General features: G+C 43.2%; 2 protein-coding genes across 2 annotated transcripts in view; both read right to left on the reverse strand.

Moving 5' to 3' along the window:
• Positions 1 to 24,619: 24,619 nt before the first annotated feature.
• asmt (acetylserotonin O-methyltransferase) lies at positions 24,620 to 47,221 on the reverse strand. The gene is made up of 8 exons (XM_067985368.1): positions 47,147 to 47,221; positions 38,929 to 39,103; positions 34,526 to 34,655; positions 33,489 to 33,557; positions 31,046 to 31,164; positions 26,551 to 26,691; positions 25,161 to 25,283; positions 24,620 to 24,831 (listed from the first exon to the last, which is right to left on the reverse strand). Exons 1-8 carry the CDS (start codon positions 47,219 to 47,221, stop codon positions 24,620 to 24,622), a joined length of 1,044 nt encoding a protein of 347 aa, XP_067841469.1.
• An 11,490-nt stretch (positions 47,222 to 58,711) lies between these two features.
• The window catches only part of LOC137322727 (A-kinase anchor protein 17A-like), a 23,505-nt gene continuing 10,127 nt past the window's right edge, over positions 58,712 to 72,089 (reverse strand). Inside the window, exons 2-5 of the mRNA XM_067985726.1 lie at positions 70,290 to 71,071; positions 68,237 to 68,385; positions 67,619 to 67,850; positions 58,712 to 65,059 (exon numbers count right to left, since the gene is read on the reverse strand). Coding sequence (XP_067841827.1) covers positions 63,938 to 65,059; positions 67,619 to 67,850; positions 68,237 to 68,385; positions 70,290 to 71,048 — 2,262 coding nt within the window. The 5' untranslated portion in view covers positions 71,049 to 71,071 and the 3' untranslated portion in view covers positions 58,712 to 63,937. The remainder of the gene's footprint in view (positions 65,060 to 67,618; positions 67,851 to 68,236; positions 68,386 to 70,289; positions 71,072 to 72,089) is intronic.

Raw genomic sequence — 72,089 nt, forward strand, 5'->3', positions numbered from 1 at the left:
AGCATCCAAAGCCATCTGGGATAGAGAATTCCAAAGATTTACAACCCTTTGAGTGAAGAAATTCCTCCTCATCTCAGTCTTAAATGGCTGACCCCTTATCCTGAGACTATACCCCTTAGTTCTAGACTCTCCAGCCAGGGGAAGCAACCTCTCAGCATCTACCCTGTCAATCCCCCTCAGAATCTTATATGTTTCAATGAGATCACCTCTCATTCTTCTAAACTCCAGAAGAGTATAGGCTCAATCTCTCCTCAAAGGACAACCCTCTCAAGCCAGGATTGGATGGAGGGCAGGAGTGATTAAATAACAAAAGGGATGAAGGTTCAAGGCAAAAGGGAATGATAATGAGACAATAAAGAAACAAAAGATAGGTCCAGAGGAGGTGTAATAGTTACAGCTGAACCATTAGCAGCACCTGCTGTCTGAGAAAATCTCTCTGTCTGAACACTTTGATTGCCTTGACAACGGGCAGTTGGAAAGATTATCTGTAATCACCAGGTATAAATGCGGTAACCTTCCATGGAATCCGACACTCACCTGACAAAGGAGAAAGCCTCCGAAAGCTTGTGATTTTCAAATAAAACTGTTGGACTATAACCTGGTGTTGTAAGATTCCTTACATTTGTCCACCCCAGTCCATCACCGGCATCTCCACATCATGAGAAAATGGGGGTAGTGTTCTGATCTGAAGTTATTGAACTCAATGTTGAGGCCAGAAGGTTATAAAGTGCCTAATCGAAAGATGAGGTGCTGTTCCTTAAGCTTTATTGGAACAGTGTAGGAGGCCGAGGACAGGGAGGTCAGAGTGGGAATGGGATGCAGAATTAAAGTGGCAATTTAAACTTCTTTATTAGCTTTTGAGCTTAGATTGATGGGTTGAGACATTGCCCTTTGAATTTAAAATCTCTTTGATGGAACAACTGTGAAAGGAAAGGCACAAGCACTTCACTGACATTGAAGCAGAAGTTGGCTCTGTTTAATCTATTAGATCCTCAGTAGAAAAAGATTGCTTTTACAGCTCTCTTTAGACTCCTAGAGGTAAAATGGTTCTATTTATTTGGCAGCGACACTTTTCCAAATCTTGAGCAACCTTTTTCAAAGTGAAGTCCAGATGTGCCCGCCAGCTGTATCATGCTCATCTCCTTCATAAATATGGGTCATAAAAATAAGATAGTCACTAATAAATTCAATAAGGCATTCAGAAAATAACTTCTTTACCCAGAGAGTGTGAGAATGTGGTACTTGCTACCACAAGGAGTAGTTGCGGTGAATAGCATAGATGCATTTAAGGGGAAGCTAGATAATTACATGAGTGAGAAAGGACTAGAAGGTTATGCCGATACAGTTAGATGAAGTAGGGAGGGAGGGGGCTCATGTGGAGCATAAACGCTGGCATACAGCAGTTGGGCTGAATGGCCCGTTTCTGTGCTGTAAATTCTATGTAATTCTGTAACTGACCTAATTTAGATATTCAGTTGTTTGAATGTCGAAAAGCCTACATAAAATTTGGAATGGATTGGATTGTCCTGTCCTGAATCAAGCTGGTAATTCCTGAGGGACGAAACAGGCCCTTTTGGACTATGTTTGCTCTTCTAAGTTAAGCATTCAGATCCTAAGCTTCTGATGACCAAAGCTGTCATTTTTTAAATTACTTTAATCTCAGGATGTGCGTAGCGCTGGCAAGGCCTCATTCACTGGCAATCCCTAGCTGCCTTGAGAAGGTGGTGGCGAGCTTTCTCCTTGAACTGCTGCAGTCCTTGTGATGATGGTGCTCACAGCTTTCTAAGAACCAATTTTTTTCAGACAGCTGAATAATTCAAACTAATCTAGAGTTCAGCCTTCAACCTCTGAAGCAGGATTCTAATGCTCAAGCTGAAGAAATATAAGGTGTTGTGGGTTGGACATTGGCCGTTCAACCTGAAGCCTGGGTTCCAATCCAGCCCAGGCTTATGGGATGAAATAATTTGTTTGGTGTAAGGGTCCTACATGAAGTTAGTGTGAGCAAATTCCATCTACTTGTAAACAGACTTGGGCCACAGTACAAAACAGCCCCTAATACAGTCGCAATTCAGACTAAAGGGCAGATTTAACTCCTGGTGGGAAGGCAGTGGGAGCGGACGGCATTCCCGCCAGGACTTTGAGTCGGAGGCCCAGCATATTTTAACAGCTGGGCCTCATTGAATGCCATCGGTCAGCCGCTCATCCCTATTGGCAGCTGGCTGGCAGGTGGGCAACAAAGATCAGATGGACCGGAGGGGAGTCCCTGTCACCAAGAGAAGGTTGCTGCAGCAAGGCAAGTTGTGGGAGGAGGGTCGTTCCGAGGATCTTGCGGCTTGGTGGGTGGGGGGGGGGGTGGGGGGGTGGGGGGCGGTGGGTAGCCCCGGATAGCAGATGCCTCGACTTTCCTTGTGGGTCCAGGATGCCCCGCTAGGGGGGTGGGTAGTTAAAATGCCACCAGCTTCCCACGTACAACATGGGACTCCGATTTGCATTTAATAATGAGGCAAAACCGGCGGCTATAAAATGGGGAATTCGGTGGGAAAGGATTGGAAAATGGAGCCGCTCCATTTTAACTGCTACCCGCTGCCAATCGGAGCAGAGTTAAAATTCCCCTGTAAATGTTGCAATAATAGATGCCTGAGCTTTCCTCTTAGTTTATGATGTCACTTGAACCATTCACCGCTTTTATTGCCTGATAGGATATTTCAATCTCAAAACGTTATTCATTATTTAAAGGTGTACTGTTACCCTGGCAACTAGATTTACCTATTTTGTTTTGCCAGGTTGGTAAACAGAAGTGCACACTGACGCAACATGTGACACGATGAAGTTATTGCGTGATTGACAGTCTCTGCCTCATAAAAATTGCTTAAATGTTATTTGAAAATTCAGCTGTAACGAAAAGATCTCTTTCACCTGCATGGATGCAAACTTACAGCAACCAATATGGCAGCTTGGAATTGGAACATTTCAAAAACAAGTTGTGCTGGGAACTGAGACTGTGTCGGGCCAACCACATCACACATCCCCTAACCACAACAATACCCCTTTAGTAAGGCAATAAAAGATCACTCAAAATATTGTTCAATTAAAACAATTATATAACGGACCCTCAATCGCTCAGTGGGTCAAGTAGACTGAGCCATACAGATTAGAAAGGCCCCAAGTTCAATTCCCAGTGTGCGCTGGAATGGTTGATATTGGTCAGGGTGGCATTAAGGGTGCAATAATTAGACATAGCATCCAAGTGTTAGGGGGAGGAAAGATCAGCCAAGGTTCTCATTCCTATCCAGGAATTCCATGTTAGAACAGTGCAGATGTGAATATCGGGTGAGGGGATAATATCAAGCCTGGCTCTGTTGCAGCCCCCTGAAAATGATTGAATAGGCTGCTGATGTTCATTGTTTAGGCTCAGACATGAAGAATGGCCACTTGAGCAAGGTGACAGAAGGGTGCTTGGGTGTCCAAGGAACCCTACTCTGGCACAGGCCTTTAGGAGAGGAGAGGAGGGTGAGAAAAATTCAGAATGGTCGTGTGTTCAAGTCCCACTCCAGAGACTTAAAAACAAAATCTAGGCTCACACTCCAAAGCAGTACCGAGGGAGTGCTGCACTGACAGAGGTGACGTCTTTCGGATGAGACGTTAAACCAAGGCCCCGTCTGTCTTCTCAGTTGGATGTAAAAGATCCCATGGCACTATTTTTGAAGAAGAGCAGGCGAGTTCTCCCCGGTGTCCCGGACAATATTTATCCCTCAACCAACATCACTAAAACAAGTTATCCGGTCATTATCTCATTGATATTTGTGGGACCTTACTGTTTCTGTGCATTTACACTCAGTGAATTGAAAACATCCTTTTAAACTTGTTGAAATCCCCCCCCCCCCCACTGTCTGAGATGGTTTTCTGCTGGCTGTAATGGCCACATTAGTTCTCAAACAAATATTGACAAGTGTACCGTAAATAGCAATTCAAAGGCTGTAATAAGCGGAGACGTCTAGCACTTACATTCAGTGAACTTTCTAAAGATGTCATTTCCACGGGGCAAGTTATCGGTGAAGAGATCTGCGCTGTTGATGCCTGCCACACTCCACCGGAGGGTCCCTTCTGGCTTTACTTCAGTATCACTGCCCACTATGACAGCCCAATGAATCCCTCCAAGAGGAAAAGAACGTAATTCTCCTTGATGTGTTTGTTATTTTTTTTTTTGTTCTCGCTTCGATTATGCATGTGAATGAAAACATAAGACGATTGAAGAGAAAAAATAAACCTGTGGGATCTGATTAATAATCTTAGCATCGCTTCCTCAAGGAGGGGAGGGAGTGGGTATGTATAAAAAGAATATTCTGCTTCTCCAGTTGCCCAAATAAATAAATATCACTTCATTCAATGATCTGCTCAGTGTTTTTTTTAAATGACCTTGGTTATGCTCTGTTCCAGAAAATGTAACATGGATCTGAATCAGCGAGGCTGCACTGTTGATCTATCTTGGCAGCTACAATAAAGTTATAAGGATGCTCTGCATATCTTATCTTTTCTGCCGCTAATCTTGCCCCTTCCTGTCCCAAAAATACCGACTCATGCTAGGGCACGGTTCTGTGGGTACCTGCAGTCCCTCACCCAAGTGAACCTAGACAGTATCAGCAGACTCTTCTCTCATGGGAGGCACCACAGCCAGGCCCGACCTTGAGCACTTGAAAGATGTCTAAGCGAAATCACCTTCGGAAGTTTTAGTCGGAATGAGCTTTGGAAGTTTAAATGTTTTCCTATTTTTTTTTATTTCCTCATTTTCTTGCCTTTTCACCATCTTAACTTGGTGCACATTCGTTCTTTTAATGTCTTCCCATTGCCTCGCTGAGATTTTTTTCAAAATGTCGTCTAACAATTCTCTGATTATCTGTTAAGCTTTGGGCATCCTGAGGTTGTGAAAGGTGCTATATAAATGTAACTTCTTTCCTTCTTTAAATCAATTCATCATAGAATTATATGGGTACGGTAGCGTAGTGGTTATGTTACTGGGCTAGTAATCCAGAGGCCTGGACTAAAATCCAGAGTCACGAGTTCAAATCCCGCCATGGCGGCTGGCGAATTTAAATTCAATTAATTAAATAAAAATCTGGAATTAAAATACTAGTATCAGTAATGATAGCCATGAAACTACCGGATTGTCGTAAAAACCCATCTGGTTCACTAATGTCCTTTAGGGAAGGAAACCTGCCGTCCTTACCCGGTCTCGCCTATATGTGACTCCAGACCCACAGCAATGTGGTTGATTCTTAATTGCCCTCTTAGGGATGAGCAATAAATGCTGGCCTTGCCAGCGACGCCCACATCCCGTGAGCGAATAAAAAAAAAAGATGCTAATCTACAACATTGTAATAACAACAACTTGCATTTATATAGCGCCTTTTGTAAAACGTCCCGAGGCGCTTCACAGGAGCTTTATCAAACAAAATTTGACATCAAGCCGCATAAGGAGATATTAGGACAGGTGACCAAAAGCTTGGTCAAAGAGATGGATTTTAAGGGGTGTTTTAAAGGAGGAGAGACTCATGACTAAGGCCAGAACATATGGAGTCAGGGGATAGGTAGCAGAATGGATAGCAAGTTGTCTACAAAACAGAAAACAGAGTAGGAGTTTAAGGTAGCTACTCAGACTGGCAAACGGTGGGAAGTGGTGTTCCACAGGGATCGTGCTGGGACCACTGTTGTTCACAATTTACATTAAAGATTTGGACTCAGGAATCGGAAGTACAATTTCAAAATTTGCAGACAACATCAAATTGGGGGGTATAGTTAATACAGAGGAAGAATGCATCAAAATGCAAGAAGACATTAATAAACTTGCAGATTGGGCATGTAACTGGCAAATTAATTTCAATATAGATAAGTGTGCAGTGGAGTATTTTGGTAGGAAAAATAAGGAGGCCACATACTGCTTGGATAATAAAAGTCTAAATGGAGTAGAGGAACAAAGAGACCTCAGGGTACAGATACACAAATCGCTAAAAGTCGCAACACAGGTTAATAAAGCCATAAAAGACATATCAAGCACTGGGGTTCATTTCAAGAGGGATAGAATTGAAAAGCAGAGAAGTTATGTTAAACTTGTATAGAACCTTGGTTAGAGCATATGTGGAGTACTGTGCACAGATCTGGTTTCCAAATTATTAAAAGGATATAGAGGCATTGGACAAGGAGCAAAAAAGTTTTACTAGGTTGATACCAGAATTGAAAGGATATTCTTATCAGGAAAGTCTGATCAGGCTGAGGGTCTTTTCTCTAGAAAGGGAAGGCTGAGGGCTCATCTGATAGAGGTCTTTAAGATAATGAAAAGGTTTGATAGGATAGACGTAGAGAAAATGTTTCCACTTGTCGGGGAGTCCAAAACTAGAGGTCATAAATATAAGATAGTCGCTAATAAATCCAATAGGGAATTCAGGAGAATCTTCTTTACCCAAAGAGTGGTAAGAATGTGAAACTCGCTACCACAAGGAGTAGTTGAGGCAAATAGCATAGATGCATTTAAGGAGAAGCCAGATAAGTACATGAGGGAGAAAGGAATAGAAGGATATGCCGATAGGGTTAGCTGAAGTAGGGAGGGAGGAGGCTCGTGTGGAGCATAAATGCCGGCATAGACCAGTTGGGCCGAATGGCCTGTTTCTGTACTGTAGACTCAATGAAATTCAAGAGAGATGTAGAGAGGCGGAGAGGTTTAGGGAGGGAATTGCGGAGCTTAGGCAGCTGAAGGCACAGCCGCCAATGGTGGAGCGATGAAAATCGGGGATGCGTAAGAGGCCAGAATTGGAGGAGTGCAGAGATTTCGGAGGGTTGAAGGGCTGGCGGAGGTTACAGGGATAGGGAGGGGTGAGGCCATGGAGCGATTTGAACATAAGGATGACAATTTTAATGGCTATAACTTTGTTCTAATTGGCACTGAATTAGTTCCTTCCCCAAGGTCACGGGACAGCTGTTGTGGGATTCAGAGCTGATGGAGAGTACACACCCCAAAACATCATGACCCATCTTTGCTCTTTCCTGATGCTGCTGTATATTTCCAGCACTTTCTGTTTCTGGTTCATTAGGGGCTGGTCTTCTGAAAGTGGGGTTGAGGCAGATTGTTGTGACTGTGTTAAATTAAATGAAGCATGGCAGTAGTGTACCGATCAATGTGTTCCAGTGCTATCGCTGTGCAGTGTGGGGAGTTCTGTTTAATCCTTTTGTCCTGGTGTTCCTAACACCTCTTGGAAATTTTGTCTTGGGATTAGCAAGTGTGCGGCAAAGTATCGATTGTTTTTTCTGTGTAATCTCGTTGAGCTCATTAAGTGGTTGTGACGAGCCGATTAAGGATTCCTCTCCGTACTTCCAGAGTCTTTTGATTTGTGTCCTTTTAATGTTTATGCCAAATAAAAGTTGGTGGTCGAGCAGTTGCTCGACCCTTTACAACCCAACCTCACAAATGTGTTTTCAGCAGCTTTGTTCCTACACATGCTACAATATGGGTGTTTCAGCCTGACCCCGGTATGATATTGTTTCTACCTGAAGCAGCACAGGAAAGACCGACTTAAGAGCAAAGAGGACATGAGAGGAGCACTTTCTTCTGTTGCTGACAAGTTCAATTTCAACCCACTTACTTCTGCATTCTTAGCCTGTGCTGCATGTGCCCTGGGACTGCTTGTTGCTGACATTGGGCACAAAAAAAATGGGAAATTGTTCAATCAGCCAACATTATCATCCCTAGAAAGCCCAAAACTATGATAAGTTAATTTGTGTAGTGCTTATCACCTTGTCAAAATATATCGAAGCGCTTCACATGACTAATTACTTTGGAGCAGAGTGACTGTTGTTGTATTGGCAAATACATTGCCCATTTTGTGCCAGCAACATCCTACAAACAAGAATGAAATGAATGATCATTCAACCTGTACTTTTGGTGATGGTGGTTGAGGGAGGAATGGTTGGTGATGTTGGCTAGGAACAAAGGAACAGGGGTAGGCCATTCAGCCCCTTGAGCCTGTTCCGCCATTCAATGAGATCATGGTTGATCTGTATCCTAACTCCATCCACCCGCCTTGGCTCCCTATCCCTTAATACCCTTGGCTAGCAAAAATCTATCGATCTCAGATTTAAAATGATTAATTGAGCTGGCATCTTCTGTTTTTTATGGGAGAGTGTTCCACACTTCTACCACCTTTTGCGTGAAGAAGTGTTTCCTAAATTCTCTCCTGAAAGGCCTGGCTGTGATTTTATGGTTATGTCCCCTTGTCCTAGACTCCCACACCAGAAAAATGTCTATCTACCCTATCAATTCCTTTCAAAATCCTAAAAACCTCAATCAAATCACCCCATAACTCCTAGTTGAGGGAGGATTGGTTGGTGATGTTGGTTGAGGGAGGATTGGTTGGTGATGTTGGTTGAGGGAGGATTGATTGGTGATGCTGGTTGAGGGAGGATTGGTTGGTGATGTTGGTTGAGGGAGGATTGATTGGTGATGCTGGTTGAGGGAGGATTGATTGGTGATGTTGGTTGAGGGGGGATTGGTTGGTGATGTTGGTTGAGGGAGGATTGATTGGTGATGCTGGTTGAGGGAGGATTGATTGGTGATGCTGGTTGAGGGAGGATTGGTTGGTGATGTTGGTTGAGGGAGGATTGGTTGGTGATGTTGGTTGAGGGGGGATTGGTTGGTGATGTTGGTTGAGGGAGGATTGGTTGGTGATGTTGGTTGAGGGAGGATTGATTGGTGATGCTGGTTGAGGGAGGATTGATTGGTGATGCTGGTTGAGGGAGGATTGGTTGGTGATGTTGGTTGAGGGAGGATTGGTTGGTGATGTTGGTTGAGGGAGGATTGATTGGTGATGCTGGTTGAGGGAGGATTGATTGGTGATGCTGGTTGAGGGAGGATTGATTGGTGATGCTGGTTGAGGGAGGATTGGTTGGTGATGCTGGTTGAGGGAGGATTGATTGGTGATGCTGGTTGAGGGAGGATTGGTTGGTGATGTTGGTTGAGGGAGGATTGATTGGTGATGCTGGTTGAGGGAGGATTGATTGGTGATGCTGGTTGAGGGAGGATTGATTGGTGATGCTGGTTGAGGGAGGAATGGTTGGTGATGTTGGTTGAGGGAGGAATGGTTGGTGATATTGGTTGAGGGGGGATTGGTTGGTGATGTTGGTTGAGGGAGGAATGGTTGGTGATGTTGGTTGAGGGAGGATTGGTTGGTGATATTGGTTGAGGGAGGAATGGTTGGTGATGCTGGTTGAGGGAGGATTGGTTGGTGATATTGGTTGAGGGAGGATTGGTTGGTGATGTTGGTTGAGGGAGGATTGGTTGGTGATATTGGTTGAGGGAGGAATGGTTGGTGATGCTGGTTGAGGGAGGATTGGTTGGTGATATTGGTTGAGGGAGGATTGGTTGGTGATGTTGGTTGAGGGAGGATTGGTTGGTGATGCTGGTTGAGGGAGGATTGGTTGGTGATGCTGGTTGAGGGAGGATTGGTTGGTGATATTGGTTGAGGGAGGAATGGTTGGTGATGCTGGTTGAGGGGGGATTGGTTGGTGATGTTGGTTGAGGGAGGATTGGTTGGTGATGTTGGTTGAGGGAGGATTGGTTGGTGATGCTGGTTGAGGGAGGATTGGTTGGTGATGCTGGTTGAGGGAGGATTGGTTGGTGATTCTGGTTGAGGGAGGATTGGTTGGTGATGTTGGTTGAGGGAGGATTGGTTGGTGATGTTGGTTGAGGGAGGATTGGTTGGTGATGTTAGTTGAGGGAGGATTGGTTGGTGATGTTGGTTGAGGGAGGATTGATTGGTGATGCTGGTTGAGGGAGGATTGGTTGGTGATGTTGGTTGAGGGAGGATTGATTGGTGATGCTGGTTGAGGGAGGATTGGTTGGTGATGCTGGTTGAGGGTGGATTGGTTGGTGATATTGGTTGAGGGAGAATTGGTTGGTGATGCTGGTTGAGGGAGGATTGGTTGGTGATGTTGGTTGAGGGAGGATTGGTTGGTGATGTTGGTTGAGGGAGGATTGGTTGGTGATGCTGGTTGAGGGAGAATTGGTTGGTGATGCTGGTTGAGGGAGAATTGGTTGGTGATGTTGGTTGAGGGAGGAATGTTAGCCACATCACCAGGAGAAATTCCTGATTTTCTCCAGACGTTGCTGCCGTAACTTTGACATCCACCTCAAAAGGCAAAAACCTCAGTTTGAAACCTATACCTGAAGAGTGACACCTCTGACAGTGCATCACTCCCTCAGTACTGCTCTGAAGTATCAGCCTAGATTATGTGCTGAAGTCTTGTGTGAGACTCAAACTCACAACCTTCTGACCTGGAGGTATGAGCAGTACCAACTGGGCCAAGTAGACACACCAGTTATACTTACCAAATGAAAGTAGCGGTACTATTTTAAGGAGCACAGCCAATTCTGACTTAGTTGTAAGTAGCATAGAACGTGCTTTCATTAACAAACATTTCCATAAGCTTCAGAGCCAGTCTCAGTAGTACTGCCAAGCAGCTTAAAAGTTTTATCAAATTCCTGTGTTAGATTTTCTTATACAATTATTTATAATCTTAAAATCTGAGGGGAAGGAAAAAAAAATCAAACACTGCAGGATTATAACAAGGTCAGTATAATCCCCAATGATAAAACTGAGGGAAAGGTGGTAAAATCAATTAAAGTTGAGAAGAAGTATCCATCAACAGATTCAACAAGGAAAACAAACATTTACAAGGCTAAAGGGAATTCTCCTGAGTGAGGAGAGATTGTACAATTAATGCTCATTATTAAAAAAAATCTCTGCTTATTATAATCCTCTTCTTAAAACAGACCATTTCAGGAGTCCTGGTTGACTGAACTCCATCGTAGCTGAGAGACGAGCCAGATAAGATCAATGCGGATAAGAAGAACTAATTTACTTGTCCCCCACACACTGGTATTAATTGTGATCCGTGCCACGTGGGAGAGAATGAAGCTATAGAATTCATGCTTAAATTGCTTTGCCATGATCGCTATTGTAAGTACCAGACTTAATTAGGCAGCAGGAGGGGAGTATTGCAAAGTTGGTTACTCTTACTATTTTATCTTTCAGAAAATAAATGAGCTGGTGGAACAATTACAGGGAATTTGCTGCCTCTGTGCACCTAGGGCATATCTGCTGATGTAATAAAATGAGACAGTGATTGCAACCCGATAGCATAGTGGGTAAATGCACCAAATAATGAGGTATACAGACTAGAAGGTCCCGGGTTCAATCTGTGTTGAGTCAGCTGGTCTCTACATTCCGCGTCAATGAGCCTGAGCTAGGAAGAGGAAAATTCAGCCAGGGCTCCCACTCCTAACGGCTGATTATGGCCCCTGCTGGAAAATACATGTGGAAAGTACATGTCAAGTAAGGACAGGATTGGGCTCAGCTGTGACAGCCTCTACAGTCAAGTAGCTTCTTGACACTCACTTGAAGAATGACGAGATACCAGAGGGTCTGCCGGCATTGGGGAACTATACCCACAGGAAGGTTCACGCCTTCAGGAGAGGAAAGAAGACAAAGGATGAAAACTCAAAGAGGAAGCAAGGTTTAGAGCAGCGTCCCCAGCCTACCTGAAGTACTGTGTAGAATTCTACTCACTACTACAATACGGACAGCTTTACTTGGGAAAGTGCAACTAAACCGATACCTTGGATTATGCACCTAATCTACACGGAAAGATAAGATCAAAGATTTGTGGGCATCTGTCACAAGTTCTGAAAATGCAAATGAATACTTACATTACAAAGAAATCATGGAAATTAGCCACTATATTAGGTGTCAGATTTTGTTTGTTATATGCATTAGGATTTCTCTCTTCATGTAAGTGCGGAAATTTCCAAAACTAGTCATTATTCCCACAATTATTGGAACGTGTTGAAAAGAAGCCATTGTTTTCCCAAAACCAGTGAACAAATCACCAGCTACATGGAATTACATAGAATTTTACAGAGCAGAAACAGGCCATTCGGCCCAACTGGTCTATGCCTTTGCTTATGCTCCACACAAGCCACCTCATGTGCTTATCTAGCTTCCCTTTAAATGTTATAGCAAAGATGTATTTAAGTGGAAGCTGGATAAGTACATGAGGGAGAAAGGAAGAGAAGTTTATGCAGATAGGGTAAGATGAAGTAGGGTGGGAGGAGGCTCAAGTGGAGCAAAAACGCTGGCATAGACCAGTTGGGCCGAATGGCCTGTTTCTGTGCTGTAAATTCTGTGTGATTCTATGTAAATGCATCTATGCTATTCGTCTCAGCCACTCCATGTGGTAGTGCATTCCACATTCTAACCACTCTCTGGGTAAAGAAACGAGGTGAATTACCATTGACGTATTTTGATAAATAGATAAATTTGAACTAGTTGACAAATAAACAAAGAATCTTCACCTCGTATAAATCAGCCATTGTGGTAACAGTAAACACTTGAAAGCTGGTAACTGTGAAGTATTAAAATCATTAACCGTAGTTGAGTATGTGCTAAGAAGTGTAAACATAATCAGATGGTTTTATAAACTGATCAGACTTTTTAATTATGATTTATAATATCACTAGAATCCAACAATCCTGTCACAGCCTCGTAATGCACACTCTAATAGCTTTATTCTATTCAAGCTTGTTTCATCCTAGATTTGCACTGGGTAGATGAGTTATTAGAAGTTCCAGTACAGCTACAACACTGGCATCTACCCGGCAATGTGGAAAATTGCCCAGGTATGTCCTGTCCACAAAAAGCAGGACAAATCCAATCCGACCAATTACATCCCCATCAGTCTACTCTCAATCATCAGCAAAGTGATGGAAGGTGTCGTCGACAGTGCTATCAAGCGGCACTTACTCACCAATAACCTGCTCACCGATGCTCAGTTTGGGTTCCGCCAGGACCACTCGGCTCCAGACCTCATTACAGCCTTGGTCCAAACATGGACAAAAGAGCTGAATTCCAGAGGTGAGGTGAGAGTGACTGCCCTTGACATCAAGGCAGCATTTGACTGAGTGTGGCACCAAGGAGCCCTAGTAAAATTGAAGTCAATGGGAATCAGGGGGAAAGCTCTCCAGTGGCTGGAGTCATACCTAGCACAAAGGAAGATGGTAGTGGTTGTTGGAGGCCAATCATCTCAGCCCCAGGACATTGCTGCAGGAGTTCCTCAGGGCAGTGTCCTAGGCCCAACCATCTTCAGCTGCTTCATCAATGACCTTCCCTCCATCATAAGGTCAGAAATGGGGACGTTTGCTGATGATTGCTCAGTGTTCAGTTCCATTCGCAACCCCTCAAATAATGAAGCAGTCCGAGCCCGCATGCAGCAAGGCCTGGACAACATCCAGGCTTGGGCTGACAAGTGGCAAGTAACATTCGCGCCAGATAAGTGCCAGGCAATGACCATCTCCAACAAGAGAGAGTCTAAACACCTCCCCTTGACATTCAACGGCATTACCATCTCCGAATCCCCCACCATCAACATCCTGGGGGTCACCATTGACCAGAAACTTAACTGGAACAACCATATAAATACTGTGGCTACGAGAGCAGGTCAGAGGCTGGGTATTCTGCGGCGAGTGACTCACCTCCTGACTCCCCAAAGCCTTTCCACCATCTACGAGGCACAAGTCAGGAGTGTGATGGAATACTCTCCACTTGCCTGGATGAGTGCAGCTCCAACAACACTCAAGAAGCTTGACACCATAGAAGATAAAGCAGCCTGCTTGATTGGGCCATCCACCACCCTAAACATTCACTCCCTTCACCACCGGCGCACAGTGGCTGCAGGGTGTACCATCCACAGGATGCACTGCAGCAACTCGCCAAGGCTTCTTCGACAGCACCTCCCAAACCCGCGACCTCTACCACCTAGAAGGACAAGAGCAGCAGGCACATGGGAACAACACCACCTGCACGTTCCCCTCCAAGTCACACACCATCCTGACTTGGGAATATATCGTCGTTCCTTCATCGTCGCTGGGTCAAAATCCTGGATCTCCCTTCCTAACAGCACTGTGGGAGAACCGTCACCACACGGACTGCAGCGGTTCAAGAAGGCGGCTCACCACCACCTTCTCAAGGGCAATTAGGGATGGGCAATAAATGCCGGCCTCGCCAGCGACGCCCACATCCCATGAACGAATAAAAAAAAAATGCCTTACCGATGACTAGTGATTATTGAAACCAAGTTCATCTTGAAGTTTAAGAGGAAATTTGAGGAGTGATTTCCTGATCCAGCATTCCCAGTGGAGAGCAGCATTTGCAGGGAGTGTTTCCCAGGAAATTGCATCCCTAGAATTTCCTGGGATGTGCTCCCAGCAAGCACTGCTCCACATGCAAAATCGCCCCTCACATAAACACTTGAAGAATAACATTTTTTAAAGAGGAAGCGGCGGGGGAAATGGGATTAGAATAGGCAGCTTCAGTTGAAGAGCGAACTCTGGCACAGACGAGGTGGGATGGATGGTCTCCTTCTGTGCTGAAATTTCGATGATTCTGTTGCATTTGTACTGCAGAGCTCAGTTTGCAGAACTGTGCATAACAGCAGAAAGATTGCAAAGATACCAAGCCTAGGGAAAGCATTTACATGCAAATGGGAGGAGAGGACTCACTTAAAAATTAAACCTCCTTAAGGAAACACTGGAAACACTGAGCCTAAAAGAAGCATGGGAAGCATGGAAGATCGGCGATTGGTTAAAGCTAATCAGTTTTATCCGCAGGAGTAAAGTCATGCCAGTGCCACCTACCCCCACCCCACCCCTGCCCCATCCAACCCCCCTCCCCTCACCCACATGCCTATTCTTAATATCTGAGCCAGTAGGCTGCGCGTCAGCTAAACCTAATCCTGATCCTGCCTTCACCTGACTGCTTTGCACTTTTCAGCAGGAGTCATCGTATAACGATCAAGATGATTTTGGTCTTCTGCAGCTCAAGGTTTCTGAGGTCAGTTGCAGCACCCCTACTGCAACCTCAGCTGAAGCAAGCAGCATGGACATAGGAATATAGGATTAGGTGTAGGCCGTTCAGTCCCTCGAGCCTGTTCTGGCATTCAGTGAGATCATGGCTGATCTGTATCTTAACTCCATCTACCCGCCTTGATTCTATAACCTTTAATACCCTTACTCAACAAAAATCTACCAATCTCCGTTTTGAAATTTTCAATTGACCCCCAGCCTCAGCAGCTTTTTGGAGGAGAGAGTTCCAGATTTCTACTTCCCTTTGTGTGATGAAATGTTTCCTAACTTCTCTCCTGTATGGCCTGACTCTGATTTAAAGGTTATGTTCCTTTGTCCTAGACTCCTCTACCAGCAGAAAAAGTTTCTCTCTATCTACCCTATCAATTCCTTTCAAAATCCTAAATACCTCAACCAAATCATCCCTTAATGAAATTTGCGATCTACTTGATCCATATGTTTGACTCAATATCGCACTCACAGTGCACCAACCTTCTGCCCCATCACTGGAATTGGTTAAGGGAATTGGTAAGCTTAGTGATATCTCTGTGGAGGTGACACTGTTGGTGAGTACTATTAAATACAAGCACTTGGTGTATATGTTGATTACTGAACGATAGCCAGGAACCTTGCATTAATTAAAATGTAAATTATTTTCTGCACTATCACTTAACTGTCATTCCTCAAAGATTAAAATTTCCTAACTTTATTCTTATGTTTCAATCATTCTTGAAAAATCTGTGGAGTACATGTATTAAACTTGGCACTGAAAAGGTTATTTATTGATGTTAGTCATCCATAGTTACTCATCCTAGTTCCAAATGCTAATGCATTGAATTAGTAGGAATCATGCTGTAATAGCATCTGTATTAATTGGAATGACTGCAATAATTATAATATAAAGAACTATACAAAGTCATTGGAACTGTCATCGAATTGAAAGCCACCCAATTCCTTGATGGTTCAATTGGTAAATGCACTGCCCAGTGTGGAACTGACACAGAGATGCCCCAATTCATCTGCAATTCTCAATCTGTGCTGAGTTATCTGATCTCAGATTACCGATTGGTTTCAGCACCACTCGAAAGGGTAAGGGGAAATAGCAGTTGAGGTTTCTGCTCCTGATCGCCATCCAGTGACAACTGTGTTCAATTTTGGGCACCAAACCTCAGGAAAGGTATATTGGTCTTGGAGGGGGTACAGTGTGGATTCACCAGAATGATACCATGGCTTAAAGGGTTAAATTATGAGGAAAGGTTGCATAAATTTGGCTTGTATTCCCTTGAGTTTAGAGGGGTTAAGGGGTGATCTAAAATGACAAAGGGATTCGAAAGGGTAACTACAGAAAAAACATTTCCTCTGATGGGGGAATCCAGAACAAGAGGGTATAATATTAAAATTAGAGCTAGGTCATTTAGGAGTGAAATCAGAAAGCACTTTTTTCACACAAAGGGTAGTGGAAATCTAGAACTTCCTTCCCCAAAAGGCTGTGGATGCTGGGACAATTGGAGCTTTAAAGACTGAGATCGATAGATTTTTGTTGGGTGAGGGTATCAAAGGCTGGTAAATGGAGTTGGGGTACAGATCAGCCATGATCTAATTGAATGGCAGAGCAGGCTTGAGGGGCTGAATGGCCTACTCCTGTTCTTCTGTTCCTAATGCTGTGATGATTAGCTTCTTAATTAGCTAAATGAAATACTGATTAAGCACAACATTGAACATTATAAGGAAAAATGTCGACACGAAGGATCAAGTACAATGTGGAAAAGTAGTGATTTCTGTCACACTGAGGCAACGAGAATGTTGTCTGTGGAATACAACTGCAGACAATAAAGATTTCTATCCAGCATAATAAAATGATTTATTCTAGAGCTGCATTTAAATTGAATAAATTTGCAAAGTCCTTGTACCTGATCTTGTCAATTGGCCCATATCTGTATTGCACAAGTCGTACAAGTAATTTGAGATGAAGTTGACTCCCAGAAGTACTTTACAAATTACTTCACTACATTCACAAGGCCATGACCAATCAGTTATTAGGGCTATGCATCAAAGTGATGTTTTTTTTTGTGTCAATTCTTGGTAATACAGGGCGAAGAATAAATACACACGAATAAGTGGAATTGAGGAAATGACAAAAAAAAAGCAAGCTTTTGCTTTTTAAACAAGTTCTTGTGAGTTCGTTTTGATATTTCAAATAGTTTTCATATATTTCAAAAAGACGTAGATGTCCTCTGAGATCAATTCAGAGCATGGTTACTGCCCATTTGTTGTGTAAAACTTACCTAACGATAATGGCTAGTGACTGTTAATGTGATTCCCCTCTCCTCACCCCAGTTACACGGCTAGCAGTAGGGAGCTACTGAATGATGGATGGACAAAGATAGGATTAGTCATCGAAAGTACTAAATGGAGTCATTTAATTTTCATTTTTCTAATTGCAAATGGAGCAGAGGCTAACTAAAGGTTGCCTTTAATCGAAGTATTTAAAATGATTAAGGGATTCGATAGGCCAGATACAGAAAAACTATTTCCTCTGGTGGGGGAATCCAGGACAAGGGGGCATAATCTTAAAATTAGAGCTAGATCATTTAGGAATGAAACCAAGAAGTACTTTTTCACACAAAGGGTAGTGGAAATGTGGAACTCTCTCCCCCCACCCCCCAAAAGGCTGTGGATTCTGGGTAAATTGAAATTTTGCAGGCTAAGATCGATAGATGTTGTATGATATGGAACAAGGGTGGATAAATGGAGTTATCGGACAGATCAATCATGATCTAATTGAATGGTGGAACAGGCTCGATGGGCCGAATGGCCTATTCCTATGTTCTTACGTAACTCTAGAATACCAATTTTTTTTTAAATGTGCCTTTTCTGTCAGCATTTTCATGGCAAAGTATTGTAACAGGGCCAACCCGATAGGCCAGTTATCATATATGTCATGGATCCTGACACAGGAACAGCAATGTGACTTGTAGATGCTCTTGAGATAGCTGATGTGGCAGATGGAAATGTCTCAGTGGTGCAGAAAGAGCAAGTGCTCCTTTGGGTTGAGTTTAAGACACTGACAAGAGCAACCTTCTAGGCGTTGGTAAAATACAAGTCCATTTTTTTTTTGCAAGGCAAGACTTTGACTAAAAATCTGAAATCTGTCCAAATTTCCACCAATCTAAATTGGACCAATTCTTAACAGAACAATAGATAAGTGTTTTTACATTGTTAAAATTGCCGGTTTAGGCAATTGTGGGGTGGGGGGAGCAGGGCAGATTCAACTCAATGGAGAATCAGCACAATTGCTGCAGATAGAATTTAGACCTACTTAGACCTAAAAGCTGTCCTGCCTACTAGACAGAATGGAAAACATTACTCCCCAAAAAAACAAGGCAAATCTTCACCCAACTTCCAATTCCTTACCTGTCAAAAAGGGGCTAGGATTTTACCCACACTTTGAAAATTCCCCTCATCCTCTTTACGGTGTCTGAAATTCATCCCAAAAGAACACCAATGAGGTATTTCCACTTGTCGTTTCAGTCATTCCATTTCCAATATAATGAATTGTGCAATTTTTTTTGTTTTCTATTATAAATCGCTGCACTTAATGTCATCCCTAAACCCCTTTGAATTGACGCCTGAAGTTGCAAATAATTATACAAATGAGCTTAGATGAGAGAATTGAGAACTATTTGGACTTGATAGTCTGGTGGGTGTATCAGTACTTCTAAACCACATAGAACTGACTTAAGTCTGAAGGCAAAAAGCAGCTTCACTAGGTCGTGCATTATACATTGCTGAATTCCAAAAGGTTATAACGTAAACCATAAACGTATAACATATGACAAATAATATATATGCATGTGAAATAATGTAATCCGAATCGCGTCCCACCTTAATCTGTAGTTGAAGGCCACGGCCATAATGTAAAAGAGGGCAAACAATTCATGAAGCCATTCGAGAACCACTTCTTCGGTTCTACTTGGTACATTGACCCACAGGTGGCTGAGTGAGAAGTGAGTGCCGCCATTAACGAGAGTAAAATCCAAATGGCATCAGCCTCCTGCACTGATCGTCATGAGCATTAAATTCACAATATGAAACAAACAGATGCTGTTAGCTAGTTGTGTTTGCCCTCTAGTGGTATGGGCAGTGCAGTGCAGTTCTATTTCAAAGTCATTAAACGCAGAGTTGAAAGCGAAAGCCAGAAAATCCCCTCCAGAAGCTAGGATTAGTTTTGGAATGGACCGAGGATCAGGCAGAGGTAATGTGGGTTTGATGCAGCATCGTGGCAATGATATGTACATCTCAACTATTCAATCAGATGCATGCCTCAGAAATCAGGGGTAAATGACTAATCAGAGACACTTGTTACTGACTTGAAAAACTACCTCGCATCAGCACATTTCTATTTACTACAGAGTCTTGGGGCTTCATTTTAGCACCCGCTATCGGGTGCGTTCCTGGCGGGGGGGGCTCTGAAAATCGGGGAATCCCGGAGTGGGTCGGGAGCCCGGCTCCAACCCGCCCACTTCCGGGTTCCCCACAGACGCGCCGACGTGCGCGCGCAGCCCCCGCATGTGGGACTCCCGCAGGCAATTAAAGCCAGCGGGGTGCCGCTTAACAGTATTTATCTTGGTATTTCAGGTCATTAAAAGACCTGATTAAGTGAATATGTGAGGAGGGGGGGGATTTTATTGAAACTGGGACTGTTTCCCACACTGGGGGAAACACTCCCAGTTGAAGTGGACGTGTTGCAGCCATCAGCCTGTGGCAGCTGCAAAGGTCAATTTGACAGGTGGGGGGGGGGGAGACCCTCACTCATTGCAGGAGGCCACTCTGTCACTTGGGACAAAGTTTAGCCTCCACCACCCTCCTCCTGACAATCAAATTCATCAACTTGCACACTTACCCCGGGGTCCAGAGACATGTACCTACCTTGCGGACCCCCTCAGATGTACATCTTCCGGATGGGAGCCGCCGTAGCTGCAGTCATGACCTCCTCGGAAGGCGAACAGCATCACCAGCCTCACCAGCCTCGCCATCCACGCCGTCCACCTCTGACACATGGAGCTCCACAACACAGTGCTGTGACACATCCACCTGTACAGCAGGAGGGAGGGCTACCGCAGAGAGAGATGCGTCGCAGGGGTCACTACCCTCGCCACAGGGTCCACAGACCGAGGCTCAGCTTCTTGGACCTCTCTGAGCAGCAGTGCACACGGAGGCTCAGAGTCACTCGACATGTAGTCGTGGACATCTGAAGCCTCCTTCATGCTGAGCTGCTCCCGGTTGGCCCGAGCACCATCTTCTTACCTGTCGCTGTCAAAGTCACCACTGCCCTCAACAACTTCTCCTCCGCATCCTTCCAGGGTGCCACCGGGGACATCGCCGACGTCTCTCAGTCGTCTGCACAAAAGAGCCCTGCAAATACACCTACACCCACTCTGCAGTGACACAATGGGTGTCATCAGTTGTGGGTCTTCATTGTGATCCTCAGGAACGGGCATTATTGCACAAACCAGACAAGATTCGCAAAGACGTGGCAGTAGTGGTGCCAATATAATATGTAATGTAAGTTGGTCAGAAATTCAATATAAGTAAAAACCATGACAAACCCTCAAACACCCTTGTGCATCCCCTTCATGCTCACGACACGTTTGCCTTACGCTGCCTACTGCACATATGTGATGCATGCCCTGTGGCTGCAGCACAGGCAGTGGCAGGTTGAGTGAGGCTGACCGTGAAAGAGATGCATGAGAGGGTGAGTATGGGATAGAGCCATGAGATTGTATGAGGATTGGGTTGAGTGGTAGTGGTGGGATGAGTACTAGCGAGGTGAGTGAGTGCAGGTAAGATGAGGATGAGGTTTGAGTGGGTATGAGGGGTGATGTGACAGAGTAGTGTTGGCAGTGCAGAAGGAGATGTGGGGTGGGGGCAGTAATGTGGCAGATGGAGTGTAGGGGAATGAGTAAGTGTTCTCACTGTGGCTGACCTACTGAGGTCATTGGAGCGCCTCCTGCACTGTATGCAGGTGGGCGATATGTTGGTGGTGCAGGTGACTTCTTCTGCCACCTCGAGCCAGGCCTTCCTGGTGGCAGAGGCAGGCCGCTTCCTCCCGCCCGCCGGGGGGAAGATCTCTGTCCTCCCCCTCCTCCTCACCCCATCTAATGATACTTGGAGTGAGGCATCATTAAACTGGGAGCAGCCTTCCCCCTGGGCTGCTCCATGCTGTAATTTTACCTATTTGTTGCAGCATCTGTCAGTGGAGGACTGCCCCTTTAAATAGAGCTCCTCCAGCTGACAGACCTTACTGCGCATGCGCAGCCCGCCCGACGCGCAGATCAGCAGTGGGGAACCCGGAAGACCAGGTAAGTGGCTCCAATTAGGCTGCGATCGGGCGGGGGGGCAGACTGATTTCGCCGGGCGCGTTACCCACACGCCCAATAGCCCCCCTGCCGCAAACCCGCAGTCCTGCTATCATCGAGCCCTTGGATTCTGAGGGTGTGGTAGTGTAGTGGTTATGGCAATGGCCTAACACCCCTGTGGTTATGTGTTCAAGTCTAATGGTATGTTTTGGAACTAGATTCAATAGATTTGGCAATTTGTGGGTTGGCAACTGGAAAATTACCCATGAAAGTTGCCAGCTTTTGTAACACCCCAACTAGTAATGTCCTTCTGCAGGCAAGAGAATCAACCATCCCTACCTGGTCTGGCCTACATGTCACTCCAGTCCCACATTATGTGGTAGACACTTACTAGCCTCTAAAGTGGTCAAACAATTACCAGAAGAAAAACCATCACCATCTTTTCAGGGCAACTAGGGGTGGGCAATAAATGCAGCATTGCCCACACCCTGTGAACAAATTAAAAAGAGTGTATTTTTAATTTGGTCATTTTTATGAGAGTGCGAATCCCTGTGTTTCAGTGTTCCTAGCTTTTGGTCCAAATCCACAATCCTAGCCAATATCTTGCTCAAGGGCCAGGAGTGACAGGATATAGATTTGCATATCCAATGATTCTTAACCCATTGCTTCACATCCTCACACCAGTTCCTGCCACTAGTTGCCAGATGTTTCTTCACAAGAAGAGGGGCAAAAAATCTAGAGCCTGGAAGTTACGCTGGAAAGTATTATCATTTGAGTTGTAATGATCTGGACTGCACTACCTGAAAGGTTGGTGGAAGCAGATTCAATTGTAACTTCCTAAAGGGAATTGGATAAATACTTGAAAAGGAAAACTTGCAGCGTTATGGGGGAAAGAGCAATGGAGTGGGACTAATTGGATAGCTCTTTCGAAGAGCCGGCACAGGCACGATGGGCCGAATGGCCTCCTGTGCTGCATGATTCTATGATTCAAGATTCCTGAGACCTATAATACACTGCATTAGGGTTAGCTGCAGCAAAATGTCACAACAACATTTCTTCTCACCTTCCCCTCAGGTGAGGGCCCCGACTGCATTGGATGCCTGCCCAAGATATGTAAACTGCCCTGTCTGCCCCTATGGACACTGGCGGTTTCCTGCTTCATTTCCAGCGGAAAATGCACAGGGAAGGGCCCAATTTCAAACTTTGGAACCAACAAGGAAGTGCAGGTGACACTTTTAAGTGTCTGCACAGTCAGTGTGGAAAAATGTCGGAGCCAAACTCAGCCCCGAAGAGATCCCGTTTATCGCCCACCTCCACCTTTCCAAAAGAAAGACAGTCAGACAAGTTAAGCTGTTGGCAAGCTATTTTATTCTGCTAATGGAATGAAAGAAAAAGACCTTGCATTTATATAGCATCTTAAAAGTCCTCAGGATGTCCCAAAGTGCTTCACAGACAATTAATTACTTTTGAAGCATATTCACTGTTATAATGTTGACAAACTCAGCAACTAATTTGCGTAAAGCAAGATCCCACAAACAAATAAATGACCGGTTAATCAGCTTTTGGCGGTGTTGGTTGAGAGATCAATGTTGATCGGGACAACCCCAGCTCTTCTTCAAATAGTGCCGTGAGACCTTTTACGTCCACCTGAACAATCAGACGTCGGTTTGACGTCTCATCCAAAAGACGGCACTTCTGACAATGCAGAACTGGCTCAGTACCGCCCTGAATTGGTTATTGCTTCCTGACCCATGTAACTTTGATTATATACTTGATATTGAAATCATTATATTTTCCTCTATAATTTTTTTCTAATATTGGTGCGGGAAAGATATTGCAGTGCTTAAAGGAGAAGGAAACTCTACACGAACATAATCTTATTCAAAATATTTCCCCACTCTTTATCGAGAAAATATAGTCTAGGAATGACTGCTGTGGGTATTTGTGGACAAAGGCTTAATGACTTCACATGGAATTCCTCTGTCCACTGTTTTAACCCATTTACTTTAAATGGTCTAATACCTCCACTAAAATAGCAGACGGGAATATTGTATGAATGGATTAAGTGTGTTTCCGCTAATATTGCCAACCGTAATTTCTGCGTTCATATGACTATAAAAATATTTGTTGACCGTTTTTTTAGATGCTTATCTCTGCTGGGTCTCCGCTAGGCTGCTATTTGACATCATTGATGAGGAGCAGCCATGCGTGTCCTAAAATAACTCCACTGCCTACACCCACTGTTGTTATGCTGACATAGAGAAAGCCTTGCATTTATATAGCGCCTTTCACAACCTCAGGACGTCCCAAAGCGTTTTACAGCCAATTAAATACTTTTGAAGTGTAGTCACTGTTGTACTTTAGAAAAAGCAGCAGCCAATTTACACACAGCAAGGTCCCACAAACAGCAATGTGATAATGACCAGGTCATTTGTTTTAGTGATGTTGGTTGAGGAATAAATATTGGCGATGACACTCCCCTGCTTTTCTTCAAAATAGTGCCATAGGATCTTTCACGTTCATCTGAGAGAGAAGACGGGGCCTCGGTTTAAACTCTTATCCAAAAGAACAACACCTCCAACAATGCAGCACTCCCTCAGTACTGCATTGCCAGCCTAGATTTTGTGCTGAAGTCACAGGAGTGGGACTTGAATCCACAACCTTCTGACCGAGAGTGCTACCCACTGAGCCATAGCTGACACCTAACAGTCACAGCACTCTAACAGTAATTCATTGTATAAAGTGTTTAAAACATCATAAGGTGCTCTCTAAATGTAAACCGTACAAGTTGTTAATTAACTGCCGAGAGCTGATTCTTTCCCAATCTTGGGAAATCACGCTATTGCTACTGCTTCCAATGGAGCTACTCGGTCAGCAACTTTATGGAGGGCTTAGAGGGGGAAAAAAACCTTTGCATTTATATTGCACCTCAAAGTGCTTCACACAATTACTCTTGGAATGTGATGACTAATGTTATGAATGCTTAACAGCAACGGGCATTGGCAATGGAACTGTTTCGGGATAGGGCTATTCACCATCAGTGTTATAATCAAAGCGGCCTGATGGAGGTAAACATCTGGTTGGGGGGAGGGGGGAAGTCAACAAATATTTTTATGGACATATGAGCCCTGAAATTACGGTTGGTTATATGAGCTGGTAGACATTTAATTTTTTTTTTAAAGGTTTTTTTTCTCAGGGTAAAAAGGGAGAATGTTTTGAAGGGAGAGCTCCTCCAGGACTTTCCTTCTCCTTCAGATTAAGTCTACATATTTTGTTTCAACAAACATATCCAGCAAGAGTGAAAAATAGTCATGACAGTTCACTTTCTCCCTAGGATAGCATCATAAATTTTCCCTGTCCTTCGGACTTGCACATCCTTAAACCCGGCTGTTTCCAGGAGGCTGATGTACTCTGAGGGCGTCCGTTCTTTCCCCTCCGTCTGCACCAGCATATTCAGAGAGTACAGCTGGGTGGTGATGGGGCCTCTTCGGTCCTCGTTCAACAATGATTCAATCAGCAGCACTCCACTGCCTAATTGAAAGTGACAAAGATCACAGAAATTAATGTTTTCCTTCAATGAATTAGGCAACTAGCTCTGTCGCACATTCTAACTATCCAGCCTGGACTTTCCGATCAGGACATAGTAACATTAGCAACAGGAGTAGGGACCCGGTGTATCTGGGTCCCGGACTCGTTTTTAGCTGTTCCGCCCGACTCTCTACAAAGTTATGTAGGAGTACACTGAAGCGTCCGTGGATTTTCGGTCTCAGTAGAAATATCAAAGACGTACAAGGTCACATTTTCTTCAGAATATGAATAGCACCTGTTAATATTACACATATTATTTTGGGTATACCTACCTGGTTTACAAGCTTTGCTAACTCTGGTAAGCAGCTCCACGCATTTCTCCTCTGGCCAGTCATGAATTATCCTGGCCAGAATGTAGAGGTCAGCATCAGGTATAGGGTCTTTGAAGAAGTCTCCTGCATTTGAAGAGAGTGTGGTGTTAGGGCAGCAATGTGCTGCTAGAAGCAACGTTTAAAAAAAGTTAAACCTTCTATAACGTATTCCCCATCTCTCCTGAAGGCGCTGACTCTTGCCTGCATCTGGGTCCATCGACATTGGGAACCCTTTACGATTTTTAGGTAACACTTGGTCCATGTGATCTCCTGGACTGGTTTTGATCAGCTGAGGGGTTTGAAAAGGAATTTTCCAGAGTATTTTTTCCCTTATTGGCCCTGGGTTTTTCTCTGTTTCTTTTGTCTCTCACAGGAGATTATATGGCTGGGGGTGGAGGGAGGGGCTTGGTGTAAGAAGTGTCTAGTAATGATGCTCCAGCCATCATGAACGTGGGGCAGGCTTGATGGACCAACTGGTCTTTTCCTGACCGTCATTTTCGTAAGTTGTATCTTCCTTAGTAGCCAGTCGTCGGGGGTGAATTTCCCCCGTCATTTCGGTGGAAACCCCACTGATGTGAGTAAACGAGGTTCTGAGTTCTGAGGCAAACCAGAATGTTCAATGGTGTGCTGCTGAATACAGGATTTACATCCCTCAAGACCAGTTAGTCCATCAAGCCTGCCCCACATTCATGATGGCTGGAGCATCATTACTAGACACTTCTTACACCAAGCCCCTCCCTCCACCCCCAGCCATATAATCTCCTGTGAGAGAAAAAAGAAACAGAGAAAAACCCAGGGCCAATAAGGGAAAAAATACTCTGGAAAATTCCTTTTCATATCATTAATGGAAATGCTGGAAAGCGATTTCCAAACCTCCCCAACCCAAACCCCATTACTTTATCAGATAAGTGCCAAATTTAGTGGGTCACGTTCTACTAAAACAATGTGATTATTCGAAAGAAGGGCTCCCTACTGAATTGTGCACAGTTTGGTAGAACTTCGTGTAGTTATCACTCGGTCCACTGTGAGACTGATTTAGTTAACTTGTCCCTAATTGCCAAAATAACATTTTGGGATACAGTGTATGAGTAATTTGAGACATGACATGTGGTAAGTGTAGCGTGCTTGGGAGGAACAGGTGACTTTGGACCAATGATTCCCAAAGCTTTCCACCAGTGGGGTTTTCCTCGCCTCATACCTGGGTCTGTTGTAAACTAATTGACAGAGATTGATTGCTATGATTAAATAACAACTCCATTATCATTGTATCATGTGACTCCCAGGATGGTGGAAGGTGGACTAGATGGGCCTTGGTCGTTTTACATCCAGCAGTTCCTATGTTTCTATGCACCTTCATGAAATGTTATCCGTGTTTCATCTGGGGACACAAAGTGTTTTCCTGCCATTTCCAGGACTTTAGGAAGGTCGTAGATGGTTACCCTTGACTGTGGGTATGCCGAGATACATTCCTTTGCTAATGCTCCAGTACATCCTTTAAAACAGACAGAAAAAAAACAACTGAAAGCTTTCCTTTTTAAAGTGTAAATTGGTAATGTTTCATAGATTTGTTTAATCATTAAAAGCAATAAAGTAATTTTGTGAATAAAGCTGTTCAAAGATCAGGGAGGGGTAACTTTATTACTACAATATTAACCCGAAATTTAAAAAATAAACACTAAAAAAAAATCTACAATTTCAAAATCATTGGTGAGCTTTTCTCCCCCTTGTATTTTCTCTTCTTTTCCTGTTTTTAAACTTTGATTCCATTTCCAATATACCCCATTCTATTTATTCTAACCTTTCTTTCGATTGTATTTCTAATGTTGAAATGTATTAATGAATCTGTTTCTCTCTGCCTCCCTGTACTCACTGACAATTTTGGAGGTGGGAGTGGCTTTACAAAATTTGCCATTCCGATTGGCTATAAAATGGCACTGAAGGCAAAGATCTGAGTGATTGACAGATGTGATCCCATCAACCTCAAAGAGTGGTGTGGGAGACAGGGGTTTCGATTCATGGGGCACTGGCACCAGTACTGGGGAAAGAGGGAGCTGTTTTGTTGGGACGGGCTGCACTTAAACCAGGTTGGAACCAGTGTCCTGGCGAATTGAATAACTAGGGTGGTAGATAGTGCTTTAAACTAAAAAGGGGTGGGGGGGGGGGGGGGGTCAGGTGAGGGGAAATTTAGAAATCTAAAGAGAAAAGTCAAGGCAATAGAGCAGTGTAGCGATTTGGGTAAAGATAAGCAGAGTGTGGCAGGAAGGGACAGGGAGTTTAACAGCAATAGTGCATCAGCGAACAAGGTCCAAGCAGGGAAAAATGGTAAAAAGTTAAAATTAAAGGCTCTTTATCTGAATGCATGAAGCATTCGTAACAAGATAAATGAATTAGTGGCACAAATAGAGATAAATGGGTTTGATCTAATAGCCATTATGGAGATGTGGTTGCAAGGTGACTAAGGTTGGGAACTAAATATTCCAGGGTACTTGACATTTAGAAAAGACAGGCAGAATGGAAAAGGAGGGATGGGAGGGGGTGGGTGGGTGGGGATAGCCCTGATAATAAAGGATGAGATAAAGACAGGAGTGAGAAAGGATCTTGGCTCAGAAGATCAGGAAGTAGAATCAGTTTGGGTGGAGATAAGAAATAATAAAAGGCAAAAAATGCTCATGGGAGCAGTTTATAGGCCCCCTAACAGTAGCTATACTGTTGGACAGAGTAATAATCAAGAAATAATAGGAGTTTGTAACAAAGGTGCTGCAATAATTGTGGGGGACTTTAATATTCATATAGACTGGATAAATCAAATTGGCAAAGGTAGTCTGGAGGTCGAGTTCATGGAATGCATTTGAGACAATTTCTTAGAACAAATGTCATGGAACCAACCAGGGGACAGGGTATTTTAGACCTGGTATTGTGTAATGAGAAAGGGTTAATTAGTAATCTCATTGTAAAGGATCCTCTGGGGAAGAGTGATCATAATATGACAGAATTTGACATTGAGTTTAAGAATGACATACTCAAGTCCAAAACCAGAGTCTTAAACTTAAATAAAGCCAATTACATAGATATGAGGGGGGAGTTGGCTAAGGTAGATTGGGAAATTAGATTAAAAGGTATGATGGATGATAAGGAATGACAAACATTTAAAGAAATATGTCATAATCCTCAATGAATATACATTCCATTGAGAAATAAAATCTCCATGGGAAAAGTGATCCACTCGTGGCTAACTACAGAAGATTAAAAGAAAAGGTTTATAATGTTGCAAAGAAGAGTAGTAAGCCTGAGGATCGAGAAAGTTTTAGAAACTAGCAAAGGATGACCAAAAAATTGATAAAAAGGGAGGAAATAGAATATGAAAGCAAACTAGCAAGAAATATAAAAACAGATTGTAAGAGCTTCTATAAGCATGTAAAAAGGAAGAGAGTAACAAAAGCAAATATGGGTCCTTTCGAGGCTGAGACAGGAGAAATTATAATGGGGAATAAAGAAATGGCAGGGACGTTAAACAAATATTTTGTATCTATCTTCACAATAGAAGACACAAAAAGCATTCCAGGAATAGTGGGAACCAAGGGGCTAATGAGAGTGTGGAATTTAAAGTAATTACTATCAGTAGAGAAAGACAAACTAATGGGACTAAAAGCCGACCCCTGGACCTGATGGCCTACATTCTAGGGTTCTAAAAGAGGTAGCTGCAGAGATAGTGGATGCATTGGTTGTGATCTTCCAAAAATTCCCTAGATTCTAGAACGGATTGGAAGGTAGCAAATGTAACACCACTATTCAAGAAAGGAGGGAGAGATAGAAAAGGGAACTACAGGCCAGTTAGCCTGGCATCGGTCATCGGGAAAATGCTGGAATCCATTATTAAGGAAGTTGTAACAGGGCACTTAGAAAATCATAATATGATTAGGCAGAGTCAACATGGTTTTATGAAAGGGAAATCATGTTTGACAAATTTATTAGATTTTTTTGAGGATGTAACTAGCAGGGTAGATAATGGGGAACCACTGGGTGTCGTATATTTGGATTTTCAAAAGATAAGGTGCCACATAAAAAATTGTTACGCAAGATAAGGGCTCATGGGGTTGGGGGTAATATATTAGAATGGATAGAGGATTGGTTAAAGGACAGAAAACAGAGAGTAGGGATAAACAAGTCATTTTCAGGTTGGCAGGTTGTAACTAATGGTGTACCGCAAAGATCGGTGCTTGGGCCTCAGCTATTTACAATCTATATTAATGACTTGGATGAAGGGACCGAGTGTAATGTATCCAAGTTTGTTGACGATACAAAGCTAGGTGGGAAAGTAAGTTGTGAGGAGGACACAAAGAATCTACAAAGGTTTATAGACAGATTAAGTGAGTGGGCAAGAAGGTGGCAGATGGAGTATAATGTGAGGAAATGTGAGGGCGTTGGAGTACAAAAGTAAGGAAGTCGTGTTACAATTGCACAGAGCTTTGGTGAGACTTCACCTGGAGTGCTGTGTACAGTTTTGGTCTCCTTATCTAAGGAAGGATATACTTGCCTTAGAGGTGGTGCAACGAAGGTTCACTAGATTGATTCCTGGGATGAGAGGGTTGTCCTATGAGGAGAGATTGAGTAGAATGGGCCTATAGTCTCTGGAGTTCAGAAGAATGAGAGGTGATCTCATTGAAACATATAAGATTCTGAGGGGGCTTGACAGGGTAGATGCTGAGAGGTTGTTTCCCCTGGTTGGAGAGTCTAGAACTAAGGGGCATAGTCTCAGGATAAAGGGTTGGCCATTTAAGAATGAGATGAGGAGGAATTTCTTCACTCAGAGGATTGTGAATCTTTGGAATTCTCTACCTCAGAGGGCTGTGGATGCTGAGATGTTGCATATATTCAAGGCTGAGATAGATAGATTTTTGGGCTCTAGGGTGGGAAAATGAAGTTGAGGTCAAAGATCAGCCATGATCTTTTCCAATGGCAGAGCAGGCTCGAGGGGCCATATGGCCTACTCCTGCTCCAATTTCTTATGTTCTTATGTTCTTAACCTTGGACATATCTTCCAGTGTCAAAACCAGGAAGAGAATTGCTGAGGCAGGGACTCATCACTGGGCCCTGCGGTCCAAAAGCAACGACAACTTGCATTTATATTGCGCCTTTAACATAGTAAAACATCCTGGGGCACTTCACAGGAGCGTTATCAGACAAAATTTGACACCGAGCCACATAAAGAGATATTAAGACAGGTGACCAAAAGCTTGGCCAAAGAGGTAGGTTTTAAAGAGTGATTTAAAGGAGGAAAGATAGGTAGATCCAGAGAGGTTTAGGGGGGGAATTCCAGAGTTTGAGGCCTAGGCAGCTGATGACACGGCTGCCAATGGTGGAACGGAAGAAACCGGGATGCACAAGAGGCCAGAATTGGAGGAGTGCAGAGATCTCGGAGAGTTGTAGGGCTGGAGGAGGTTACAGAGCTAGGGAGGGGTGAGGTTATGGATGGAATTGAACACAAACATAAGAATTTTAAAATCGAGGCATTAACGGACTGGGAGCCAAAGTAGGTCAACGAGCACTTGGATAAGTAAACTTCTCTGTGGCACTTTTAGTGTTAATCTGATATTTTGCCAAATGTTAACACAAAAATATTCAGGGAGATGATAAGACAAGGGAACCATACCCCTTTTAGTTGCTGGTCATAGATTGGCACTAGCAGAAGGAACCAATCCCCCATGGGTGGGAGAGGCATGGTGACATTAACAAAGAGAAAGAAACTAGCTACATATAAAAGTGAAATTCAATTACATTTTTCCAGAAAAGTTTTGAAACACAAACATTTTGGGAACAGCACGTGTGGGCAGTCATAAGTCACTTACCTCCAAGATCAAAGATGTTTGTAAAAGTTGAAAGGTCAAAGGCCTTTACCACATCCTTTCCACATATATTCCAGATTGAATTCATCAGCTGCATGAACTTCAACATTTCCTCCTCCGACCTATGGTATTTACAGCATCACGGTGTTGAAATGACATTGTGCAAATATCAGTGTTCAAATGTTTACATGCAATTCTTTTTTCTGTTATTTTAACAGATATTAACCCGTTTAAGTTGAATGGTTTACACCTCAGTTAAAATTAAAGGCAAGGAAATTGCTTATGAAGGGGGTAAACTAATATTCCCACAGGATGATTTCAGGCCCTGAGTTCTTAACCAAGACCTAGAGGTAAATGAGTGAAGATAGATTTATTTATGCAGTAACAGTGACTATAAGGTAGCAATCTACGACAGGTTATGGTAGTTTTCTAATGGGTTCCTGGATCTGAGTACAATACATTATCCAATTGAGGGCTAAGTTGGTTCATGACCTAACTTCATGTCCTAACCATCACTTTTTGATTGATGTTGTTTTCTTTCCCAATTTTTATAGCAACTTTGACTTGGCCACCGCATTGTTAGAATATAGGAGATTGTTAGCACATGCAATCTGAAGGAATTTGATGAATATAGAATGCAATCAGTAGCAAACTAATGCATGGTGTTGGCTGATATTTGGACTAGACTGTTGATATGATGAAGAATCAGAATGGGAGAGAGGACAGAACTCCCAGGTTAATGCAAAAAAAGGCATAGGATGAGTCAGCCACCAAAATACAGACAACGATTTAAGAGGAAACTAGATAGCCATGAACATAGCTTTGGCGGAAGGTCATATTATGGTAACTTGTTTAGATATGCACAGTACCAGACTCTGGTGAATCATCTGCCATTACCTAAGACATCTTCAAAGCCTTTGACAAAGTGTTCAGGAGCAGAGTTGCTAACATAACAGTGAAAAGGTCATGCTGAAAAGTATACGGGCAGTTATAAATTAAGCCAGAATTTCCCTAATAGATAATTTGTGAGTTACCAGCAGCTTCCATAGCTTTAGGAGATACTAATGTAAGGGCAATGGGGTGGGAGTTAGAAGGGTAAGAGTGGATAGGGGTCAACATGAACAAATAAGGAAAGGTGGATCGTGAATAAGAGAGATTGAAGAGATAGTATAGAACAGTCTTATTCCAGATTTCTACTACCCTTTGTGTGAAGAAGTGCTTCCTGACATCACCGCTGAACGGCCTAGATCTAATTTTAAGATTATGCCCCCTCGTTCTGGACTCCCCCACTAGAGGAAATAGTTTATCTTTATCTACCCTATCAAATCCTTTGATCATCTTACACATCTGAATTAGATCACCCCTTAATCTTCTATACTCCAGTATGAAGGATCCAAAAGAGCTGGGAAGGATAAAACTTGATGTTGATCATAATGGTTGAACAGAATTCAGCAAGTGTTCTTTACCTAGATCACTGAGACTAAAAGTAAATCTCAAGAGTATGGTTATAAGAGTGAGACAAAAGTTGAATGAAGAGATAATAAAAAAGGATTCTGGCAATGAGTATAGAAGATTAAGGAGTGATCTAATTCAGGTGTGTAAGATGATCAAAGGTTTTGATAGGGTAGATACAGATAAACTATTTCCTCTGATGGGGGAGTCCAGAACAAGGGGACATAACCTTAAAATTAGAGCTAGGCCGTTCAGAGGTGATGTCAGGAAGCACTTCTTCACACAAAGGAGAGTGGAAATCTGGAAAACTCTCCCTCAGAAAGCTATCGAGGCTGGGGGTCAATTGAAATTTTCAAAACTGAGATTGAAAGATTTTTGTTAGGTAAGGGTATTAAGGGATATGGAACCAAGGCAGACAAATGGAGTTAAAATACAGTTCAGCCATTATCTAATTGAATGGCGGAAAAGACTTGAGGGGCTGAATGGCCTACTCCTGGTCCTATGTTCCTAGCCTTCTGTGCCATGAGAACCTTTCAGGATTTGTAGTTTTTGAGAGATGATGGCGGTACTACCCCAGATAATTCAAGAGGATCGATTAAAAGATTTTTCACCTATAATACTAGGTGGGGATGGGAGGAATGTACAGATGGTGTTGTTAAATTATTAGTCACTTTTAACACCAGTGTGGAATTCCTACACTCATTCCAACTGTCAGTGCACTCCATCATGTCTTCGGTGTGTTAGAACAGTCACAAATGTACATGAAGGTTTTGTGAGATCAATACTACAGGTCTAGCATAAAACAATTGGTAGTTAATTAGTGGAAAATTCAAGGTTCAGTACATGTTAAAGCAATTTACGCAGTGGGAAAAATGTGAAGCAAAGTCATTCTTACTTTGTGATAAAAGAAAATTCTGTACATTTTCCAAACCCTATTTTAAATTTTAGTTGTCAAGGAGTTTAAAGAACAGCACAGAAAACTATAAGAACCTACCTATAGAGAGCTTCAAAGAGTTCCTTAGAGGAAATACCAAACGCCCTCTCATATTGGCTTTTCCCTTCCCTGAAGCAGAACATTAAAAGATAAACTGTATCACTGAAATAAAAGGTGTGAGATCAATCCGTAATAAGAATTCTCATGAAAAAACAGCTATTAGATTCACTGGGAGGGTTCTAACTTCTGTTTCTTTTCCTATCTCACTTTCTTTTTTGTGCACATATGTTCATAGAATCATACAGCACAGAAGGAGGCCATTCGGCTCATCTTGCCTGTGCCAGCTCTTTGAAGGAGCTATCCCCTGCTCTTTCCCCACAGCCCTTCTATATTTTTTCCTTTTCAAGTATTTATCCAATTCCCTTTTGAAAGTGACTAATGAATCTGCTTCGACCGCCCTTTCAAGCAGTGCGTTCCAGATCATGACGACTCGCTGCGTCAAAATTTTCTTCTCAGCTTGTTAAGGCACACAACCTCTCACTACTGCACGGCTTGTTACCAAATAATTCTGGGCCAATCCATATTAGTGGAGTGGAAATTGCATCCCACAGGGCAGCATTCAGCATTATAATGATAGGCGTATAGCATATGGCACTGTTGGCCTGCGATGTGCTCTAATCCTAATGCAGAAATTGCCTCATTTTTTATACAAATTATGTGAAATTCACTATAAGCAGCTTTTTTTTGCCCAGGCCACTAAATATTTTCTTTTTCTCCCCCCCCACCACCCTTAACACACCATTTCTCCTCCGAGAAAGTGGGTAGGTCATCCAATGCCAGGCTTCTGCCATTGCCACCCGTGAACCAGCCACAAAGAGGTGTGTTAAGATGGCAAGAATTTCCCTCCCTCCCTGTTGGCATACACTTTACCTTAGCTTGGCACTATATCCCTGCCAGCCCGGCTGAGTTTGGCAACTCCTGTTGTAGAATGATCGATGCAAATCCATCTTGTTTTAATGCACCTTAATAAATGAACTGAACTGTAACAGAAAAGGTCTTGCATATTTACAACAAGAAAAGATCTAAGTCTTTCTTACCTTATAGCATCAGCCAGGTAGGAAAAGCAGTGGTAGATGGTCTGTGAATAGTATGCTACTGAATAATAGAGTGTTCTGGGACTCGCCTTGGTCAGATAGATTCTGGACAGATCTGTATTACTGTACAAGACTGTAAATTGGAGAATTAAAATAATGTATTTATTTGAAATCATTTCTCTGTGTGGTGTATGGCAAAGCAGAAACTTGAATTTCATTTTCATTCAGGAGATGGAATTTTTCACTATAAATCTCATTATAAAAATAACAAAATACACACTTGGTAGGTCCTGTGCCTTCAACAATAAGCTCTTGAGTAAAGACCTGGGTTCTAATTCCAGCCTAGGCTAACATATTCACTCTCAGGCATCCTCAACAGGACAGGGAGTTGGTACTGGTCGAGGTTGTCCAGGTGATGCCCCTTCCTGCATCACTCCCCTGGTGAGTGAACGTCGGGGACAATATTGATATCATCTATGGCGGAGATGCAGATAGGCTGATCTCCACCATCAACCTGACAAGCATAATGTGGACGCAAAGGGGGTAACGTGAAGGCAGGAAAGCCTGAGGGAACAAAAAATGAAAATTTACTCACTTATTCAAAGGCGGTACATTGTTATGAAGAATTTCATGAGATCATGTTCAAAGCATCACCACATTCTTCTCCTACTAAACTACTGTCTTTGTGATAAAAGTGGAATCTCCAAGGGTGGGATGTCACTGCCAATTGGATTTAGTAGTTTGGGGGGGAATTTTTTTTTTTTTTAATTCGTTCACGGGATGTGGGCGTCGCTGGCAAGGCCGGCATTTATTGCCCATCCCTAATTGCCCTCGAGAAGGTGGTGGTGAGCCGCCTTCTTGAACCGCTGCAGTCCGTGTGGTGACGGTTCTCCCACAGTGCTGTTAGGAAGGGAGTTCCAGGATTTTGACCCAGCGACGATGAAGGAACGGCGATATATTTCCAAGTCGGGATGGTGTGTGACTTGGAGGGGAACGTGCAGGTGGTGTTGTTCCCATGCGCCTGCTGCTCTTGTCCTTCTAGGTGGTAGAGGTCGCGGGTTTGGGAGGTGCTGTCGAAGAAGCCTTGGCGAGTTGCTGCAGTGCATCCTGTGGATGGTGCACACTGCAGCCACAGTGCGCCGGTGGTGAAGGGAGTGAATGTTTAGGGTGGTGGATGGGGTGCCAATCAAGCGGGCTGCTTTATCTTGGATGGTGTCGAGCTTCTTGAGTGTTGTTGGAGCTGCACTCATCCAGGCAAGTGGAGAGTATTCCATCACACTCCTGACTTGTGCCTTGTAGATGGTGGAAAGGCTTTGGGGAGTCAGGAGGTGAGTCACTCGCCGCAGAATACCCAGCCTCTGACCTGCTCTCGTAGCCACAGTATTTATATGGCTGGTCCAGTTAAGTTTCTGGTCAATGGTGACCCCCAGGATGTTGATGGTGGGGGATTCGGCGATGGTAATGCCGTTGAATGTCAAGGGGAGGTGGTTAGACTCTCTCTTGTTGGAGATGGTCATTGCCTGGCACTTATCTGGCGCGAATGTTACTTGCCACTTATGAGCCCAAGCCTGGATGTTGTCCAGGTCTTGCTGCATGCAGGCTCGGACTGTTTCATTATCTGAGGGGTTGCGAATGGAACTGAAAACTGTGCAGTCATCAGCGAACATCCCCATTTCTGACCTTATGATGGAGGGAAGGTCATTGATGAAGCAGCTGAAGATGGTTGGGCCTAGGACACTGCCCTGAGGAACTCCTGCAGCAATGCCCTGGGGCTGAGATGATTGGCCTCCAACAACCACTACCATCTTCCTTTGTGCTAGGTATGACTCCAGCCACTGGAGAGTTTTCCCCTTGATTCCCATTGACTTCAATTTTACTAGGGCTCCTTGGTGCCACACTCGGTCAAATGCTGCCTTGATGTCAAGGGCAGTCACTCTCACCTCACCTCTGGAATTCAGCTCTTTTGTCCATGTTTGGACCAAGGCTGTAATGAGGTCTGGAGCCGAGTGGTCCTGGCGGAACCCAAACTGAGCATCGGTAAGCAGGTTATTGGTGAGTAAGTGCCGCTTGATAGCACTGTCGACGACACCTTCCATCACTTTGCTGATGATTGAGAGTAGACTGATGGGGCGGTAATTGGCCGGATTGGATTTCTCCTGCTTTTTGTGGACAGGACATACCTGGGCAATTTTCCACATTGTCGGGTAGATGCCAGTGTTGTAGCTGTACTGGAACAGCTTGGCTAGAGGCGCAGCTAGTTCTGGAGCACAAGTCTTCAACACTACAGCTGGGATGTTGTCGGGGCCCATAGCCTTTGCTGTATCCAGTGCACTCAGCCGTTTCTTGATATCACGTGGAGTGAATCGAATTGGCCGAAGACTGGCTTCCGTGATGGTGGGGATATCGGGAGGAGGCTGAGATGGATCATCCACTCGGCACTTCTGGCTGAAGATGGTTGCAAACGCTTCAGCCTTGTCTTTTGCACTCACGTGCTGGACTCCGCCATCATTGAGAATGGGGATGTTTGCAGAGCCTCCTCCTCCCGTTAGTTGTTTAATTGTCCACCACCATTCACGACTGGATGTGGCAGGACTGCAGAGCTTTGATCTGATCCGTTGGTTGTGGAATCGCTTAGCTCTGTCTATAGCATGTTGCTTCCGCTGTTTAGCATGCATGTAGTCCTGAGTTGTAGCTTCACCAGGTTGGCACCTCATTTTTAGGTACGCCTGGTGCTGCTCCTGGCATGCTCTTCTACACTCCTCATTGAACCAGGGTTGATCCCCTGGCTTGTTGGTAATGGTAGAGTGAGGAATATGCCGGGCCATGAGGTTACAGATTGTGCTGGAATACAATTCTGCTGCTGCTGATGGCCCACAGCGCCTCATGGATGCCCAGTTTTGAGCTGCTAGATCTGTTCTGAATCTATCCCATTTAGCACGGTGGTAGTGCCACACGACACGTTGGATGGTGTCCTCAGTGCGAAGACGGGACTTCATCTCCACAAGGACTGTGCGGTGGTCACTCCTACCAATACTGTCATGGACAGATGCATTTGCGACAGGTAGATTGGTGAGGACGAGGTCAAGTAAGTTTTTCCCTCGTGTTGGTTCGCTCACCACCTGCCGCAGGCCCAGTCTAGCAGCTATGTCCTTCAGGACTCGGCCAGCTCGGTCAGTAGTGGTGCTACCGAGCCACTCTTGGTGATGGACATTGAAGTCCCCCACCCAGAGTACATTTTGTGCCCTTGCTACCCTCAGTGCTTCCTCCAAGTGGTGCTCAACATGGAGGAGGACTGATTCATCAGCTGAGGGAGGACGGTAGGTGGTAATCAGCAGGAGGTTTCCTTGCCCATGTTTGACCTGATGCCATGAGATTTCATGGGGTCCACAGTCAATGTTGAGGACTCCCAGGGCCACTCCCTCCTGACTGTATATCACTGTACCGCCACCTCTGGTGGGTCTGTCCTGCCGGTGGGACAGGACATACCCAGGGATGGTGATGGAAGAGTCTGGGACGTTGGCTGAAAGATATGATTCTGTCAGTATGGCTATGTCAGGCTGTTGCTTGACTAGTCTGTGGGACAGCTCTCCCAATTTTGGCACAAGTCCCCAGATGTTAGTAAGGAGGACCTTGCAGGGTCGACTGGGCTTGGTGTTTTGCCGTTGTCGTGTCTGGTGCCTAGTGGTCCGATGCCGGGTGGTCCGTCCGGTTTTATTCTTATTATGACTTTTCGTAGTGAGATTTTATAACTGAGTGGCTTGCTAGGCCATTTCAGAGGGCAATTAAGAATCAACCACATTGCTGTGGGTCTGGAGTCACATATAGGCCAGGCCGGGTAAGGGCGGCAGGCTTCCTTCCCTAAAGGACATTAGTGAACCAGATGAGTTTTTACGACAATCCGGTAGTTTCATGGCCATCATTACTGATACTAGTATTTTAATTCCAGATTTTTATTTAATTAATTGAATTTAATTAATTAATTGAATTTAAATTCGCCAGCTGCCGTGGCGGGATTTGAACTCATGACTTTGGATTTTAGTCCAGGCCTCTGGATTACTAGCCCAGTAACATAACCACTATGCTACCGTACCCGGTTTAGCCTTTAATTAGTGGGTTCAATTTTCTCTGCGCACTATTTTTAGTGCAGCCATTTGTATATACTCCCTGTCCTATTTTAACACTGACATTAATCTGTTTATTTGAATTAGGTTAATGTCTGTGTTAAAGCAGCGCAGACAGGAATTTATAAGAACGTGTTGATGAGTGTACTGAAAATAGTGCACAGAGGGAATGAAACCCATAAATAATTTAATCACACAGGCTATCATTAATCTAAATAAAAACAAATTATAGTGCGCTGCAACTCCCCCTCACTTGGTAGCTAAAAATACATAAAATTCGATTACCTTCACCTTGGTGCTCTTTGACTTCCAGCAGCTGGAGTCCGACACATGCAGTGAGTAGTCTATCCATGCCATCAGCACTAGTGCTAAGCCGCTCTGCAATGGCATCGGAAGAGAGTGGACTTTCACCCTCCAGCAGGAGATCGAATACTCCCAGTTCACAGGCAGCAAACATTGTCTACAACCAAAATGGTTTGGAAGTGGTATGACAGTTAATTTCTTTAGTACTCCATTGTGTTTTGTGTCTAATGATTTTCTTTCTAATGAGACGTTAAACCGTCTGCCCTCTCATGTGGACGTAAAAGATCCCATGATACTATTTGAAGAAGAGCAGGGGAGATCTCTGCTGGCCAATATTTATCCCTCAACCAACACCTAAAAACAGGTTATCTGGTCATTATCACACTGCTATATGTGGGACCTTGCTACGTGCAAATTGGCTGCCGCATTTCCTAAAAAACACTTCAAAGGTGCTTTATTGGCTGTAAAGCACTTTGGGATGTCCTGAGGCCTTGAAAGACGCTGTATAAATGCTAGTCTTTCATTTTTCTTTCTTTTATGGGAAATCGGTTGGATTATCGAGACTTTGTTGAGATTTTGTGGTTATTTCATTGCCTCAGTGAAATGGTCTTACAATTTGTACAAAATTATGTGCAATTCAGCCATTCTTACCAGGAAGTCCAAACTTTAAGCTTCTGTTGTTGGTTTGGCTCGGTTGGTAGCATTCTGGGTCAGGAGGCTGTGGGTTCAAGCCTACACCAGGAGTGCTACATTGTCAGAACTATCTTCCTATGGATGAGGTGTTAAATCAACGTGTTCTGGTGGATGTTAAATGCCTTGTGGTACTGCAAAGAGTTCTCTGGGTGCCCTGGCCAACAATCCATCCTCAACAAATACCAACCAAAAAAAAGGCTAACTGTTCATTCCTGTTTGTGGAACACTGCAGCTGCAGAATACCTGCTGCCTTCGGCTACATTTTAAAAAATTCGTTCATGGGATGTGGGCGTCGCTGGCGAGGCCGGCATTTATTGCCCATCCCTAATTGCCCTTGAGAAGATGGTGGTGAGCTGCCTTCTTGAACCGCTGCAGACTGTGTGGTGAAGGTTCTCCCACAGTGCTGTTAGGAAGGGAGTTCTAGGATTTTGACCCAGCGACGATAAAGGAACGGCGATATATTTCCAAGTCGGATGGTGTGTGACTTGGAGGGGAACGTGCAGGTGGTGTTGTTCCCATGTGCCTGCTGCCCTTGTCCTTCCAGATGGTAGAGGTTGGGAGGTGCTGTCGAAGAAGCCTTGGCGAGTTGCTGCAATGCATCCTGTGGATGGTGCACACTGCAGCCACAGTGCGCCGGTGGTGAAGGGAGTGAATGTTTAGGATGGTGGATGGGGTGCCAATCAAGCGGGCTGCTTTGTCCTGGATGGTGTCGAGCTTCTTGAATGTTATTGGAGCTGCACTCATCCAGGCAAGTGGAGAGTATTCCATCACACTCCTGACTTGTGCCTTGTAGATGGTGGAAAGGCTTTAGGGAGACAGGAGGTGAGTTACTCGCCACAGAATACCCAGCCTCTGACCTGCTCTTGTAGCCATAGTATTTATATGGCTGGTCCAGTTAAGTTTCTGGTCAATGGTGACCCCCAGGATGTTGATGGTGGGGGGTTCGGCAATGGTAATGCCGTTGAATGTCAAGGGGAGATGGTTAGACTCTCTCTTGTTGAAGATGGTCATTGCCTGGCACTTATCTGGCACGAATGTTATTTGCCACTTATGAGCCCAAGCCTGGATGTTGTCCAGGTCTTGCTGCATGCGGGCACGGACTGCTTCATTATCTGAGGGGTTACGAATGGAACTGAACACTGTGCAATCATCAGCGAACATCCCCATTTCTGACCTTATGATGGAGGGAAGGTCATTGATGAAGCAGCTGAAGATGGTTGGGCCTAGGACAGTGCCCTGAGGAACTCCTGCAGCAATGTCCTGGGCCTGAGATGATTGGCCTCCAACAACCACTACCATCTTCCTTTGTGCTAGTTATGACTCCAGCCACTGGAGAGTTTTTCCCCTGATTCCCATTGACTTCAATTTTACTAGGGCTCCTTGGTGCCACACTCGGTCAAATGCTGCCTTGATGTCAAGGGCAGTCACTCTCACCTCACCTCTGGAATTTAGCTCTTTTGTCCATGTTTGGACCAAGGCTGTAATGCGGTCTGGAGCCAAGTGGTCCTGGCGGAGCCCAAACTGAGCATCGGTGAGCAGGTTATTGGTGAGTAAGTGCCGCTTGATAGCACTGTCGATGACACCTTCCATCACTTTGCTGATGATTGAGAGTAGACTGATGGGGCGGTAATTAGCCGGATTGGATTTGTCCTGCTTTTTGTGGACAGGACATACCTGGGCAATTTTCCACATTGTCGGGTAGATGCCAGTGTTGTAGCTGTACTGAAACAGTTTGGCTAGAGGTGTGGCTAGTTCTGGAGCACAAGTTTTCAGCACTACAGCTGGGATGTTGTCGGGGCCTATAGCCTTTGCAGTATCCAGTGCACTCAGCCGCTTCTTGATATCACATGGAGTGAATCGAATTGGCTGAAGACTGGCTTCTGTGATGGTGGGGATATCGGGAGGAGGCCGAGATGGATCATCCACTCGGCACTTCTGGCTGAAGATGGTTGCAAATGCTTCAGCCTTGTCTTTTGCACTCGTGCTGGACTCCGCCATCATTGAGGATGGGGATGTTTACAGCGCCTCATGGATGCTCAGTTTTGAGATGCTAGATCTGTTCTGAATCTATCCCATTTAGCATGGTGATAGTGCCACACAACACGTTGGATGGTGTCCTCAGTGCGAAGATGGGACTTCATCTCCACGAGGACTGTGCAGTGGTCACTCCTACCAATACTGTCATGGACAGATGCATCTGTGACAGGTAGATTGGTGAGGACAAGGTCAAGTAGGTTTTTCCCTCGTTTTGGTTCGCTCACCACCTGTCGCAGGCCCAGTCTGGCCGCTATGTCCTTCAGGACTCGGCCAGCTTGGTCAGTAGTGGTGCTACCAAGCCACTCTTGGTGATGGACTTTGAAGTCCCCCACCCAGAGTACATTCTGTGCCCTTGCTACCCTCAGTGCTTCCTCCAAGTGGTGCTCAACATGGAGGAGGACTGATTCATCAGCTGAGGGAGAGCGGTAGGTGGTAATCAGCAGGAGGTTTCCTTGCCCATGTTTGACCTGATGCCATGAGATTTCATGGGGTCCGGAGTCAATATTGAGAACTCCCAGGGCTACTCCCTCCTGACTGTATATCACTGTACCGCCACCTCTGGTGGGTCTGTCCTGCCGGTGGAACAGGACATAAACAGGGATGGTGATGGAAGAGTCTGGGACGTTGGCTGAAAGGTATGATTCTGTGAGTATGGCTATGTCAGGCTGTTGCTTGACTGGTCTGTGGGACAGCTCTCCCAATTGCACCTCAAAATGAATTAATTGTATGATGTGCTTTGAGATGTTTTGATGACGTGATAAGGCTATTTTTTTTTCAATTTTTTGTTGGTCCTCACTATAAGATATTTTAATTTTCTCCCCCACAGGTCATGCCAAGTAAGTGGGCAGGGCACTCTCTGCCTGGCTTCTGCCTATGCCACCAGGAGGTGTGTGAGACTATATTGCCTCAGTTCGGGCTCCTTCCCCTTCACAGCCAGCTGAAGTAAGAAGAAAGGATGTACTTATCAGAGAAGGCTAAACAAGCTGGGGCTCTTTTCTAGAAAAGAGAAGACTGAGGGGTGACCTAATAAAGGTTTTTAAAATTATGAAAGGGTTTGATAGGCTCGACATAGAGTAGATGTTTCAACTTGTGGGGGAGTCCAAAACTAGGGGCCATAAATATAAGATAGTCACTAATAAGTCGAATAGCGAATTCAGGAGAAACTTCTTTACCCAAAGAGTGGTAAGAATGTGGAATTTGCTACCACAAGGACTGGTTGAGGCGACAAGTATAGATGCAAATAAGGGATAGCGAAATAAGCACATGAGGGAGAAAAGAATAGGGTTGGATGAAGTGGGGTGGGAGGAGGTTCGTGTGCAGCATAAACGCTGGCGTAGACCAGTTGGGCCGAATGGCCTGTTTCTGTGCTGTAGACTCCATGTAACACTATGTAACTGTGCGAAAAATGATTGACACAAATATGAGAAAATACACCTTTATATGGCGAGCCCCTCTTCTCTGAGTTGCTGCAGTGCTGTCACTGGGGTTCATGCACTGCAGTGGTTTCCTTTTTTCTCCAGAGTTCAATTTAGGGAATGCCATTGTATTAGAAATGCAAAATTGCCACCTGGTCTCATAATGTTGTGGAGATAGCCGGAATTCTGGACATTAGTATGTTTGCTCAGTTGGATATAGACAAAAAAAAATTGAAAAGTCAATATAAAGACTTACAAGGATGTTACCAGAATTGAGAAGATGCAACTGTCAGGAAAGATTGAGCAGCCCAGGACTCTTTTCTCTGGAAAAAAAGACTAAGAGAAGACCTGATTGAGGTCTTTTAAAATTATGAAGGAGTTTGACAGGTTCTCCACATCCACCCTGTTTCCACTTGTGGGTGAGTCCAGAACATTGATACAAGATAGCCACTAACAGATCAAATAAAGAATTTAGGACGAATTACATTACACAGAGGGTGGGGTGAGAATGTGGAACTCACTGCCAAATGGAGTGGTTGAAGCATGATAACACTGATGCATTAAGGGATGGCTTGGCACATACATGAGGGGGGAGGGACTAGAGTGATGCAAGGGCAGGGTGGGAAGATGTAATTAGAATGGGAGGAGGCTCGTGTGGAATATAAACACCAGCACGAAGCAGTTGGGCCGAATGGCCTGTTTCTGTGCCCCCGGAGTGCGTCTTGAACCCACAACCTTCTGACTCAGATGAAAACATAAAATTACAAAGCGATATTGATAGATTAGGTGAATGGGCAAAACTGTGGCAAATGGAATTCAATGTAGACAAATGTGAGGTCATCTACTTTGGATCAAAAAAGGATAGAACAGGGTACTTTCTAAATGGTAAAAAGTGAAAAACAGTGGATGTCCAAAGGGACTTAGGGGTACAGGTACATAGATCATTGAAGTGTCATGAACAGGTGCAGAAAATAATCAATAAGGCTAATGGAATGCTGGCCTTTATATCTAGAGGACTAGAGTACAAGGGGGCAGAAGTTATGCTGCAGCTGTACAAAACCCTGGTTAGACCGCACCTGGAGTACTGTGAGCTGTTCTGGGCACCTCACCTTCGGAAGGACATGTTGGCCTTGGAGGGAGTGCAGCGTAGGTTTACTAGAATGATACCCGGACTTCAACGGTTAAGTTACAAGGAGAAATTACACAAATTGGGGTTGTATTCTTTAGAGTTTAGAAGGTTAAGGGGTGATCTGATCGAAGTTTATAAGATATTAAGGCGAACAGATAGGGTGGATAGAGAGAAACTATTTCCGCTGGTTGGGGATTCTAGGAGTAGGGGGCACAGTCTAAAAATTAGAGCCAAACCTTTCAGGAGTGAGATTAGAAAACATTTCTACACACAAAGGGTGGTAGAAGTTTGGAACTCTCTTCCGCAAATGGCAATTGATACTAGCTCAATTGCTAAATTTAAATCTAAGATAGATTGCTTTCTGGCAACCAAAAGTATTAAGGGATATGGGCCAAAGGCAGGTATATGGAGTTAGATCACAGATCAGCCATGATCTTATCAAATGGCGGAGCAGGCACGAGGGGCTGAATGGCCTACTCCTGTTCCTCTGTTCCTAAGAGTGGTACTGCAGAACCAAGACTGAATAAAATAAATATATATTGAACTGAACACTGCACATAATTTCATACGGTTCTTCTCATATCTGTCTTTCCGATTGTATTATTGCCTTATTGAAGGATTGCACAATGTTTTTATTACAATGTGAACTTGGTCTTAAGTTTATTCAGATGACTTAATGGTCTATAGATTTGATTCTCGGTTTTGGTCTCAGAAATCCTGAATTCTAATTCTGGATGATCCCTTTTGTTTTTTTTAACACAAGGGGGCAAAGACTCAAGTTCAGAATAGGGTTTCCAACCTCCAAGATTACCCTAGAGTCTCCAGGAATTAAAGGTTAATGTCCTGGACACCGCTGTGAGCAAAACCCCGGGAGAAAAATCATAGAGGCATTAAAAAAAATTGTGTGTTTTCATTTTCTTAAACACTTTTGTTTATTAGTTAGAAAAATATTGGCGATGGGGTTAAAAGCTATTTGACTGGGCAGGGTGGTTGGAGATGGGCCATCATGTGATGAAACCTCCAGGAATACATCCAACCAGAGTTGGCAACCCTAAGCTCGAAAGATGAGCAGACTGTTTAGATTTAGGCAGTTCACACAGAGTGTGGTGAATATACGGAGTGGCAGTGGAGTTGATTAGTGTCAGCACATTCAAGATCACACAGATCATAAGATAATTACAGATGAGTGCGGTGATGCGACCGACCCATCCTAGTTCATCAATCCAGAGATACCGTGCAGGTTCCCCAGTGTAACGTCCTATTTGTTCTTAAATAATTACAGGGTTATCACTGCTACTACTTTAGTTTATTCCATATATAGATCACTCTTTGTGTGACAAAGAACTTCCTGATAATAGTCTTAAATCTGCCCTTTACTAGCTCGAACCTTGTCCCATTCATGCAATTTACTTTGAAGCAAATTTCCATAATTACATTTTTGCATACAGTTAACTATTTTATACACTTTTACAAGAAATCCTCTTAGATATTTCCTTTCAAAGCTGAAATGTCCTTGTTTCTTCAAATTTTCCCCATAACACAGACCTCTGACTCTCTTGCAAAGGCTCCAATGCTTGAATGTCTCCCTTGAGTCTCAGTGGCCAGAACTGGACACCGTACTGATAGTGTATTACATAGAATTAGATAGAATTTACAGCACAGAAACAGGTCATTTGGCCTAGCTGGTCTATGCCGGTGTTTATGCTCCACATGAGCCTCCTCCCACCCTACTTCATCTAACCCTATCAGCATAACCTTCTATTCCTTCCTCCCTCATGTACTTATCTAGCTTCCCCTTAAACGCATTTATGCTATTCACCTCAACCACTCCATGTGATAACAAGTTCCATATTCTAACCACTCTCTGAGTGAAGAAGTTTCTCCTGAATTTCTCATCGGATTTATTGGTGAACTATCTTATATTTATGGCCCTTGGTTTGGTCTCTCCCACAAGCAGAAACATTTTCTCTACGTCTACCCTATCAAACCCCTTCATAACTTTAAAGACCTCTATTAGATCACCCGTCAGCCTACTCTTTTCTGGAGAAAAGAGCTCCAACTGTAGTCTGACGAGAGCATCATACAGTTTGATCATGATTTCCTCTAACATGTTTTGGCTATGTACTCGAACAGTCTATTGGTTTTGCAGTCTTTTGGTATTGGTTGGACATGTTGAGTGTTTGAGTCTACTGACACTGCTAAGTCTTTCAATTTCATCCTTAGCTATCTCAACACCATTCATAGAGTACACGTGTAGCATTTTTTTCCTTCCTATGTGCGGCACATTAGACTTGCCATTTTTTTGCCCACTTACATATTTTGCCCCAACTCGTTTAGTAATTTCTGAACTGCCTTTTCCAAATTCACTGCCCCTTCTAGTTTAGTATCATCTGCAAACTTGACCAGTTGGCATTGAGTTCCTGAATTCAGTTCATTGATGTAAATTAGAAACAGTGGTGGTCCCAACATCAATTCATGGGGCAACCCGCTTAGTACCTCCTTTAACAAATATTCGTTATTTTCTACCCTTCAGTCCATTCCCAAGATTTTCCCTGAATCCCCACAGCTTTGAGCTCGGCTAATAGCAATCCATGCCAAACTTTGTCAAATACCTTCATAGGATTTTCTGCAGTCCACACGAGATGTGACTTTCTCAGTGAAGTCAAAAGAGGTTGGTCAGGCAGGATCTACCCCTTCTGAACCCAGATTTTTATTTCTATTGAAGTCAATCGAAGTAAAAATCGGGAGAAATGTAAAACTGGGCTGTCGATTCGCTATCATCCATTTTACACTCTCGCACAAAGTTAAAATGACCCCCATGGTGTGGGTTAAATCTGAATGATTGGTTAAGTGTATCTTAGTAGCAATGTTATAAATGCCATGGGATGTGGAGGCACTTTCCCATCTCCATGAAATCTTGTCCTACCTTGGATATGAAAAATCCATCCATATAATTCAACAGCTTCTGCGGATATTCGAGTTCCTGTTTGGAGAGTTCCATTACAAAAACTTGCACAAACTTAACACAACGCTTCAGAGTTTGATGTTATCCATCAAATAACCTACACATCGATGTCATTTGCAGAAACTCCAGTCTCGGAGACACAACAGAATGACTCTGCTCATTTGCTTCACCTACGCTATGTTCGCTGAGGTGCTTATTCCTGGTGTTTTTCTAATCACTTAAGGAGATTGCATCGACACGTGATCTGCTTTGATACTCTCACTTTGATTGCAACGCCCCTTGGACTAACAGAATTTAAACAGAGAAAAACAAACTCGCGTTTAATATGGCATCTTTCATGTCATCATGTTCAGAACCGAATTAAGAATTATTGGGGCCCTGGGAACCAAGCCCCTTTGCACCCCCTCGTACAACCCTCCCCAATCCATTAAAACACAGTAAAATGCATGAGGAAATAGGTCCGAAGAATGTTTGCACACTGCATTAATAATAAAGAAAATCATATCATAGTATATTATGCTTAAATGAAACTGACCCAGCGGTTTTTCTGCATTATGGTGTTTTACTGGGGGCCCCATATTTGGGGATGGGTCCCATAATCGACCTCTGCTCTGGACACCCCAAGAGCTTTCCAATCAATGGGATTACTTTTACTGTTATGTAGGAAAATGCAGCAATTTGCCACTTTGCGCACAGCAAGGTCCCGCAAACATCTGTTTTGCTGTTGTTGGTTGAGGAATAAACTTTGGCCAGGGCACCAGAAGAACTTCCTGCTCTTCTTTTAAAACCAAGTGACATGGGTTCTTTTATATCCACCTGAACAGGCAGGCGTGGCCTCGCTTTAACGTCTCATCCAAAAGACGGCACCTCTGACAAGGCGACATTCTCTCAGTACTGCGCTGAAGTGTCAGCCTAGATTTATGTGCAAGTCCTGGAGTGGGGCTTGAACTCACAAACTTCTGACTCTGATACAAGAATGCTATCATTGACCAAAGCTGACACTAAGTTCCTTCCCCCTACCTCCCTTTAAAAAAAATTAGGACTGCCCACGACCAAATAAATAAACAAACTCTATTAAATAAAATGATGTGCTGATTTTTTACTATAATTAAGCTCACTTTATTGTATTTCCTCCATTCTGGGAGGACTGTTCCATATAAAACATTTAAAGCTATTTGTTGAGAAGCTAAGTCGGCTGCTCACTGGGATTCCAGTCTTACTGCAAGCTTTGTGATTAGACAGCTTACATTAATGTTTAGCTCACAGTACTCAGTTCTAAGTGCACTGGAAGCACTTTGGTGGGTGGGGGCGAGTTACATGATTTCAATTGCTCCTACTGACGCAGATCTACTCCAGACTGAATAATGATATTTAGAATAAAAATAATTGAGGGACAAAATATCAATAGCATTTTAATGCCATAGCTCTATTGGTGATGTATTTATTCAGATAGAGCTGCATAGAATTTTTACAGCTCAGAAACAGGCCATTCGGCCCAACCGGTGTTTATGCTCCACACGAGCCTCCTCCCACACTATTTACTTCATCTGACTCTATCGACATTTCTTTCCATTCATTTCTCCCTCATGTACTTATCTAGCTTCCCCTTAAATGCAGCTATACTATTCGCCTCAACCACTCTATGTGATAGTGAGTTCCACATTAGCTCTTGCATAGTTTCACATTTCTTCCCCTCTCTCTCAATTTATGTCCTACCTGCCCTGACAGGAGTTTTGCCAGCAAGTGATGGCAGGTTAATTCATTCATTGTGGGAAGCAACAACTGAGTCCTAAGCCTGTCTTCCCCCACATATGCACATTTTCAGCAGGGAAGTGTTCAAGGGTAGGGAATCTAGCTGTTTTATTTATCTATTCAGGCCACGGGAGATAAAGGCCAATTGTAGGACCCCTACCATTCCCCTAAGTGAAATGAGCAATCTCAGACCATGTCACAGATTGAAACTGGGACCTTACCTGGTCTTTATATCTTATTACAACATCACATGATGATTGTGCTTACACTTAGGCACAATGCACATTGTCACTTCATACTTAATGTGGATAGAAGTTCAGTAATTCCTCAGTGGCCTGCAGGAGGTGGGGTGAGATGACTGAAGATTCTACGACTGATGGTGGAAGGGAAGGAAAGGGAAGGGAGGGGAGCATGCAAAGAAGACCAGAGTTAGAAGAGGACAGGAGGAGGTTGCAGAGTAGGGTGGGTCGAGGCTGTGAAGTGATTTACAAATGAGGACTTTGAATTGGGGAACTGAGAGCCAAAGGAGGTTGGAAGGAACAATAGGGGACAGGGACTTAGTATGAGAAAGGACGTGAGCTTGGGCGATTTGGACAAGTTGCGAGTTTATGCAAGATAGTGCTTGAGATGCCAGAGAGGAAAACTTTTGAAAAATCATAGAATATTACAGCACAGAAATAGGTCATTTGGTCCATCAAGCCTGTGTTTTACTACATGGGCCACTAATTCCACTTTCCTGCTCATTCCCCATATTCATCACATTCTTCTTGGTCTCCATACCCTTTAATACTCCTCTTTTTCAAGCAACTATCTAATTCCCTTTAAAAATAATCATCAACTCTGCTTTAACAATGGTTTCTGGCAGAGAATTCCACATTCTAACCACCTTCTGTGTCAAGAATTTTTTTTGTCGGGGGTTATCTTAAATTCCTGCGCCCTCATTATGGTTTTGTTGATTGATGGAAACCATTTATCACTATTTACCCCACCACGACTATTCAGCAAAACAAGGCCATCAAAACATTCACACCCACTTGAGAGGGACCTCATTAAGTTAGCATTTAGTTGTCACTAGTGGTTTTTCAAATAGCAATATGCATGGCAGGGAATATGAAGTGGTTCAAGTGGGTTCATATTAATCATTTGAAATTCTGTGATAAGAAGCAGGCTAGGTACCCAAGAGGATAATTTAATTGGGCTATTCTGTTACAGATGCAGTGAAGCAAGAAATGGATTCTAAAGGAGCAGTTTTGCTTTACACAATTCAGCTCATATTAATTCATCCATCCAGAAAGAATCTACAGTTCTCTCTCCCCCTCCCTCATTTCAACATTTAATTGTTTAAGTGTTTCAGCTCTACTACTTTATTTGGCAGTTCATTCTATGTGTTGATTATTCTTTGTGTGAAGAACTTCCTGAAATCAGCCTTAAATTTACCTTTTACTAGTTTGAACCTGTGCCCCCATGTCTTACTCCTGCAATTTAAGTTAAAGCAAGAGTCTGGGTTTACCATTACAATTCCCTTAAATACCACTTTAGCGCCAGTGGCAAGCTAGAGAGATTATCCATTGAAAAGGACTTCATCCTCACAGATATTAACTCACTAATTTATGAGGTAATTTCTAATTTGATGTTTTTCCATGTTATGTGATTCTACTAATGTAATTTGATTATGCCACTTAGATAGTGCAAGTATAGGCTTGTGTGTTATTTACACTTTTATAAGTTAATTATTGCTTCATATTTACTTTCATTATACTGCTGTATCATAGTAGGTACAGCACAGGAAGAGGCTATTCGGCCCAACATGCCTGTGCTGGCTCTTTGAAAGAGCTATCCAATTAGTCCCATTCTCCTGGTCTTGTCCCATAGCCCTGTAATTTTTTTCCCTTCAAGCATTCATTTAATTCCCTTTTGAAAGTTACTATTGAATCTGTTTCCACCACCCTTTCAGGCAGTGCATTCCAGATCATAACAACTCACTGCATCAAAAAAATGTTGCCTCATGTCGCCTTTTGCCAATCACCTTAAATCTGTGTCCTCTGGTTACCGACCCTTCTGCCACTGGAAACAGTTTCTCCTTATTTACTCTATCAAAACCATTCATGATTTTGAACACCTCTATCAAATCTCCCCATAACCTTCTCTGTCCTAAGGAGAAGAACCCCAGCTTCTCCAGTGTCTCCACATAACTGAAGTCCCTCATCCCTGGTACCATTCTAGTAAATTTCTTCTGTACCCTCTCTAAGGCCTTGAAATACTTCCTAAAATGTGATGCCCAGAATTGAACACAATACTTCAGATGAGGCCTAAAAAGTGCTTTATAAAGGTTTAGCATAACTTTCTATGCGTCCATTGATAAAGCCCAAGATCCCATATGCATTTTAACAGCCTTCTCATCTTGTCCTGCCACCTTTGCCGATTTGTGTATGTGCACCCCCAGGTCTCTCTGTTCCTGCATCCCCTTTAAAATTGTACCATTTAGTTTATATTGCCTCTCCTCATTCTTCCTACCAAAATGTATCAATTCACACTTCTCTGCGTTAAATTTCATCTGCCATGTGTCTGCCCATTTCACCAGTCTGTTTATGCCCTCTTGAAGTCTGTAACTATCCTCCACATTGTTTACAACATTTCTGAGTTTCGTGTCATCTACAAACTATGAAATTATACCCTCTATACCCAAATCCAGGTCATTAATATGTATCAAAAAGAGCAGTGATCCTAATACTGACCGCTGGGGACCACCACTGTATGCTTCCCTCCCGTCTGAAAAACAACCGTTTACCATTACTCTCTGCTTTCTGTCCCTTAGCCAATTTTGTGTCCATGCTGCCACTGTCCCTTTAATCCCATGGGCTCTAATCTTGCTAACAAGTCTATTATGTGGCATTCTATCAAATGCCTTTTGAAAGTCCATATACACATCAACCGCACTACTCTCATCAAACCTCTCTGTTACTTTGTCAAAGAACTCAATTAAGTTAGTCAAACACAATTTTCCTTTAACAAATCCATGCTGACTTTCATTTATTAGCCTATACTTCTCCAAGTGCCAATTAATTTTGTCCCTGATTATGGTCTCTAAAAGTTTCTCCACCACCGACGTTAGGCTGACTGACCTTTAACGTAGTAAAATGCCCAAGGCGTTTCACAGCAGCATTTTCAAACAAAATTTGACAACATAAGATCAACATTTAAACGTTTATGAATTATTGCAAAATATCGCAAAGAGACATGTCAATGTTCCATGGATAATGATATGCAAGAAGATGGCCTTAAATACTTTTGAATTAGCTGATGCTGTAATTAATAGCTGAAGCTAAAATAAAAGACTTTGGATAGCCAAGGTTTCTTATTGAATAACCCAAATTGTCTGAAGAGATTAAATGTTCTTTAGTTTATTCTCGACACAGACCACAGGTAACCAAGTCTACACTGCTTGATGATAGACCAAAGAATAAATGCATTCTTGTTTTTAAGCAAATCTAAGAGACACACAGTGAAACATATTATCGGGTTAACATTGCTCAGCTGATTAAAACATGACCATCAAAAGTTCCTGATGGGTGTCTGTCAAAAATGGGTGACCTTTGAAGTGAATCCTTGCGACAAATTAATCATCTTGATTAGTTACCTAACAGATAGGTGGGGAAAACAGCCTGAGATAAATTGCCAGGCCTGGATGAAATGTATCTACTTTCAAAGATGCTAAACCCTTCAAAACTTCCTCTCTCACTATGTTTATCCCATCCAATATTTCACACTCCTCCTCCTTAACTACAATCTCTGTATCGTCCCTCTCTTTTGTGAAGACAGATGCAAAGTATTCATTAAGAACCATACCCACATCTTCCGCCCCCCACATATAGGTTACCTTTTTGGTCTTGATTGAGTGAGACATTAGTAAGACAAAGACCAAAGTAATAGATTGGAAAAAAGCAAATTTTGAGGGAAAGAGAATGGAACTAGGGCAGGTAAACTGGAAAAAAAATTGACAGATAAAGAAATAGAACAGCAGTGGGTAACGGTGATCAATAGAGTTCAGGAGAAATATATTCCTCTATAAAGCAAGAACAAATTTATTCCTCTATAAAGCAAGAACAAATTAGCCAATAATGAAACACATGGTTGAATAAAGAGATAAGGGTAAAGTTGAAACTAAAGAAAAAGGCATACAATAAGTACATAGACATGAAAGGAGAGGATGACAAAAGGGAACACAAAGAAGTTAGGAAAGAAGTAAAAAAAAAACAATTAGGAAAGCAAAGAGGAATTACGAGATTAAATTATTAAAAAGAAATAGTAAAGTATTTTACAGACGCATAAATAACAAAAGAAAAATCAGAATAGGGATATGGCTACTAAGGGATACACAAGATAAACTCACAAGTAATGACAGCGAAATGGCAAAAATATTGAATAGTTACTTTGCCTCTGTGTTTACCAGGGAGACTAACAAGGTGGGCAGTGCATTAGAAGAAGAGGTTGTAAAAGATATTAAAACATTGAAGATAAAAAGGGGGGAGATAATTGATAAACTAATCAAACTAAGGGAGGATAAGACCCCTGGTCCGGATGGATTGCATTCCTTGAATATTAAAAGTTAGGGAGGAGATAACAGAGGCACTATTACATATATAATTCACTAGAAAAGGGAAAAGTGCCAGAGGACTGGCGGACAGCTAATGTTATTCCTATATTTAAAAAGAGAGATAGAACATGTCCAGGGAACTATAGACCAGATTAGCTTAATGTCAGTGGTAGGAAAGACAATGGAATCTTTACTCAAAGATGTAATAGAAAGATACCTAGAGAACGAAAATATAATTAAGAACAGTCAGCACAGATTTCAGAAGGGAACGTCATACTTGACCAACCTTATTGAATTCTTTGACGAAATAACACAAAGAATAGACAAGGGTAATGTAGTAGATGTAATATATTTGGATTTTCAAAAGGCCTTCGATAAGGTGCCACATTGCAGACTCATGGCTAAGGTCAGAGCATGTGGAGTCAGGAGACAAGTAGCAGAATGATTGCAAGCTGGCTACAAAACAGAAAACAAAGGCTGGCAAAAGGTTGGAAGTGGTGATCCACAGGGATCGGTGCTGGGACCATTGTTGTTCACAATTTACATTAACGATTTGGATTCGGGAATCGGAAGTACAATTTCAAAATTTGCGGACAACACAAATTGAGGGGTATAGTTAATACAAAGGAAGAATGCATCAAAAATGCAAGAGGGCATTCATAAACATGCAGAATGGGCATGTAATTGGCAAATGAATTTCAATTTAGAAAAGTGAGGTGGTGCATTTTGGTAGGAAGAATAAAGAAGCTACATACTGCTTGGATAGTAAGCGTCTAAATGGGATCTAGGGCTGCAGATACACAAATCACTAAAAGTAATGATGCAGATTAATAAGGCCATTAAAAAAGGCAAATCAAGCACAAGGTTTCATTTCTAGAGCAATAAAATTGAAAAGAAAAGTTATGTTAAACTTGTATAGAACCTTGGTTAGACCACATTTGGAGTATTGCTCGCAGTTCTGGTTTCCATATTACAGAAAGGATGTAGAGGCATTGGAGAGGGTGCAAAAAGAGATTCACAAGTATTATACCTGAACTGAGAGGATATCCTTATCAGGAAAGGCTGGGGCTCTTTTCTCCAGAAAAGAGGCTGAAGGGTGACCTGATAGAGGTTTTTAAGATAATGATATAATTTGATAGGGTAGACATAGAGAAAATGTTTCCACTTGTGGGGGAGTCCAAAACTAGAGATCCTAAATAGAAGATATTCAGTAATAAATCCAACAGGGAATTCAGGAGAAACTTCTTTACCCAGAGTGGTAGGAATGTGGAACACACTACCACAAAGAGTAGTTGAGGCAAATAACATAGATGCACTTCAGGGGAAGCTAGATAATTACATGAGGGAGAACAGAATAGAAGGGTATCCTGATAGGGTTAGATGAAGTAGGGAGGGAGGCGGCTTGTAAGGAGCATAGATGCTGGAATAGACCAGTTGGGCCGAATGGCCTGTTTCTGTGCTGTAGTTTCGAGGTAACTCGATGAGTGACCAGAGGGAGGCACACATCTGCCCTACTCCAGCTGACACTGAAAGATGAGATTATATAAAGTTAGCAGCTTAACAGCAATACACTGAAGGAGACTTAAATGTACCTGGATATACTCGTTATTCAAAGATGTTAACCTGTCACCAATGTCAGGAGTCTAATGTTAAATAGCCTTGCCAATGTTGCTTTAATCTTGTAAACAATTTTACAACACCAAGTTATAGTCCAGCAATTTTATTTTAAATTCACAAGCTTTCGGAGATTTTCTCCTTCCTCAGGCAAATGTTTCAGGATCTCCTTGAAGCCTACGCATTTATACATATTGAACAATACATGGTGTTTACAGACTGCCCCTGCAACTGCCCGTTGCCAAGGCAATCACCGTGTTCAGACAGAGAGGTGTCATCTGTAGAACCCCCGAATACACATTCAACAAAAAAACAAACAGGGAAAAAAAACAGAGAAAAAAAAACACACAGAGAGGCAGAAACATCCGGAAGGCAGAGAGAGCCAGCAAATGACCCATTATATTAAAAACAGATAACATTTGTTCGCTGGTGGGGTAACGTGTAGCGTGACATGAACCCAAGATCCCGGTTGAGGCCGTCCTCATGGGTGCGGAACTTGGCTATCAATTTCTGCTCGACGATTTTGCGTTGTCGTGTGTCTCGAAGGCCGCCTTGGAGTACGCTTACCCGAAGGTCGGTGGATGAATGTCCATGACTGCTGAAGTCCAGACGCTGCGACAACGGATGAACGGACACCGCGCAACAATCGCCAAACAGGAGGGTTCCCTCCCAGTCGGGGAACACTTCAGCAGTCATGGACATTCATCCACCGACCTTCGGGTAAGCGTACTCCAAGGCGGCCTTCGAGACACACGACAACGCAAAATCGTCGAGCAGAAATTGATAGCCAAGTTCCGCACCCATGAGGACGGCCTCAACCGGGATCTTGGGTTCATGTCACGCTACACGTTACCCCACCAGCGAACAAATGTTATCTGTTTTTAATATAATGGGTCATTTGCTGGCTCTCTCTGCCTTCCGGATGTTTCTGCCTCTCTCTGTGTTTTTTTTTCTCTTTTTTTTCCCTGTTTGTTTTTTTGTTGAATGTGTATTCGGGGGTTCTACAGATGACACCTCTCTGTCTGAACACGGTGATTGCCTTGGCAACGGGCAGTTGCAGGGGCAGTCTGTAAACACCATGTATTGTTCAATATGTATAAATGCGTAGGCTTCAAGGAGATCCTGAAACATTTGCCTGAGGAAGGAGAAAATCTCCGAAAGCTTGTGAATTTAAAATAAAATTGCTGGACTATAACTTGGTGTTGTAAAATTGTTTACAATTGTCAACCCCAGTCCATCACCGGCATCTCCACATCATGGCTTTAATCTTGGTCATCCTGTATTAAATAGAGCCCAGCTGACGGTGAATTATTGTGATATAATCACAGCTTGACTAACAATTTATCTACTGAGTAACCTCATTAACTTTATGATGGTATTAATCATGTGATCACCGATGTGTTAAACCATGGTTAGGTTACAGATCTCCATTCTGACTCCATCCTTAATGATTCTGTTAAGAAGAGGTTAACTCATTCACTCAATGCATTCCCTAGGTGATGAGTTTCGAATGATTATCTGAATATAGTCTGAACTGGTTGATGCAGTACAGTTCAGTGGCAGGCCACAAATTTACACATCTAAAATGCTTTGGAAATAGCACTAAATGTTCTACCAGTTCTATTGAGAGGTTGGGTAAAAACAGGTTAAACATACAGCTAATACTCTTAGTTTATGGATTTACCAGTAAAACTACTATTACATTTACTGGGGGCTTGTCTGGGATTTACATCTCCAAACATGATCAGGGACACGATTTTCAGCATTAACCTAGAAATACCTGAAATTTGCTGCTGTTGTACTTGGATTACAAGCCAACTCAATACTTTTAAATAGGATGTTGCAAACACAATTGAGAATTTAACTTTTGTTGGAAGAGAACATTTTAAAATTTGTGCTATTACACTGATGTGCTTGTAGAAAGTCTAAAGGTACGTGCTGATAATTAAGGGATCTATGGCTATTAATGCAGGCTGCTTGGACCCAAGGGGCAGTACAGGTTCAGAAAATGTGGACATCACCTTAACAGAATCATATTCTATTCTAATCTCATGGAATGAGAAGTTTTATCTGATACTTTATAAGCTCACCAAGTCACTGCATATTGGTACTCTGGAAGAATGGATACAGCGAAGGAAATAGATTGAGCAATAGCCTTAGCAGGACAGCAGATCCTGGCAGTCTAGGGTCTGGCGGTAATGGTGGGGAAGGGGGCTCAGATTTGGTGGCCTTGAGTAGGGGGATCAGGAGAATGGGGCCTAAATTGCCCTTGACCTCATCATCAGTGAGCCACCACACTGCTTCCTGCCTTTCAGCCTCCTCCCCAACCACTCCATTGCCCCTTTTGGACTGTCAGTACTCCCATCCCCACCACTGCATCCCCCACTCCCGACTAGCTGCTACCTGCCTTAAAGCACCAAGTCTGTTTGCCAACTTATACAGACTTTAGTACATGTACATTTCCATAAGTTGACAAATTACATAAAATACTCAAATGTTTTTCAATTACGCAGTTTCCACGTTTGTATACAAGAGATTACCATTATGCCTCAAAATTGATTCATCCTCTTTCTCAAAAGAGAAATATTTTAACAGAATTTGGAGTCAATGGAGTGGAGGGACATACTGCTTGTGATAGACAACATCCAATAAGGAGCCAGACCATACAAATTCATCTTCAAGCGAGATTTAAATCACTTGGAAGAACAAACTGAAATCATTTTCAACTTGTCCACTTAGAAAAAGAAATCTGTTCTGGAAAAACAATCTTTGTTTACTTTCTAAATGCCAACACGAGAAAGCACAGGCTCTGTTAATCATAGGTATTGTTCATCATTGTGTTATCTGTCTGTGAGAATATATTCCAAAAAGCTGTTAATATATTAAAATGTGAAACTTGTCTGAAATACAGCATTGAAAATTCAATCTCCAATTATTTTGAAGTCCTTTGGAAAAGGCAAAGAAACTCATATCCCCACAGAATGAAGGGAGATTTAAGAAACCTCCTGATAACTCACTAGGAAATTCTGCAAACTGAGATGTTCAGGATGCAGATGTGGTTGGCACCTCCCTTTAACTGTTCTGGAGGAACAATATTTAGTCAACACTTAGGCTTTTAAGACAGTCCAAACCCTTGAAATAAAAACTTTAATGAATATATTTAAAAAGGCACAAAAAAGTTAATTCAATGGGCAAATTTAAACTTGTGAAAAGTATCATTAATATTTTTATTTTGTTTAAAATTTCAGTTAGAGGAAAAAATAGCAGATGAAAATGTTGTTAAAATGTGTTTTGAGTGTTTCGACTGGTTCACCTTCTTCCCGCTATCAGCAAGTTCTTTTGACTGCTTAGTCAAGGTTGGTAGTTTTCCCAAGTCCATACTAATTTCTCACTGGTAATTTTCTAGCTGCTCTCCTTGCTATTGATTCATACCTTTCTTACCTCTTCAGTTCTGATTTGCTGTTTTTACTATGAGCCAAATCAACAAAGTGTGCAAGGGAAAACATGACAGGAAGTGCATGCTATACACAAGGCATTTAATATATTATTTATATAGATATATACACTTTTCAAAATGGATATATAAATTTTATTCAATTAGTACCCTGAACAAGATGGTGACCAATCACATTGGGATAGAGTTGAGAGTTAAGTTACATATACTTGGCCTTTCAGCTAGGCTTCTCAATTTAAAAAGAAAGACAAAACGAGAAACGCATTTCAAAAAAACTTTTGTTTACTGGAGGTTACAAACCACTGACAATCATGTGTGGAAAAACACAAAATAAATACAGGACAATGTCAAACAATTTGGTGGAACCAAAAAAAAAGCAAACATTTGGGATTCAGCAAATAATAGACAAGAGTCAACTGGAAACAAAACAGCATTTATTCCCACAACTTCAAACGAAGAGTTTACACAGGACAGAAAATGCACAACACTGAAAAGAAGATGCACTGCCGCATCTGACAAGTTGCCGTACAGATAAAAACAGGGACTCGGCCTTTTTAAAAAAATCAATCTCAACGCTCATTATGTCATTTTGCTACCAAAGAATTATTGAAAACACTTTCAGTTTCAAAGTGTAATCTCTGATTCAACCAGGGACAACTGCCATCAAGGATTTTTTTTGTGACCTTCTTGTCCACTAACTGGACAAATCCCATTTTTTTCTTTTTGTGCACCTTATTTGCTTCAGTTTTCTACATATTCTGAGCCATTTTGACAGATGGTACGGTAATTTGTAGTTTATTTAAGCTCTTTGAAAATTGTAATATTGATCTTTCGGAATGATCTGACTGGGGTTTAATGTCACTGATAATTTTACTCACACAGTATCAAAAGTAAGGATTTCAATAGTTTGAAGCTGTTTAAGGGCGCATCTTTCATACATGTGTTTAAGTGTTGGGTTCAACTTATCCATATTGCAGCTGTCCTCATTCTTTGAATGAAGTTGGTCTCCACATACCAGCAGAAACAACAAGTGTTACAGCAACTAATTCATATTCTTAAAGAAAGCTTCAATTTGGGTGGTGCAGTTGCAGACCGGAAGGATGAGATGCATGTTTCCGCCCGTGTCATTCACCCTGCTCACCCTAACACGTGGAGTAAAGGATCTCAGCCAGACGACCACGAGGAAGTGGCAAGTAGAGGACAAGATGGAGAAAGTCATTTCAGGGCCATTCTTGTCCAGCTCTTTTTGTTGATTTACAGAGAGGCATTGGCAGTGTCCTAGCAGTAGATCACCCGCCATCTCAGATATGGATGGTATGCGGAGATCAAAGAAGATGCAAGGAAAAAGAAACTTTAAAAAGTGAGTACCCAAAACAAGTTTAGGTCAGTACCATGACTCCTTCTTCTTGCAGTTTAAATAAGTCTCCCATGACCATATGCAGTTCTTTCTGACTAGATGTGACCTATACCAATGACATTGTAGGTTCATTTTTTTTGATGCCAGCGCTATTCTCACAGTATAACACCTACCTGTAGTTATCCATTAATTTTCATATACCATACAATGTGTAGCCTATAGAAGGGAAAACTGTTAGAGAGAGAGGGACGATCCACTTCCTTAGTGACAGAGGTGTCCAGAATTGTTCTCTCTTAAGCTGCATAATTTGTATGAGGCCGACATGGTAATAATAATGCTTTAAAAAAATTGGGACGACTGCATGTGATTGCCCTGTGTACAACATTCAGGGTATCTATTTAAAGCTAAATCATTAAATCATGTGGAGACATCAGTTGTAGCAAATCAGAATCTATTTGCACATCCTTTATGGTTGGCTCACTCAGCTCTAGTTGCATGGGGCATACATTTTAAAAAGAATGCTCTGGTGGTTTTGGTCCCATTAGTGGAGAACTATACAGCTTCACTGAAATTATATTTCTTCTCAGAATTATATAGGATGAATTAGAAATCAAGGACCTGATGCAGGCACAGCTGGAATGGAGACAGAATCTTTTGGAGAAACTTCAAGTGGCAGCACATACCAAGCCAAGTCTGCAATTAGCACATGCAATACCACTCTCCTAACCAATACCAAGGTTAGCGACACGCAAGTGTTCTTGTGTCGAATCTTGAACTTGCATAATGCCCAAGCCTTCAAATACTGTTTTCTTAAGGCTACAATGTACACGCAGCAACTGGAGGCCAAGAGCAAAACTGTTCATTTTGTGGTTACATTAGATGCTAGATCTCCCTATTCTGTAGTAGTTCATCCTGTAGAAAATGCAAAGCGCCTCATCTCAGGACACAGCAGGACTGAGAACAATGCCCATCCCCACTATGCTTTTCCCATTACCCTATCTATAGTACACAAACGCCAATTCACCCTGAACTCTACCAGCATCCTATCTTATACAAAGTCATGCTCATTTCCTCCATCCTGGGCAACATGCATTGGCTCCCAATCCCAAGTAGAATCCTTTCATGGTCTCTCTCCATCCTACTTCTGCAACCTTCTTCAGCCCTACATTCCTGCCCACACCCTCCGTTCCACCAATTCTGGTACGCTGAGTTTTCTCCCGCCTCTGCTCTACTATTAGTGGAAAGATGGCCGAAGACTCTACCACCAAGTTCTGGAATCCCCTCCCTAAATCTCTCTGTTTTGCTACTTATCTTCCAACCTTCTGAAGCCTACTTAAAATCGAACTCTGACAGCACCTATGGCCAACTCCTTCCTAGTCTTCGTTGGGTCTGACCGCCAATTGCGAAGTGCCTCGAGACTTTTTGTTAACAGTAGTCTTCGTAAAGCACCGTTAACGCAAAGTTGTTTACTGCTCCAAGAAAAATATTATCCAGTAATTTGAATTAAGCAATTTAAATAAAACAGCACAGGAGCTGTTTCTTGCACAATTTTAATTTGAATGAACATAACTCAAATTAAGCAACTTTGAATTAGGATGAGACTATAAATGCAAGTTTTGGTTTCTTTAGAGTATAAGAAAAGTCATTATTGGGAAAAGGCCTATTGACGCTCATCTTTTTAGTACCCTAACTCTCCCCTTTCAGCTCCAAAATCCCTATTGGTTTTGTCTCTTGTGCACTTTCTAAAAGTTAGTTACAGATTGGCAGAGGCCAAGGCATGCATTGTAATGTAGCGGTGTGGGTGTTTGTTGAAGAGAGGGTATGAATCTAAAGAAAGGAGACATTTTGTTTTTAAAAAGTGCTCATGGTTCCTAATATCACGTGTGGCCTGCGAACTCTGCAGATATTTTTCACATCCCGGTATTGATGAAGTCATAAAAATGAATTTCATCAGTCAGATTTAGCATACTGATATCAGTATGCTGTAGAGGGAAAAAAAATCAAATTGCGCTTAAAGCCAATGGAATTCAAGTTTGTGCAATAAACTTCTGCAATATTCTTAATTTGCCAAGTACTCTGGGGTTGGGCAAATGGGTTTCCTTGGGGATAAATTGACTTCAAGGTGGCACACATGGCAAAGAGGTTACATCGAAACTACGGCACTAGAAACAGGCCATTCAGGTCAACCGGTCTATGCTGGCGTTTATGCTCCACATGAGCCTCCCCCCGCCCTACTTCATCTGACCCTATCAGCATATCCTTCTATTCCTTTTTCAAGGTTAGAGCGGAGACAATCCTCTGCCAGCCTGGCACACTGGTGGGCCCTGAAAGAGTAAACCAGTTTCTCAGCATTGGAATTCTTCTCCCTTGGTACCTGGTAACTGGTAACTGCAATCCAATGCTCCAATGGACAGAGTAGTCCTCGCTGGACATTATCTACAAGGTGCATAAAAGCTTTTCGATAGTTGAGCCAGAGGCTCTTGTATTTTGCACAGAGCTGTTTTGGTGGCAATATAGAAATGTGCCCAATGTGCTGAATGTGTGGTCATTGAGGCTTCTACTGTGTTAAACAGATGCAATCTGTTCCTATGACATCCGCCTGGCAATGACTGTCTCTCTCTTTCGAGACGATCTGGAGCTTTTCCAATTCCATGTGAATCAGTTACAGAACTATGGATTCAACAGATGATAAACAGCTAAAAAAGACAACCCCAGGGTCCCTATTAAGCCTGTCTATTCTGAAACACCCTGTTTTTACCTCTCAACATCCTCCAACCCAAAAAGAATCAGAGAGTTTGCATCAGAAATCTCATAGCGTTGCCCTGGTCCTTGGATGATTTGACTTTTTGATAGGCAGCTCTTTTAGTATTAAATTCATTAAAGTGCAATTTGCCCTGAACAGGATCTAGAGTAGTTATGCTCTATAACTTCCCATTGTATCCTCTTCTCCTGATTCAATTTCAGGAGGTTGCCCCTTGCACCATGGTTCTCGGTCAGGGCTATTATTGTATCATCCAGGGAGTGCCCAAACTACCAAAATCAAGATCTTGCATTTATATAGCGCTTTTCATGACCTCAGGATGTCCCAAAGAGCTTTACAGCCAATGAAGTATTTTTGAAGTGTAGTCACTGTTGTAATGTAGGAAATCAAGTCTACAATTGGCAGTAATATCTGAAGGAAGTCAGGGAAATGGGATCTCGTTTTTTGTGAGGAGTTGCAGATCCCCTAACCATAACATTTCTAACACCAACATTATCCAAGAGGAGCTCTGAAAGGCAGCTGGCAAAAAGTCTATGAATAATTAAAACAAGCATTCCACCAATCTTCCCGGTTGGATATTTACACTACCCATGGTATGCGGTGTATGACCAAACAATGAGGAATTGCATTTTAAAATACGTGGTATAAATAGAATAGGTCATGACCAGCAGTATGAGAGAGATGGTAAACCGCTCTACGTATAGTACTGACAAATTCACCAGATAATTGCCATATCCAACTGCTCGCCACAACATATCCAATATATACATTCCCTTAATTTTGCCTTGCAATAATAACCAGCAGTCAAAATGTAAAAAAGTTTTCAAGTGTACATTAAAACGTATATTTTGGGAAGTTATCAGGGAAATTTAGTATTCAAAGTACCAAACATTTTAAATGTTAAAACAATGCCGTAATCATGTTCCGATTCCATGAAGGATAGTGCTATCTAGTTGTGCCCAACATTAGACTCCAATTTTAACTATCTTTGATTGCTTGCTTTCCTATGTTTCTCCCCTTCCCACCAGAAAAAAGACTTCAACATAAATTTTCTAATCAGAATGATACTTGTCTTTCTTGTTTAAATTATTATACTGGGCATTCTGTACTATGTTATGTTTGCTAACTGATCGGCTCAAGTCATGTGTGAACTACTGAATGAGTCTTGTTGTTGGCTCTGCTTTCACCTGTGATGACAGCCAGCCATGCGGCTGGCTCGACTACCTCCGACGGCGGCTGCGCCCTTTGCTCGAGTCCCTGTAATGGGTGCGCTCCCTACTCGAATCTTTCTGATGGCGGCTGCGGTCCCTGCTCGAACTTTTCCGACGACGGTTCCGTTCGCCGCTTGAGCCCCGCCGACGGCTGCCGCGTTCCTCGCTCAGGTTCCTCTGGCGGCTCCGCTCTCTGCTGGAATCTTGCCGACCGCGGGTCTGCTCCCTGCCCGCGTTCCTCCGGTGGCGCCTCCGCTCTCGGCTCGAGTCCCGCCGACCGCGGCTCTGCTCAGTGCTGGAGTCTCGCCAGCCCCGGCTCTGCTCCCTGCTCGAGTCCCTACCGTGCCGGGCACTATCCTTCCTTGAACGGCCCTGATGCCGGCTCCATTCCCTTTGATGGCAGCTACCGTCACTACTCGAGTCCCTCCAGTTTCTACTACGCTCGCTGCTTGTGCTGTTCTTACGGGAGTTGTGTCCCCTGTTCAAGTCCTTTTGTGTTTGGTTGCTTTCAACATTGACGGGGTTGGTTTGTAGCTCTTTTCCTTCGTGGCTGGGGCCATTCTGATATTTACTCTTTTTACTGTAGCATTCCTTCTGAGAACACTCTTGTCTATTAGCTATCTCAATTACGTGCTGCTCATTCTGGGCAGACTTGCATGCGCTTTGAAAATCAGCAGTATTTATATTTGTTTGTGCCTGCATTTGGTCCAAATCACTGGCGCATCTTTCAGATGCATCTGACTGCCCATTTATGTCCTGAATGAGCGGCACTTTCTTGCCATGGATGAGAGCACCTGGGCATACAAGCTGACTTGCAGCAGCCTGTTCAGAGGTAGCAGTAGCCATTCCTAATGCTGGATACACACTCACAATTGACTTCACGGCTATCTGGTCCACAGGGTTTGATTTCGGCTCCTCTCTGCTCTGCTGACTCTCGCATTCTTCCTTCCGCTTGAGGTTTTCCAGCAGCTTCTCCCTCAGTTCCTTCTCCTTCTGCTGGAGTTCGACGACTCGCTCTTTCTCCTCCTCCACCCGTCTGAGCTCGGCTTCTTGCTGCCGCCGCTTTTCTTCCATTTGATGGAGCCGGGCTGCTTCAGCTTCGCGTGCCTCCAGCTCCCGCTGTTTCCCAAACTGCAGACAGCAGCCAAAACAAAATGGCAATTAAACAATAGAAACAGTCTTTTTGAAAAATGAAAAAAAAACTGAGCTGCAAACTTTGTAAAAACAGAAGAAAAAGGAATCCTTTCTGAAAAATAAGTTGAAGAGTAATGAAAATATTTCCATTTTTGCACTCCCAGGAGATGTTGGTGAATGGAACTTCTCTGCATCTGACACTTTCAGGCCACATTTGGCCTTACTCTTATTAATTCAAAGTAATTTCTTGCGTTAAGAAACTTTTGAATTATTTAGTAATTCGAATCAAACAATTGGGAATAAAAACACTGGAGGCTTTTTTTTTTAAGCCCAACTCGAATTATCCAGTAATTCACTTTAAAAGACTATGAATTAAATGTTAGAAAAGTTGCTTTGTCTAACCCCCTAATACCATGTCTCAGCCCCTATAATTCCAAGTAGTGATATGCTGGTGGACGTCTCTAAGTCACCATAAAGCAAGTTTTCTTTTTAAGAAAGTCCCCCTCCTGTGACATCAAATTTAAGAAAAATGCCAGGCGTTATAAAGAGCACAAGTCAAAACACGGAACAAGCTGGGTCCAGTTGGTCTGTATGAATCAATTACTCACTAGGTAAATGCACTGACTTAGCAGGAGAGCTTGAAATACATTTTCATATGAACATTTAAAAAAAAAACATCACTTTCTACACCTGCTGAGACAGTGGCATTTGCCCTAAAACAGCCTTTTTTGAAATGTTCTGATATTTCTCAACCCTTTATCCTTTGAAACTACTGGAGTGGAAATTCTACACAAAATTAGTTGATCCCCTGTGGTGTTGCTTATGAATGGAAAACCTAAAACCTTTGGTGAGAAGTTGACAGGAGTGGCCAGTGCCTCAGATTCAGCTTCACGATAATCACCCCTGGGTGAGAAGCCGGGGAGGGAGTGAGAGCGGTGGTGACCTGGACGATCCCTGCAAAAAGGGATATAGAAGGTTAAGTGAGTGGGCGAGAAGGTGGCAGATGGAGTAAAAGGTGGGGAAATGTGAAATTATCCACTTTGGTAGGAAGAATAGAAAAGCACAATAGCACAAGGTGAGACAATAAGAAACATTGACATTCAAAGAGATTTGGGTGTCCTCGTACAAGAAACACAAAGTTAGCATGCAGATACAGCAAGCAATTAGGAAGGCAAATGGCATGTCGGCCTTTATTGCAAGGGGTTTGGAGTACAAGAGTAAGGAAGTCTTACTATAATTGTACAGGGCTTTGGTGAGACTTCACCTGGAGTACTGTGTGCACTTTTGGTCTCCTTATCTAAGGAGGGATATACCTGCCTTAGATGGGGTACAACAAAGATTCACTAGATTGAATGCTGGGATGAGAGGGTTGTCCTATGAGGAGAGATTCAGTACAATGGGCCTATATTCTCTGGAGTTTAGAAGAATGAGAGGTGATCTCATTGAAACGTATCAATTCTGAGAGGGCTTGACAGGGTAGATGCTGAGAGGCTGTTTCCCTTGGCTGGAGAGTCTAGAACTAGGGGCATAGTCTAAAGATAAGGGGTCGGTCATTTAGGGCAGAGATGAGGAAAAATTTCTTCACTCAGAGTTGTGAATTTTTGGAATTCTCTACCCCAGGGGGCTATAGATACTCAGTGGTTGAGTATTTTCAAGATTGAGATCAATAGAGTTTTGGACACTAAGGGAATCAAGGGATATGGGAATAGAGCAGGAAAGTGAAGTTGAGGTAGAAGATCAGCCATAATCTTATTGAATGGCGGAGCAGGCCTGAGAGGCCGTATGGCCTACACCTGCTCCTATTTCTTTTGTTCTCATGTGACCTGGCGGCATCCTCATTTTGTTTTTGAAATTTCACAAAACTGGTATCACTGTAAAAAAAAAACAAAATTAATACAAGCGGAACCCACACATTCTTGAATGCGTTCACCTCCTCCGAAAGGTTAGGGGCTTACTGATAATGGTTGGCCCCTCCAGTTTAGCACACATGAATGCCTATAGTTTGCTGTGATGTGCTGACCCCGCATCAGTCATGCTTTGCAGTGTATCCAAAATCAACCAGTGCCAAAATACTGCACTAAAAAATTGTTTTCTTCAATACAATCATGTAATATTGGTGTGGTTGCCATCCCAATAAAAAAAAATCCTATGAACGTCTACACTTGCTGTGTGTGTGCGGCGCATTTGCTGCCTTAATACCACAACTTTGCATAAAAAGTTCCAGAGGCAGTTTAAAAAAAAAAAAAAAAAAAAAAAAAAAAAATCGGTTTCAGAGGAGACCTCCACAATAGCAAATCATTTGCCACAATAGTAGAGATGGGCTGTCCAACTTGAAAAGCTTTCTTCAGTGTCCGATGAGACAGACGGCTCAATCCAACACCTGGTGGGAAGTGTGTTCAGGGGCTGGTGATGGAATCTCAAGGTCCTGGAGATTTACATAGACTACTGGGACTTAGCAGCCATGGCTCACGATGCCGGAACCTAAACAACGTGCAGCATCTTTACAACACCGCCAGCCATCTACGCACATCATCTTAACCTGCTGAGCACACTCACCTTGGCTCTGCTGAGCAGCTCTGCAATAAGTCGGATAGACTGCAGGTTCCTCTGCGCCAACAGGAGTTTTCTTTCCTCCAGAGCGATTTTCTCCTGCAGCTTTTTCTGCTCCTCCCTTTGCAGTTTCCGCATGTTTCGTCGCACCTCGCGCTCCTTCTGCTTCTGCTCTCTCTTTCTGACCTTTTCTTCCCGCTTCTTCTCTCGCTCCTGCTCTTCTAACTCTCTCTGCTTCCTGGAGAAAAAAAGGTAAAGAACGCAATTAGCCGCCAAATCTGCTAGATGTGTAATTTTGCAAAAGGTAAGACATCATGCCGGCTGGCGAGCTGGCAAATATTAGGGTTTGGGGAGAGGGAAGAGGGACTCAATTTATTTTTTGTTATTTTTTTTTCCAACTGTGAGTGATGTAGCACCAATATCAAATTAAGTAATATAGCACCTTTACTGTTGAAGTATTTTATATATATAAAAAAAAAATCAATAATTTCAATCATCTCCCTCGTCCTGGTGTGGCAGTCAGACCTCATGCCTCCTTGACATAGGACCAGTTATATCTTAGAGCGGGTCTGGTGGAAAATTCTACTATTTAAAAACTGAATTCATCCAGTTAAACCAACGCACCTTTCTTCCTCCTTTCTTCGCTCCTCTTCCTCTTTCTCCCGACGTTTTTGTTCCTCCCGCTGTAGTTCCAGCTCCTGCAGCTTCTGTCTCTCCAGCTGTCTCCTCCTGATCGATGCATCACTCAGGTGTTTTGTTGTGTCAAACGTCACCTGTAATTCAAGAATTACTTTTGAAAACTTTCTTTTCACCCCCGATTTTCTTCTCTCCACTCAAGACACTGACTCCTCTTGGGGTACAGTCCCACTTTCTCTGGCAGCCTTCCATTACCTCAGCCAAACAGTCATTATTTATCTGTGGACCAACACAATAGGGCCAACACCTTTTGCACGGACATGCATTGAGCACTGAATCCCTGCATTATCGACTGCAAAGGTCTGATTCATACTCCACAATGGATGTGCCTGCATATTCCAACGTAGCCGGCTAGTTTGCAAGGCTCTTTGAGGCCCCAAATGTTATGGCAACTAGGGGGCCTCCTCATGATAGAATCATAGAAGTTTACAACATGGAAACAGGCCCTTCGGCCCAACAGGTCCATGTCGCCCAGTTTATACCACTAAGCTAGTCCCAATTGCCTGCACTTGGCCCATCTTACCCATGTAACTGTCCAAATGCTTTTTAAAAGACAAAATTGTACCCGCCTCTACTACTGTCTCTGGCAGCTCGTTCCAGACACACACCACCCTTTGAGTGAAAAAATTGCCCCTCTGGCAATGGGAGTGACTATTCCAAACAGATGTTGAAGGGGAAAGCGAACAGAGAAAGAAAAATCTTGGCTTGAGGGTGGCCCTCTGCTTCCAACGAGGTCAGCCTTCTCTCCATGCTGTTGCTTGCACACAGAGCCCCCATGGCCATAGGAAGGGGGTCACTATGTCCCAGAGCAGTTATGTTGACCGAAAAAAATATATAGCTAGCGCAAACCACGTGGCACTCCTGACACATCATTCGCTTTGTGTCAACAACACCCTCAACTTGTGTACATAAGCAGACCTCAAATTATGGGGTGAGGTCAACTCAATTGGCCACAGGTGTGGTTAGCACTGCAGGAGCAGTAGTCTGAACAGCCCCAATTGGAACAGTTTCATAATTCTGAATACTTCTTTTAGGCACTCCCTTAACCTTTACTCCTTCAGTTAATAGAATTTTTTTTTATATATATAAACACCCTCATCATAAACTCTCTCTCAGGCATCATAGAGTCATAGAGTTATAGAGTCATAGAGTTATACAGCAAGGATAGAGGCCCTTCGGCCCATCGTGTCCGCGCCGGCCATCAGCCCTGTCTACTCTAATCCCATATTCCAGCATTTGGTCCGTAGCCTTGTATGCTATGGCATTTCAAGTGCTCATCCAAATGCTTCTTGAATGTTGTGAGGGTTCCTGCCTCCACAACCCTTTCAGGCAGTGAGTTCCAGACTCCAACCACCCTCTGGGTGAAAAAGTTCTTTCTCAAATCCCCTCTAAACCTCCCGCCTTTTACCTTGAATCTATGTCCCCTTGTTATAGAACCCTCAACGAAGGGAAAAAGCTCCTTAGTATCCATCCTATCTGTGCCCCTCATAATTTTGTACACCTCAATCATGTCCCCCCTCAGCCTCCTCTGCTCCAAGGAAAACAAACCCAATCTTCCCAGTCTCTCTTCATAGCTGAAGCGCTCCAGCCCTGGTAACATCCTGGTGAATCTCCTCTGCACCCTCTCCAAAGCGATCACATCCTTCCTGTAGTGTGGCGACCAGAACTGCACACAGTACTCCAGCTGTGGCCTAACCAGTGTTTTATACAGCTCCATCATAACCTCCTTGCTCTTATATTCTATGCCTCGGCTAATAAAGGCAAGTATCCCATATGCCTTCTTTACCACCTTATCTACCTGTTCCGCCGCCTTCAGGGATCTGTGAACTTGCACACCAAGATCCCTCTGACCCTCTGTCTTGCCTAGGGTCCTCCCATTCATTGTGTATTCTAGTGACTCGACCTTGCACCATTTCCATTGCCCTTATACCCTTTATATAATGAGGTGCCCAAAACTGCACAGAATGCATGAAGCGCTCACCTTTATGCTGCAGGCCACAGCCTTCCCATCGTCACCTTTGTACAGTAGTTTCATTCCCCTCAGGGCATCCATTGCCTTCACAAACCCAATGTACTCCTGGTACTGTACGTATGCTTCAAAGTTCAAATGACCTCCGAAGCTGAAGGTGTGAAAGTTCTTCCCCGTCATCTCCTCTCTGTAAGGGTCTAGCATTGGGATGTCCACATTTCGGATTGCCCCGAAGGTTTCAAACACCTTGCGAAGGATGAAATCACTTGGCTTCTCCGAACTGGAGTTCTTCATAGCGAACCACTTGCACGGCAGTCCTTCCAAATGTATGGTATCGGGCCTCTCGCCTGGTAGAGTCTCGTTTACGTCTTTGGCGTCCCGGAAGAATGAATCCCAGTCGTGACGGGTCGGGAAGTCTATTTTAACCTCGGCCGCTCGCACTTTTAAAGTGTCCGTGAAGCCACTGAGTTTAATGGTCTTGGCATCCAGTTTGGACAGGAAGGTTTTCACCATGTTTTTGTTTTCAACTTCCCCTTCGAAGCGAACAAAATCCATCGTGCTCTTGGACACGCGAAGCGTAGCAAACTGCTCGGGGTGAACCATGCACTTGAGTCTCTCCATCACCTCCCAGTTTGATATGGACTTTCCTGGTTGTTTCAGCTGAGGGAGCGACACGCTAATGGTCAGCTTAGCGATTGGCTTCAGGTACAATCCTTGTGGGGCAAACAGTTCTACTGCCTCCGAGGTATCATGCACTATTGTAGCAGCCATCGTAACAGCAGCCAGGAATCTATCTGGAAAAGGAAAATATGTGTATTAATTGGAGTAAAATAGAACTTTGTTGCAGTTAAGAGATTACAAGCCCCTTGCCTATATCTATAACAGATCACAAGAGTCTGGGATTGTTCATTTGGATTGGAAGTATGCTCATGTAGTTCAAACTTTCTAAAAGGGTGATCCAGAAGACTGTTGGCCCGTAGTTTGACATCAGTTATCGACAAGATGCTTGAAGAGATCGTTGGAGATGCTCTTTATAATCACCTGGATAAAGCAGAAGTCATCAAAGACACTCAACACATCTTCTGGAAAAGAAGGTTGTGTCTTACTAATTTGCCAGGAGTAATTGAAGAAATTCCTAGGTTAGTGGATGAGTGTATTGAAGTAAACACTGTACACTTGGATTTTCAGAAAGCCTTTGATAAAGGTACCTCAAAATAGGTTACTCTGCAAGACAGAATCTTGTGAATCAGTGGGAAGTTGACACAATGGATTAAGAATTGGCTTCATTCCCGTGGGCACAAAGTTGTTATTAACAGCGTGGATTTGCTTGGAGGCTGGTGATGTCCTACAGGGGTCAGCGTTAGGGCCATTGCTTTTTACTATCTTTATAAATGACCCAGCTATTGGAATGACCCGCAAGTTCACGGATGATACAAAAATTTGTGCAAGTGTTAGGACTGTGGAAGAGAACAAACTTCTGCAAGCAGTTTTAGAGGTGCTGGGCGAATGGACCAAACTCTGGAAAATGATATTTAACCTAGATAAGTGCAGTGTTATGCATTTGGGCAGATCCAACACCAAGCATACTTACACTTTACATTGTACAGAACTGAGATCCCTCCAAGTCACACATCATCATGACTTGGAAATATATCGCCATTCCTTCATCGTCGCTGGGTCAAAATCCTGGAACTCCCTACATAACAGCACTGTGGGAGAACCTTCATCACACGGACTGCAGCGGTTCAAGGCGGCGGCTCACCACCACCTTCTCAAGAGCAATTAGGGATGGGCAATAAATGCCGGCCTCGC

The sequence above is a fragment of the Heptranchias perlo genome, chromosome 6 (assembly GCF_035084215.1).
Source record: "Heptranchias perlo isolate sHepPer1 chromosome 6, sHepPer1.hap1, whole genome shotgun sequence".
Classification (NCBI taxonomy): domain Eukaryota; kingdom Metazoa; phylum Chordata; class Chondrichthyes; order Hexanchiformes; family Hexanchidae; genus Heptranchias; species Heptranchias perlo.

Coding starts and splice junctions, on each gene's coding strand:
- asmt (XM_067985368.1), bottom strand. CDS start 47,221: ATGGAACTCTCCAAACAGGAACTCGAATATCCGCAGAAGCTGTTGAAT. Junction 31,165..33,488: donor CTCTTTGAAGCTCTCTATAG/GTAGGTTCTTAT, acceptor TAAATACCATAG/GTCGGAGGAGGAAATGTTGA. Junction 25,284..26,550: donor ACGGATAACATTTCATGAAG/GTGCATAGAAAC, acceptor CTTCAAATGCAG/GAGACTTCTTCAAAGACCCT.